This window comes from Ptychodera flava, chromosome 14, assembly GCF_041260155.1.
Source record: "Ptychodera flava strain L36383 chromosome 14, AS_Pfla_20210202, whole genome shotgun sequence".
Lineage (NCBI taxonomy): Eukaryota > Metazoa > Hemichordata > Enteropneusta > Ptychoderidae > Ptychodera > Ptychodera flava.
The window spans coordinates 37841325-37902272 of NC_091941.1; the positions used below are offsets into that span (position 1 = coordinate 37841325).

At 37.4% G+C, this 60948-nt stretch overlaps 5 protein-coding genes across 5 annotated transcripts; 3 read left to right on the forward strand and 2 right to left on the reverse strand.

Annotated features, from left to right (window-relative positions):
• The first annotated feature begins 4713 nt into the window (after positions 1–4713).
• On the forward strand, positions 4714–6534 carry LOC139148852 (uncharacterized). The gene is made up of 3 exons (XM_070720282.1): positions 4714–4793; positions 5227–5663; positions 6419–6534. Exons 2-3 carry the CDS (start codon positions 5252–5254, stop codon positions 6532–6534), a joined length of 528 nt encoding a protein of 175 aa, XP_070576383.1. The 5' UTR covers positions 4714–4793; positions 5227–5251.
• A 34-nt stretch (positions 6535–6568) lies between these two features.
• Positions 6569–10292, forward strand: LOC139148853 (uncharacterized). The gene is made up of 3 exons (XM_070720283.1): positions 6569–6614; positions 9369–9844; positions 10224–10292. Exons 1-3 carry the CDS (start codon positions 6569–6571, stop codon positions 10290–10292), a joined length of 591 nt encoding a protein of 196 aa, XP_070576384.1.
• Positions 10293–15985: 5693 nt separating this feature from the next.
• LOC139150720 (G2/mitotic-specific cyclin-B-like) lies at positions 15986–20356 on the reverse strand. Its single transcript, XM_070723133.1, has 8 exons — positions 20212–20356; positions 19782–19924; positions 19398–19561; positions 18944–19048; positions 18465–18620; positions 17947–18120; positions 17188–17442; positions 15986–16824 (listed from the first exon to the last, which is right to left on the reverse strand). Exons 2-8 carry the CDS (start codon positions 19891–19893, stop codon positions 16723–16725), a joined length of 1068 nt encoding a protein of 355 aa, XP_070579234.1. The 5' UTR covers positions 19894–19924; positions 20212–20356; the 3' UTR covers positions 15986–16722.
• Positions 20357–24684: 4328 nt separating this feature from the next.
• LOC139150374 (atypical kinase COQ8B, mitochondrial-like) lies at positions 24685–37404 on the forward strand. The gene is made up of 13 exons (XM_070722711.1): positions 24685–25142; positions 26782–26997; positions 28005–28425; positions 28668–28784; positions 29272–29357; positions 29657–29797; positions 30356–30437; positions 31015–31108; positions 31383–31524; positions 32142–32249; positions 35068–35136; positions 35515–35601; positions 36457–37404. Exons 2-13 carry the CDS (start codon positions 26800–26802, stop codon positions 36727–36729), a joined length of 1818 nt encoding a protein of 605 aa, XP_070578812.1. The 5' UTR covers positions 24685–25142; positions 26782–26799; the 3' UTR covers positions 36730–37404.
• A 4602-nt stretch (positions 37405–42006) lies between these two features.
• On the reverse strand, positions 42007–54464 carry LOC139150375 (mammalian ependymin-related protein 1-like). Its single transcript, XM_070722712.1, has 6 exons — positions 54205–54464; positions 52658–52692; positions 49561–49695; positions 47860–48040; positions 43736–43823; positions 42007–42149 (listed from the first exon to the last, which is right to left on the reverse strand). Exons 1-6 carry the CDS (start codon positions 54269–54271, stop codon positions 42083–42085), a joined length of 573 nt encoding a protein of 190 aa, XP_070578813.1. The 5' UTR covers positions 54272–54464; the 3' UTR covers positions 42007–42082.
• Between the last annotated feature and the right edge of the window lie 6484 nt (positions 54465–60948).

Below are 60948 nucleotides of genomic sequence, written 5' to 3' on the forward strand. Positions count from 1 at the left end.
GGAAAGATGTATGCTAACTTAAGATAGGACATTGCTAGCGTTCTTCTAAGTGTGGCATGAACTTAAGACCCGGTATTAAATTTAAACTCTGCAGAAAATGAGGGTTGTTAAGTAGGTAGTTAGGGTTCATCGCCCTCGACTGGCATATGCATATTGAAGTCAATATGGTGCTTCTTTATTCTGGCAATGCCAGCAACCTTGACTCAGAAACGATGACACGATGGTACAGTCCAATGTGTTGCAACTCGGGGTATCCGTGTACAATCAGAGAAATGTATCAGGGTTTCTATCTTTGACTAAGAGAGTTTGCTGCCGGGCTTTGATACTGCGGGTTTCCTGTACGCCTAACACCCTTCTTATTTTGCTCTAAGGCCGCATTCACAAATACACGGGGTGTTCGAAATTTCGGGGGGGGGGTAGTACAAGGGGAACTTGAGAGTTTTGCTCAGCGTATAAGGAGGTTCTGAAAATATTTTGGTTCCTATTATATTTTTTGGTAGGTAATTTTAATGAAAAATTAATAGCGTTTTTAAGTTATCCAATGGTTCTAATGTTAGCAATACTTCAACAAAACCTGGAACATTTCATAGCGTTTCATGACTGTTATTTAGAAAGAATCTAAAAAAGTGTGAATGCCATTGAAGTTTTCTTAAGAAAAACAACAAGTAAGCCTTGTAACGGGGCAAAAGCTGAAACTATTGATATTTTTTTATGCAATGTATCATATACAGATTTTTTGCTGTCTTTCTAGACCATGCTGAAACACAATATTTAGTTCGTCAATAAAGCCCGTTTACGTAAAACACTACTGGTAATAATTTAATTAGAGTCCAGACTGAAAGTCAATTGTCGATGATACAAATGCGCAGTACAGGGTGTGTTGGTAAGCTGTATACTGGACAACATGCCCTTGGGAGCAGAACTAAGTTAATACAGTTATTGCCCTGCTGGTTATGGGCAGTGTCACTGTCACTGCATACCGGCAGTAACAGTGACAGAGATAGCTCTATTACATGTAAAATCTGATGTAGTTGACGAAAAGTTTGGGTCATATGACGCTAAGGACAGTGAAACATACTTGTATACAAGATCGGGCTAGAGAGCAACATATGGAAGACCAGGAGAGTATCAATAAACAATGGCCAAGGGGTAATAGGTGTATCAATATTCACAAATTAGTGTTTACTGTGGTACACAAAATAGTGCATCTCCTTTAATGTAATGGTAGGGTTAACTTCTATTCCTATATGGCTACCTGTATTTGTCATTTTATAATGAATAAATTGTCCATAGAGTGTAACAAAGAAATGAACGATCAGTAGGTGTATCAAATTGATGTTTTTTTCAACATTGTATGAAATGCAACTGACAACAATATAATGTACATAACGCAATTGTAGATTGTGTAAATCGGCTGAACACTGAATATTTCAAGATGATAAGTAATAGGCCTAAAACAAGATATTGGACTTGATGAAACAAATTGTAAAAAATTGTAAAAGTGTAAATTTTTACAAAATGTGTCATTATGACACCAAAGATATCAGTGGTTAAGCTTTATTTGATGGAATATTTCAACCTTCCAGTACTGTCAATTTACAAAACTCTTATAAGTAGCATGTGGGTGACACATGTCTTGTACTTTTTACAACGTTTTCTTCGATAGATCACCGTGCTCAGTTTTTCACTATTTGTGAGCAGAACTGCGTAATATATGTTTATTTATTTATGATAGTTTGAGGGGGGACTTGAAAAATTTTGATCATGTCGATAGGGAGTTTGAAATTTTTTTTGAGTGGGGTCTGAAAAAAAAGATTTGAATCGCGATTCCTTCAGCCCCCACTTACTATTATTTTTGAATGCAGCCTAAGAGTAGCCATGCCATGTCATGCAACTCAAGTAGCCTTGGACAGCGAGTTTTTGATGGCGGGATTTGATTCAAGTGCATGTTGTCGACAAACTCTCTTTATTTATAGGGTCGTCGTGACAGATTTAAACAACTGCAACGCCCTTTCTGCGACGTTCAGTTTTTCAGTGTTCTCAAGAGTTTATGTTGACTCCTCGGCCAGTTATGAACTTGTCATGGTTCTCACTTTTCCACCTCTACCTTTTGCTGCAAAATTCACTTGTCGACTTGAGGGTAGCGGCGACAACTCCGTCAGGTGATGTCAATGTCGTAATCGTTGGAGCAGGTATTGGTGGCACGTCGTGTGCATACTACTTGAAGAAATTTCTGCCAAATGTTGACACAGTTATACTGGAAGTCGCATGTAGGCAAGTCTTTAGTACATTTATTTCGTGCATCTTTTCTTTCCATAATTTTTCGGTCAGGTACAGCGTTACCGTCTGAACTTAGACATCACTTTACGTTTTCATCGCCTTTTGGGGAGTGTATTCTCTATGAGCTCATCTTTCTTTCTTGAGTTATAGCTGAAATACACATATAACACGTTTGATCCAATTTGTTACCTTGAGAATTATACATAAGAACTAAGGGACTTGTCAGTTTCTTCAGCCTGGGGGCGTGGTGGATCCACAAGAGGGGATTCAACCTGTTTTTGACTTTGGTGATGGCAGTGGGCTGGGGAAGGATCACAGAGGTGCCTGGAGTTGCCGTGTAGTATACTATGTATACTACACTGGCAACTCAAGGCACCTGTGGGATGGATCACAATGTTTTGGGAAATGCTTGATGGTGGGGGGGGGGAGGGGATGGTCAGTGTGTTTTGAAATAAGACACAGGCACATAATTGCAATAAACTACATCATACCAGCCAGGAATTGCATTATTCAGTTGCAGTTTTCGGCGTGTAACTTTGATATATCAGAAATATCGGGATGTTTGCAAATTGTAAGTCTGTTGTGCCCATTTTTCTTTTCTCCTCTCCGTGGTCTTGGAGAGCCTGTGGTTCTACTTTGTCACTTTGTTTCCTTTATAAAGTTTCTGAACCTGTCATTGAAAGTGACAGGGTAAAGTAAGATAGAAAAATTATATTAAATACCTTGGAAGTTAGTGCAAGCAAAATCAGAGAAGTGAAGTAATGCACTTCCACTGAAAATCTTTCATACCTAATTATCATGAAAACAAAGAGTTAAACTGGTCTTGTCTTAGTTATTCTTTAGGCCTAAGTGAGAGCAGCTGTAATATTATGGCAACTTAAATTTTTACTTTTATTCTGTATTATTAACAAGAGTGTCTTGTATTCTCTGAACTTTTTCACTCCTATTTTCCTCTGAAGAGGTTAACCATGATGGTGAAAAGATTCCCGTAAAAGATATGTTGCAATGCCCTGTGTTAGGTTTGTTGAAATAGCCTACATATATGTATTGACAAAAAGTGAATTTTCAGTCCAGAACAAAGTTCAAGTATGGCAGTTTATTTATCTTGAATGATATTGATTATTGGACCTGTTTCGATGTCTAGTTTATACAAAGGTATGCTATGTTGACAAAGCGAAGTCTGGGCATTTCTGTCGTTAATCTACAGAATAAAAATCATGAAAACTTGTCAAAAGATACAGCTAACTGTCCCTTAAATATTAAGCTTTATCAACAAATGAGGAAAAAAGACTTTGAGTGAGCAAAGCATTGATTAATTAACACTTGGCATGATGGCTGGTACCAGTCTAATTACCAAGTTAATTTTTTGATTTACTGCTTTTCTCTCTTTTATGTAAGTGATTGACATGAATTTATGTACAATAGTGGTAATGCACAGAAAGAGTGAAACACATACATACTTCATTCAAAATACGTACGATATTCACACTCTTAAATCGAATATTTGATATTCCTATGCTACAACTGACATGTCAACAATTTCATCAAACAGAATGATAGAATGTTTGAAAGATAACTTTTAAACACACACATACACACACACACACATACACACACCAGCCATCTACACCCATATATATATATATATATATATATATATATATATATATGTATGTATATATTATGTATATATATATACACAAAGGTAAAAAAGGTGATATATATATATATATATATATCACTTTTTTACATTTGGCTCGGAGGACGGTCACCCTGTTTTCGAAAATTGAAAAGTTTGAACATTGGGGATCAGCCAGTCAACCACATTTGATGTCTGCACAAAATAATCTACCCTTGGCCGAAAGAAACTATCTGGTCACTTAGATCACAATGTGCGATGACGTCTATGCCATTCAAATTCCAATGATTTTAGTGGATTGATTATATTCAATGCTATGTTGACAAGTGTCGTTGACAAGCAAGAAAACGATATCGTAAATAAATGACTTTTCATGTTATTTCTAAGCCGATTCGCACGGAGGAATGACTTGAAACAAATTGTGAGTATATTGCAGACTAAACGAGTCGTTTAGACAAGTCGAATCTATTCATCAGTAAGTTACACAGTCTACAAACATAGAAAGTGTTCAGAAATATTCACACGTCAACGAAACAAAGTTAAAATATGTAAAAAACTCGGTCTCTGTCGCTATTTAGTGCGGCATTTTATGACCTTTTCAGGTTTGGAGAGTGTGAAATGTGACCAATGGTCCGGCCTGCCTCAATTCAGTCATACATTACAGCCCAAGGTGACAATCTGACTTTGGTCTCGTAGGTTATCAATCAGGATTTGCCGTACATTGTAGCCTACTGGACAGTGCTGCTATGCATTTTAAACTCAAATTAATGCTAACTTTTTAAACATCTTAACATTGCAGGTGGTAAAGTGTTTGACGTCCACATAGATGGGAACTTTTCCGTATAGGCACTTATGCGTGGACTGGAAATCAGAGGTATGTTGGCGGCCTTTCAATTCTTATCATGTTTTGGCATCATATATCATTATGAAGTGCCATGCTTATCAGTTAAATAAGGCATTGTAACAAATGCGCCTTGCATATCATGTAAGACTGGGTCACACTCTCTGATTAGGCTACGTTCACAAACACCTCTGCGGGGGGGGGGGGAGGGGGGGTCTGAAATACCCCATGGCAACCTTTAAAAATTCGAGTACCTGTTTTCCAATTCATTATAAATTTGAAGTTACATCCTGTCAGCATCTTTCACGTGAACGTTGTTCACTTTAAGAATGAGACAGAATTGTAAAAATAAAGAGGACTGTTCACTCCTTCGATTGTAAGATTTTTATAGAGATAAGAAAAGAGACCAGGAGACAAATCAAATGTGTGTGAAAGCAAATGATAAAATCGCATTTTTTTTGAACAGGTATATAAAAGAACTTGTCACAGAAATGGGTCTGGATAGAACAGACAAAGATTTTGACGGCGAACCAAACTTTGCATCACCATTTTCCTTTACTGTCTGGAACGGAACCCATCTGATCGATGCCAGGGAAATCGCAGCAGCGCATGGAGAATCCATGAACGTCCTTGGAAACGGAACCGTTGATTATTACTTGCGGGTGGAGAAGAACTATGACTTAAGGGGCCGGGATACTTTTACAGGGATGGAGGAATTCCTGTCCTACGGTGACTTGGGACAATGGGCAACCATTGAGGGTAGACAGTATTACACGGACATAGGTGTTGATTTGGAACTTCAAGACCTTGCCATGGGGCCAAGACAATATCTGTTTTCAGGTCAAGGAATGGGAAGTAGTGTGTTATCATTGTATACAAACATGGCAACGGATATGGGTAGAGGTAAGCGAAGCTTCATAAACAGTTTCAGTCCTATTTTCCAGCGTAGAGATTCAATTGTATTCTAGAAAACGACAGGGTTGTGCAATATTCGGTAGCGAAGGTGTTAAAGCTAGTTCATGAAAGTAATCACTTCAGTTTCTGAAGGACTGAACAGATGTTAAAGATGGGCGTATGGGTTTTTCGGAACAACGTACCGTGACACGCAGGGGGGAGGCTCAAAAGAGTGACCCTCCCTCTGCGCGTCAGAGTCCATATCAATAATATCTTAATTGACACATAATTTCTCATTATATATATATATATATATATATATATATATATATATATATATAGATTTAAACTGTATGAATACTGACACACACACACTATATATATATATATATATATATATATATATATATATATATATATATATATATATATATATAATATATATATATATGAACCTTCAAAGCATCTTCCCACATACGACTAGAATTACACATTAAATTAAATACAAGGAGATTGTGTTTTTTAATTTTCAAGCTGGAAGCCGTCATTGGACCATGATATCGATTATATCATGCCTTTTTATTGTTGCGCAACAAATATGTCTCTCCCCACATGCATACCAAAATCTCATGACAAAAAAATGTTTGCACCCACAAAAATCCCGCCCCATGTTCTTTCTTCCCAGTCGCTAACTATACTTTCACGTGAATTACACCCGGCCTTACATCAATTGTAATCTCAAGCCCACGTTTCTATCTCTTCAGGTCAAGTCGTCGGCGGTAATTTGAAGTTGGTGAAATCTCTAGCTGAAGCATCAGGTGCAAAGGTTTTACTAAATTCGACGGCAAAAGCGGTGGAAAAACTGTTTAAACGGTTTTAATGTTGTGTATCAATCCGATGGAAAGGATTACGACATGCACGCTGACCATGTCATTATTGCGGCGCCGATTGAACATACAGGTTGGTATGCAACTTGATCTCAGTCGCCACGGAGGTGTCGTTTATAGTATAGTCTTGTGGCAGCCGATCTCCATTACCAATCTTGTAAAGCTTGTGAACCAGTGCGTTACCTGCACGCAGAACTCGTGGAATCGATCGTTGTAAACAAAAACTCGACATTTATAAGACAGCCCGCTGTCTAACAGACGTACAAGGGGCTTTCCGTCACTAAAGTTGATAAATATGAAGTTTCTTCTGTTTGTCAAACAAACCTTATAGCGTGAACACTAATCGTGCCACTGCATTTTATAAATGCGTTTAATACAACAATCTATTTTAACTAAGTGACCCTTTGCTGGGTAAGAGTGGCATGTTCAAAATCCAATATTTTAAAATTTAAGTGTGCCTCCACGACCGAAGGTGGCCATATTTGCCAGATTTGTACATAACAATGAAGCTAGGTCGGCATTGTCGGAGTTTGACTTCAATGTTAGGTAGCATACTACTGTAGTGTCTGTAGTGTCTTTCGCAGGTCTTTGCGAAATATGGGACAAACTGAAAGGCTTGTGTATTCGGTCGCAATTGTACACAAGTAGGTTAAATGACTTCATTACACATATGACAAAATAACAAATTACAACACAAGTATAAACACGTGCACAGGGATGATAAATTTGTCATATCTCTATCATTTCTATCGTGCCGGTATGAATCTATTTTTATTAAGTCTCCTATTTCGACATACCTTCGTCTTCAGACGCGAAGAATTTTACAAAATCACACATTTTCCTGACTTAACATCAGATTGACACCTAACCGGTTAAGATGGATACCATATGAGGGACTGACGCCCCGATATGACGCGTTCCCAAGACCGGAAGCCAATGATCGGAATTCAACTTACTTCCCATCTCCTTGCTAAAAAATTAATAAACTGGATAAAATGGCGAGAATTTGGCAAAAAGGGGATTGATTCCGAGAGACACCAGGCTGGCGTGAAGATCGAGGATCGCTCCTATAGTTAGAGTAGTTTAGTTTAGTTTTCTAGTTCGCAGTACAGTCAGAGACGTGCGGTGTCTCACCGTTATAATTAAAGTCCACGGCAACCGTACACATTTGTATCTTGGTCTCAGTTTGATTACGTCCTCTCCAGATAGTCTAGCTCAAGTTTCCTGTACCTCAAGTTTGCTGTACCTCAAGCATAGCCTAGTGAGTCAAATTCCCCCGAAGATATCTCAAGACAGATGTCTCCCCCTTGTTTTATTAATTTTTACAATTGATCGATGCAACTCAATCTATCAACAATTCAATAGTCTGCTACCTTCCACCCACTTGAAGTTGACTTGACCTATAGTTAATAAGATGGTCAAGTTTTTGAGATATAGCTGTGTCAGTATAATAACAACAACAACAACAACAACAACAACAACAACAACAATAATAATAATAATAATAATAATAATAATAATAATAATAATATAGCATTTATTGCTGGCTCGTAAGATGAAGATTTACAATACTGGGGCGATAAAAGTTTTAAATTAAATCGAAACAAAGATAATTTATTCTTATATAACAATGAAAAAGAATAAATATAAATATAGCATGGTATTTCATGGTTTAATTAATGTGAAAATATAGTCTTACACTTGCACATTAGAAGACAATTCTTGTTGTGTTAGATGAACGATAAGTTTCTTTTAGTGCAGTTCATTTCAAGGGTTTATTTTGTTGATAAAGTACTTTTTCAGACTTCACATTTCGGACAGACTGCAAAAACGTGCAATAGTATGGATTGCAGTATACCTTTCAGTATTTGGGGGTTTTTTTCTCTTGCTTGTCACAGTTACGTACGTGAGGTTTTGTGAATAATTTTCCTTTGTTACTTTTTTTGGATTTTAGGGTTTGTATAATGAAACTTAACACAAATGTTCATCTAAGAAACGTTGAAGAATATTTTTTAGTGTGTTATAACTTAACGGGACAGAGAGTACTTAAAAAGCAATTACATCTCCAAAGAATTCTCAACGCAAGATATCTCATTTTAGATTGCCTTATTATGTTGGTGGAAATATAGCTTCAAACATTCTGTATTCACTTAAAGGAGTGAAAAAGTTTTGAAAGTAACTTCTATTAAACGACAGGTAGACTTCCTGTCACATCTATCATCTGTTACGTATGGCATGGACTTGTGTAATTATGATTAACAAATCTATACTCTTAACAAAACTTGAGGCTATTGAAAGGGGTTTTGAATGAGAAATCTTTGGCCAAACAGTTCTTTCTTCTTCTTTTAATCGTAAGTAATACCTGTAGGCCTAAATGGTTTTTATTTGATTATTAATCTACAGGTGTGAAATTCAAAATCTTAGCCGTCTTAAATTGAAAATTCTGCGGTTTACTTCAGGATCGCTATGATTACACAATCCTGTGCAATTGTATCGCAACCACGATGACCGATGATTTGGGGGGAAAATACGACCCAGATCGGTATCTAAAGTGATATAATAGAAATCTTGTGGATAACACTAAGAAAACAAGAAGCAGGCAATCCAAAAACGCATTTTATTGTTGGCCTCACAAGAAACTATGATCCGCTCAACAAAAAATTTGTTAATTGTAGAATCATTTGCTGTATTACAAAATACCCTAGAGTTAAAAAGACCAGATTTTCCCTGAGAATACTGGCCGAACACTCTGTTTCCGAATAATAGATAGAAGCTAGGGACAATATAGGTTTTTGTTGTAATCTCCCTTCCTATTCTATTTTGACAGGTATCGATTTTACGAATTTCGATGACCCCGTCACCCAGCCAGCAAGGCAATGGGATCCTCTCTACCGCTATATCGTGACTGCTGAAGGAGTCAATATGGATTATTTTACAACCGACCCAGATTATGACGTCCCCGGATTTATTGCAGGGGTACCGGGAAAATCTGACGGCTTCGTCCTCTGTAACTTGGAAGCCACTGTCAACGACACAATGTATTACTCACTGTATACAACGCGTGACATCATCAATGATCTACAGGATATACTCTTCAACCCGTCGATCAAGTTTACCCACTATTGGCCTGATGGCTTTAACCTTTTGTCACCTCGCGACGTTGATGTCGCTCCATACCAAGATGTGGTGCTGTCGCCTAGACTCTACAATATCGGTGTGATGAGTGACGTCATGGACCAGATGGAAGGTTCGATCATAGCAGCTAGAAATGCCGCTTTGTTGATTAGGAAAGACATACAGAGCGTTAGTGTCGCAAATACGTTTGGCTCGCCTGTTTTCATGATTTTTGGGGTTTTCACGAAAGTTTTTGTTTCTTTACCAGTCTGATTAAATGCATGAATTATTAAAGAAAGGTAATTCATCAAAACTAAATGCTATCTGTAAGAAATAATTGAATTTACAAACTTTATCAAACAGAAAACCTAACTGATGTCAATTTGATGTTTTGTTAACAATTTCTTGAGTTGTATGTGAAGATCAGACATGGCGGCATAGTGACTTTAGATTTGTCATTTCTTGAATTTTTTTCTGTCAAAGGACAAAGATACATCCTTAATCACCGTGCTTATATTGCATTTTCCCTGCGAAGGTCTGAATAGTCACTGGTTATGTTGTCTTTCAGGCAGTCTTAGACGGAAAATTTACGAAAATGTTTGGTTTGGTTTCCAACATCACTGAAGATTGGAAATGAAAACAATTCATGGCGGCATAGTGACTTTAGATTTGTCATTTCTTGAATTTTTTTCTGTCAAAGGACAAAGATACATCCTTAATCACCGTGCTTATATTGCATTTTCCCTGCGAAGGTCTGAATAGTCACTGGTTATGTTGTCTTTCAGGCAGTCTTAGACGGAAAATTTTACGAAAAATGTTTGGTTTGGTTTCCAACATCACTGAAGATTGGAAATGAAACAATTGTGTCTCAAAAAGTATGTTAACAAACTGTTCTTAACCATAATTTTGTCGATGCATGGTTGGTATGCCAGACATCATTGAAGATTCTCTCATATGGCATAAATCTGAGCAGATAATGGAGTATCTCTGTACTTTGAATGATATTAGAATTCGCCTAGCCTCGGGGACAGATATTCGGACTCAGAAACTTTCACAATTCTTTTCTGATCTACCACTTGTGGGGATTCAAAGCTCTTGGTGAAAGAAAACTTTTCACCGGCTTAGTTTATCCGAAAATAGAAAATTTTGTTTTTCCTCCATACAGTTAACACAGGGATGGCGACCATTTTGAAATTCAAATATCGGTAAATCCTGAGTAATTTCTTCTCTAGTACCAATATTCTTGATTCTGAAAGAGAATGATTGAAATATTCCTTGAGGAAAGTTTGAGCAAAAGTTTAACTCTTTCACTTTCGAGGCGCGTACAGCCTTAACGGTATTTATAACATGTGTAAAAAAAACATTTCCTTACAGTTGTTCAGAGTTTCATTCTTTTACGATACTTTGCAAGCATACTGCTTGTCTGAGTCTGATAATGACAGTTTCCGTTTGTCAATTTTGTTTCGTTAGCAATTTCTCTCAATGAAATGAAATTTGCAACAACTTGTTTACCGTAATTACTCTAATAGTTCGATCCCCAAAGAATTACATGTACGCTGAAGACGAAATGATGGTATTTACTTCGGGCAAATGGTCACCTACCTTCAGGCACATAGTCTCATGTTTGGGCTAATTTTTTTTTATTATATGCCTCCCTTTCATAGGTTAAACTCATAGTTTTTGAGTGTACATACAAATGTAGTCTAGTATCTAAACTGAACTTTTGGCAAAAACTACGAAGGCCAAAAACTCCGCTAAGATACTAATACAAATGGGAGTCATATGCTTTATTTCCATGTTAGACGATAAAATAGAACAATTTTCATCATCGAACAGCACATTGGTATATCAAATCATCGTTATGCGGTTTATCGAATTCCGTACGCATAATTTTGTAAAAACAGTTCCAATGTAAAACATGTAATTTTATCTTTTTTTTAGCCCTGAAGTTATCACGTTGAAAATACTTCCGGTTCACTTTCAGTCAAATGATGATTATGGGGCCCGCTACGTCATCAACAAGTTACCATTGAATCCTACGGAGCGCGCGATGTTTGATATGTGAGGCATGTAATGGTAAAAATAAAAGCATGCAGCCCACTCACTACCGGTTGAATTCATCGAATAAATTTTAGGTGACTATAATTGAAAGAGCCAATTAGCTAATGGTAAAACAACAATCAATATTGTATTGTTTTATTTTACTACTATGATATGCCAATAAAGATTATACCACTGATCTTTGGTGTCTCAGTTTTATATTTTCTCCTTCACCGTGCCATGTATTTGTCCATTGACAATCTTACGCGCAGTTTTATCACGGTGTTGCGTCTAATACCTGATGCGTCTGACTGCCTCTTGCGTCAAAGCAAGCAAGGGTAAGTAAACACGATTGGAACTAATTTGGGAGAATTGGATTTTCATATTTTTTCAAATTTCTCTAAAGTGTTAGGTGCCCTATAGCTGGATGTTGCGATATCACAAATTACTTATTAAAACAAGTGTGCAACATAAAAAGAAAAGCAGATGAGCTTAGGGACCGTCTCAGATTGTCGCAGAAGTTCAAGAAACGAAATTAATTCGTTTTGATCAAAACCCCCTCCCCCTCCCCCTAAACGAAACTTCAAAAGTGCGAAATGTTTATGTCTGCCTGAGGGTACAATGTTGCATTTGCTAAAGCTACTAAAGACGCATTCCCCATGCCACATTACAATTAAAGTAATCGATCAGATTTGACTACTAACAGGGCATTTTACCGCATAAAAGTTTCATTTTATTTACTTTCTTTCCTTTTTGCATCTGTTCTTTGTCTCTGCGAACACGCAATTTGTACTTGGTAGGGGCGGTAACCCTTTTTGCATCTGTTCTTTGTCTCTGCGAACACGCAATTTGTACTTGGTAGGGGCGGTAAATAAGCGAGAAACTTTGACAAGGGGGACCAGGCATGTTCAATCATATTAAAACGACTATGACCAGATGCATAACATGTGAGAATAAAGACATCAAGTAGTTAGAGCATACGCTTATAAATAGCACATTTTAAAAAAATGATACTTTTGTCTTTGTTGAATTTGATGAGTGAAAGGTTTAGGATACAATGTTAGTATTGGTAAATTGTGTTTGGGGCACAAACGAGATGGAAACGGTTACACATTTGTTGGCACAAGTGTGCAGTTTTTCTTTAATTTAAAATAAAACACGAAAACTTGTGATCACAAAATAAAGTGCGAAAGTGAAGTTCACTAATTGAATGGAGGTCAAACCCCCTCCCCCCCCTAAACGAATGAATTTCGCTTTTGAACTTCTGCGACAATCTGAGACGGTCCCTTACATTTGCCAGATTAAATCGACATTGCTTCACAATCCAATTATCCCAATCGTGTTGTTACTAATCTGTGGATAATGTCACAAGATTATCACAGCTCGATTATTACCGGATTAACTTTGACAAAGTCAACAACAAACTGCAAGCAAGGGTATATCTGTGTTATACGATTGCACGTGATTGCTAAAAAGCAAAAAAAACCCAAAAAACAAAAAGCAAAATACAAAAACAAACAAAAAACCCCAAACAACTATAACTTTCACTCGTACTCGTAAAGAAGACCTGACGATAAAGAAAGATATTGAGAAAAATAAGGTAAAGTGGTGAAATACTTATTCATTTTTCAATGTTATAAACTTTATTGGGTAGGTGTTCTCTGATCAGACTTTTCGTGCGTCAGTATATTTTACTGCAGAGCGTTATCTATTATTCAGGTTTGCAAACCAAATATTTGGTATTTCGCCGACTTTTGTTTAACTGGCCATAAATCCCCCAATTTTCTGTCATTACAGAGTACCAAAGTCATTTTACTTATATCTTAATTCCGCATTATTGATTGTGACAGTACACTTTGTATCTAAATGATGAATTCGACTTTTCAAATTTTCGTTGAGTTTCCTTAGAAATCTTTGGAGAAATTGAGTCGAATATTTATTTGATCCCATTCATTTAGAGATAGAGATAAAGAAAGAGTAGGAACGAAAGCTTTTTATGGGTTGGTTTATTTACGGTATTCCCTATCTTGAGGATGGAGTGGCCCTGAGAAAGACCATTTATGGATAAATTTGGAGTTGTTTTAAACACGTTGCTAAGCTGAAGTAATATCCTTAAACCATACCTCGTTGTCGTCATCGTCAAGTGCGCCCCATACATGCATGGAAATGGTTGCAGCTGCCTTCAGTACCCCGCTACGTGAGCTATGACCAGTGGAAGTAGTCCAGACTGAACACAGTTACAGTCTCGATAGATTCTCCTAAGCCAAACCCTGGAATAGGATTCCAGGAGAAATCACGCTTCATTGCCAGATGAGACTTGTTGTCACTAACCATATCGTCATGTGCTCTCGTTCTAGTAGGATATCGAAGTTTACACATTCAGTATAATACGGGTTTGGGGCAAGATTAAAACTCCTTTGGTCACACTCCATAAACACTTTTTATCACACGGCTATTGGTGCCCGGGATTGCAGTGGATTGTGAACCATAACCCATTCTTAACTTGTGCATTATGACCAGGAAGAATATGTAAAACTTAACTCTGAGTAAACGTTGCTGTCTTTAGAGACTTTTAGCGTCCCATCATTCTTTCGTCAAAGAAACATTGTTCTTTGGAGGTTGAAGTGCGTTCAAAATTTGTCACATCTTCAGTTAGGCGTATGTAAATTCTGACAGCTGCCGAGCGTTGACCACTTTTTTCGGTCTAATTAACTGTTCATGGGACCCCTTCTCGTAGAGTCTTGTACAACAGGTAACTTTACCACTGTGATTTGTAATTTTGCAATGTTCAGCTACACAGTCGATCCAAGGTTCCCTTATAAGCCCTTACATGTAGCAGAGAATTTGTCTGATGGAATTTACCGATGCTTCTTGCGAAAAGACTAACTGGCAAAAAGTAGCAGTTTTACAATTTGGCATAGGCTGCCAAAAAAATCGTCCCGATAAACCTGTGTGTGTACCGTCTAATGATTATTATTATCCGTAATACCGTGAGGTGGAACTTTTTACGAATATCCCCTTCATCGTAATAAGTGACACAGCCTAACTGCTCGCATGCTTGGTTTGTCCAGGTATTATTTCAATAAGACTACTCAGGTTATAAGACTCTTCGAGGGAATTCGAAAACCATTTTTCATTTATTTGTACACTCAAATCACATGAGTGTTAGAATTACGCAGTTGCATTAAATCTACTTCGAACCGCTTAAACTCTAAGGTTTGTTTTTTAGTCGCGGTCTTGTTCATATTTTGCAGAGCCTGTACAGACTTTTGATTGGATTTACATAATTTTTTGCAAACTTTTGCCCACCATTAAAACACAGTTGTGCACACGTCTGTCAACTTTCCGTAGTTTTTTGAGAGTGGTTCAAGAAGTTTGTTGAAATTTGATGTAATTAAATACACATTTGTCAAGTCCAAATGGCAGTTGGATGAATGTTCAAAATGTATGCCTCCTAACCAATGTCATGGCCTATTGACATCTGGGTTACATTCTCAAGTTTATTAATTTCACCAATAAGAATCTCAAAAACATGAATATTGGAGATCTAACAAATTTCTCATTTAAGTTTCCTACTATGTATTGCCTAGAGGAGGATGGCAAAGCAATGCCAAATACAGGAAATGACCTATATATATTTCACTTGGTCTCGTCAAACCGCTCAGTCGAGAATTGCGTCATTGACGGAGAGAGTCCTCTTCAAACTAAATCAACTGTTGGTTTGCTTTCCAAGAAAGACTAGAAATTTCAATGTGAAGAGTGCTTTAAGGTAGAATGACCCTGGGGACATCCACAGATATTTGGACTTCTTTTCTGATCTACAACTTGCGGGGAATCATTTTAAAGCTTTGGTAAGAAAACTTTTCATCGACTTAGTTTTCCGAAAATCGAAAATTTTATTTTTTCTCCATACAGTTAACACAGGGATGGAGGCCATTTTGAATTTTTATATCGGTAAATGCTGAGTAATTTGCTTCTCTATCACCAAAATTTGCATGGTGATCCCAGATTTTTATTCTTGATTTTGAAAGAGAATGGTTGAAATATTCCTCAGCAAAAGTTTAAGTCTTTCACTTTCGAAGCGCATACTAACCTTAATAGACGACACATTTGAAAAATTAGATTTTTCCCTCGCGTTAGAGAATTATCACACCTTAGATTGAATTTAAAAACTGATTTAGTTTCTTTGCAAGTCACGTAGAGATCACATTGGTACATTAGGAGCTGTAGGGCAGGAAACTTGAGGCAAGGATAATTAACTTAAGGACGACATGTAGCAATGTTGAGATAAAATATTTTTTATTGTTTCTCGTGCAAACATTATGGGTAGCACTCTTGAAACACTTTTCATATACTCTATTATTGTTATATATTTAGTATTCTGTTTTAACATTCACACTACTCGTGTTTTAGTCATTTGAAAACCGAACTCTGTATACAACACTTTTCAGTCCAAGATTAAGCTTGCAAATTCTGTTATAGAAAACTACTCTTCAAATATGAAACTTGCGAGGGAAAAAAAATCAAAAAAAAAAAACTTTCTGAACAAACATAGAATAGTCAAAATTTGTAAACAAATTATGTACATTGAATTCTGTCAAAGTAAATCCAACTTCATTTAAACTACCAATCGAAAAAGGAATCATTAAGACAATCTAAGTTAGTACTATACATTTATACAGGTTTTAAATAGGAATTTACAAGTTTGTGGAGAAAAATTCATGTGAGAGTCCAGAGCATTCTTACTGCATGTACAATTAGAAGCTTTCATTTTTTAAAAGTACAGCTAGCCCCCGCCAGCGGGGAAAGGCAGACGTATGCCAGAGAGCTCACTTAGAATAAAGTCGCGTAATTTGTAGGGTATTGTGTAAATATGTCGATCTCCATTTATGAACATCTAAGACAAAAATCAATTATTCTAACCTATCATAATTATCTAATCTATTTACATAAATTTCAGACCGATCTGTGAAAATGTCACGTAACGACTAGCTGGTCGATGAAAGCAAGTCACTATTGGCTCTTATTTACATCTTCAGTAGTTGTTGGACTGCAGGAGACTTGGTGAGCATGGGAAGTTGGCTCAGACCTCCATATTTCGAGACGCTGCCGTATTTTCTCCAGGCAGCCTGAAATAAGTCAGCATTGCGAGGATATCAGAAGTTGGCCGACGATGGAAATTCTATTTTCAAACCAAGTGATGCTTTATTTAGAGTCATTTGTGCAAGAATCGAGACGCAAACTGAGACCAGAAGTGAAAGAAAATGTAAGCCTCACATCTGGTATCCATGTTTTGAAGTCAAACTGTTCGTATTCCGTATTCCGCATCGAATGAGACAAGGGTAATGAAAGGGAAATGATCAATCAAATATGTAGGGAATGCTGTTTAAAGTTAATCAAGTTGGAGTTTTACAGATATTGTCGAAAGGGCATAAGCTTATGTGATGCAGCACAGAAAGGCCATAGGAAAAAGACTTATAAGATAGACTTACCGTTTGTTTGGCACGTGGTGCTTTGACAAGCAAGGATGCCAATATCCTCATACATGGAACTAGGTTTTCTTCTGTGAAGCCAGTAGCGCATGCCAGTTGAGATGTCCAAGTAGAGTATTTGGGTTTATCACCAGTCATGAAGATTTTCATGGCCAGTGCAAGGGCTGCTGCAGCACGTTTGGAAGGAGGGAACGGAAGGACTCTTGTAGAGAGTATACCGAGATCCATCAGATACTTTCCGAGGTCAATGACAAGCTGAAAACACACGGAAGGGAATTTTTCAAAGGTCATAAAATAGCCTTGTGCGTGAACATGAACTTTCACAGAGAAAAGCTAGTCTTAACAGAAATTGTAACACGTTGGTAGGAAAACTATGACATGGGGTCAGCGCGAACTGAAAATAACAGTCAGTTTGCACTCTCAGACCGATTTATAATTTCAATTTTGCTATACAGAATCAAGAAGAGCCTGGTTGGACAATATAAAATTGAAAAAGACCAATTGTCAGTCTAATTTCCGTACATTTATTTTAATAGCTTGACTTTCAAAAGACTGCTTATTTTTATTTTATATATAATCAAGTTGTAGTGCATTTTTGTCGAATATTGGTTAGTTTTTGAATAGATAATGAAGGTTTCTCGTATTTGGTCACGGCAGGGTTGTTATCTCTATGGGCATTGTTTCTGACAATGCAGAGCATCACGAAAGCTTGTAACTTATTGGTTTGCCGAGTTTGGAGGCTTAGATAGATTTGCATACCTGAGTCTTGCAATCGTTCAGTTGAAAAGCTGTCGAGTTCACGTATAGATGGTAGAAACTGACACTGGTTGGAAGGCAAAAGTCAAAGCACAAGGTCCTTAGGATGATCATTTCCATCTGTAATACCGCTTCCTTGCTGTACGAATAGTCAGTCAAGTAACGGAGCGTGTTTACCTGAAAGAAGAAAGTACATTGGGGGGACTGAATTTGTTGAAGGGCCAGGGAGATTCATTTTCACCCACCGACTAGATTTCATACAAATGGTAAAAGAATGGGGGTCGGCCGGTTTCTATTTAAAGACTTTGACCAAGAAAACTCCACAGAAAAAACAATTCTATAACAAATTTATCTCGCCAAAACCTCCAGACTTATTAGTGATAGTGTGTGTCAAATTTGCGGTATACTGCTTGGCAACTTAGTTTGGGAGTAAATTGTAAATTTGCATCAAGCATCGATTTTATTCCGAATTAAAATTCCAAAGGGTCACGGGTCATTTTAAAAAACTTCTCTGTACTTACATCAGGAGGGTACCTCTCTTCGACTTTCGATGCAAGCAGAAGACACGTGATACCAAGTAGTTGCAGTTTTTCGAGATGTACAGATGAAATGCTGAGAAAGCGGTCTAAGAAGGCGACTGTTAAATGTAGAGTTTCATCTTGTAAATGTAGACAACACTGTCAATGAAGTAAATGAAAAGTTGTAAAAGTCCATTAAAAGTTTTTATTAAGAAAGGCAAATATGCTGAAAGTATACTATCAATAGTTTGCATGGACATGAGATGGGATTAAAGTTGAAAGTTCCGTAGCATATCCCATATATATGGTGTTCATGTCAGTAAAATGCGCATTTTTGCGCAGTACCAAAAACCAGAACTTTTTGCAAACAAGAGAAATTGCTTTGAAATATAAATCGAATGAGGCTGAAGGAGGCTGGGTTAACAGGAAAAATAGATTGTCGTCATAAAATATGCAAGGAATGAATACTAGAAAGTACTTACCTGTACCTGTATCAACCAATCAAGAAGAATTGCCCTAATATTTTTCGTGATGTCATTTTCTTTGGACAAGAAATCTTCCGAAAGGATACATTTCAGCTCCATTTTCTTGGAAGAGAAAAATTAATTGTTAAATTCAGAGACGTTCGATTGATACGGTTTTTGCACCTAATTTTTGCAAAACTTTGAAATACGCAAGTTTTAGGAAAATTTTTGAAGGATCAATAAAAATAGCGAGAAAAACTACCGAAGAAAATAGAAATTCAAAAAAATGACAAAAAGGACGTTAAGGAAACTCGCCATATGATCTTTTATAAACAAGGTTGACAGATATAGAAGATGGCGTCGGTAAAGTTTTAAAAATATCCTTCAAAGGCCAAGTTTTTTGAGAATGATTAACTATTGGATGGAGGAATCAGAAAATTACTTGCACCAAAGAAGAATTTCATAGTTGTACCTTAAGATACTGATGAACATCGTCTGCATACTCTGTAAACTCGTCGATACTGCACCGGTCGCCGTCCAGTTTAAGCTGAGAAAACTTGTCAATAAGTTTATCGTACTGTGCCCGAGTTTGTTTTTCAAGTGACTCTAGAGAAACCATTTCATGATCTTGAATTTCTGCAACAAAAGAGGGAAAATGTATAGGGAGAGTAGCAAAATTGAGATTGAACTTGTCAAGTTTACATTTTTTTCGTCAAAGGAAACTCTGAAAATGTCTTACAAAAATGACTGGTGCGTTTTAGTGATAATCAGGGAAATTATGAAGTAAAATTCGAGTGGAGATGTAAAAGACGTGACTAGTCGACACGCACAACTGTATACATGGCTACGCACTTACTTGGCGATTTCTGTTGAACATGTGGGCCGGCATTTGAGGAACTGGAATCAGAAAAGGTCTTGCACTTTGGCGAACGTTTTCTTCTTCTCTGCATTGCCTTGCAATTTGGCATTTACGTTGACGAGCGAGAAAGGTCCACGTCCCTGCAAGGAAAAATTGTCACTTTGACATATAAGCGCCATGGCATGGTTTTACTCGTGCTGGGTGGGGTGGGGGGTCCAGGAAACTCTAAAGTAGCAGCAGCAAATTAAAAAGTGTTTCTACGTTTAATAACCAAGTCTTGTTGTGTAATTGTAGTGTTGATCTCCAATCTCACTTTGGCGAACCATCGAGTGTCATGGAGTTTTCGGAGCAAATGATGCATGCGGTCGGCTCGTGCATGCACGTTCCCGAAAAGCGAGAGTTGTCCGACAAACACGTAAACGCTCACCTGCTTCATCACATTTAGTCCTTTGCGCGGCATGCGTTCTTCAACCTGTGTCTTCTTCGGACCATTAGGGATCCGACCAAAGATCGTTGACATAGCTGATCTGCCACCTTGTAACATCTTCACTAAATTCTACGACTTCTTACTTCTCTCTAAAAAAGAGAAGTACTAGTCATTAGTGACGCACACCAGTAGGTCCTATTATGAGGTAGCAAATCCTACGTCGTTGGGCCGCTAGCGTAACTTCAGTATAGTCGAATGGAGTGAAGTATCGTAGTGGGACGAAAGCGATATTTACTCTTGGCTACAAAGAGACGAAAGAGCAACAAAGAATTGACGTACCTTTTTTCGCGGGAAATGTTTAGACGTTTCGTTTCAGCTTGCTGCACGCGTAGTAGTGAAATCCGAGGGTTGAGCTTAGCTCTCTGCTTTTTATACGATGAAAACAGCAGATGTGACAAATAGCTGGCCGAGAATGGCCGAATCCACATGGTGCTTCAGTCTCGGAATGAGAAACATGTCTTGCAATTGACAATGGATGTCAATTCCAACGCATGATGCTTGCAACGAATTAGGTGAAGGCTTGTTTTAGCCAATTGCTACTTCTAAACATCTTCGGCACATTGTTCACTCGTAACAACAAAAATATTAGAAAGGTCGATCATGTGTAAATCTGCAAATGTATCGATGAAAACGCACGCCATCTCATCCCCTGACGGTCTTACAATTGAAAGTAGCCTACTGCCCAAGACCTGTAACTGCCCGGTTAGTACTCAGACTATGGGTATAAAATAGCATCCATGATCAGACCAAACATAAAGTTGTTCTCATTCCTTTTAGCAAAACTAGAAAAGTTACACCTATTTCAAATCCTGCTTGACCAAAACGAAGAATTATCATCGGTACCATGGTAGCAGATTCGGTTTGCGTCTTTTTCTATTTGAAGTCAGCTTCATTCAGAAAATGATATGACCCTGCCGTGTTCGAGAAATACTTTGAACTTTTACTCGCATCAGTTGCTCAAGCCCTGGTTGTTGCCCAGACCCCTCTATGAAATGGTATAACCTTGCAATGCATCGCATCGCATTTCCATGTCTCAGACACATAATGAGCATTGGTAGCGCGCTGCAGACGGAAACCGTATCATGTATCTTGGATGAATGGCGATTTTGTCGGAGCATACTTGTGTAGGTAATAATGATAAATAGATTAAAGGACTGTGCAAAATATTGGTCTCAACACATTGTTCAGATTGCCTTTTCGAATAATAGGTCAATATATGTGCGAAATGCCAAAATGTGTTACCATCAACACCCCTACGAGTATCAGCTTCTGCTTGATGATATGTTTGTAGAAAGGGACACCTGTTGCATTCTTTTTTTGAATGCTTTCCGGCACTGTAATGTAGCGCCATCTACGACAAGTTTTGCTCAACAAGTATTGATCCGAGCCGCACCATATACACACATTCAGAGGGTCTCTCTCGTACTGATGAATAACAGTGGATGACCACTTCAGCAGTAGCGGATTTCCTTTTTCCGCATATGTTCGTTCGAATGCGATGAACGTGTGTGTTTTGATTTCACAAACCATCTTTCGATTTAAGCTTGTGCTTGGCTGTCTCATATACAGCACCGCACCGATGGTCACTTTGCCGACGTTGGATGAAAATTGAAAGTCCGGCCACAGTCGGTGGCCAAAATGTCATTGCAGTCTATAAATACTTTTTGTCATTTTGAAAATGCACGCTAGAATTAGTTTATGTACAGTTCCCTCCGTCCAAAAATCACGACAGAAGGGTTTTATTATAACCAAATGTAAATATTACTAAAACAAAATGTTATACATCATAAAGAAGTTATTTGATCGAAGAACATACAGCTTAAGATTACTTTCATATTGTCAGCTTGCTGCAATACTTTTCAGAGTGATCAGCTGTTGTAAACTGCCCAGAACATTACTGAACAGTTACTAAAACATTTGTCTTGACCTCTGTAAACATGGCTGTGGAAAGCTATACATCGCTTCCTGGGGCGTGAGAAGATGATAATAATAACGGGTTTTGGTGTGACGTCAGAAGGTTTAAGTAGGCCATAAAATTATTTGACAAGTATTTGGTACTTAAACCTCTAGAAATGACATGCCTGTACATGCAATAAGTGACATGTTCAGGCACAGATCTTCCCCCAGTTGTGTAGACGGGACAACCATGTATTTTAATATTGCACAGCCCATCTGCAGATGAGCCTATCTTTGCCAGACCCTCGTTTACGAGTCGTTCTTGGCTGCGCCTTTGGTCTGAAATTTGTATCGAAGTTTTACGAGTAAGGATCCAATAATATATATGTGAATATATAAGTGGGAAGCATAGCATTCTGCTTGAAATATCAGTTCAGCTCGTACAGTACCAGTGCATTCCTTACAAAATTGCGTATTCTTGTGTTTTTATAGATCCTCCGATCTTCCAAGGCTATCAAGTATTAAGCTTATCATTTTATGATAATATAGTAGTTGAATATGTTTGATAATTTCAAACAAGCGTTTTCGGTACATGTGCGTTATATATGCAAAGTTTGTTGTTATCTTCCTGTCGGGCTTATCATTTTATAAACCGCTAATAATAATGTTACTATTGTGCATAATAGTATTGGTGAGTGAAATTGCAAAAAAGTCCGATTTGTCAGAAAATTGTGGTACATTTTCCATTGCAATTTTACTGGATACACGAGATGATGGGGATATTATAATAAATCGTCAGATTTGTCTGTTCCTGAAAGTCCAATCTAACACTATATTTAGCAATGTGTAAACAAAATATTGTTGTCATTCAAAAAGAGTATGATCATTATAAGGTCAGGCATTGCATAGTAAAATCATTAAGAAAGCTTTGTATGTAATTCACCAGAGGATTGTTTTCTTTTTGTAAATGATTTCGAACATTGTATCTTGGTTCAACAATGAACCAAGCTCCCTTCCCCTTGGTTTAGAGAGATGACATCAATTTCAAAGTTTCCGATGTTTATAGGATCATGCTTTGTCTGTAATCCTGTTTTGGGTTATTATCAGCCTTTGGAAGAATAGTTGAACGAGGCCTCACGCCCAACCTTTGTAACAAAAGCCACGTAACTGTGCAAAGACTTCGCTCTCGTATAACGTAGGTGTGGAATCTTCATTGAGGGTAAGATTTGTAAACAACTGACAAACATTTTCCCACCGATTATGTTTTATTGCTATGTATATTCTTCCCAACAATATTTCTTTCATCTTAATCTGCCAATAGTGAAATCGGATGATTGCTACTACATATTGCAATCTTATGAACTTATGGTCGGCAGAGCCATGTTTTATTCCACGTCTATACGAATGCCTGGTCACCATTATTCAGGTTAGTAGTTGATTTTCAGCAAATATTTCATCACATGGGGAAAAAACAAAAGCCACTGAAGGTCGTTTGTCCATCCTACTATTGGAAGTAAGATAAATTTGAATCTGGAAATGACACCCATTGCTGCAATTGAAACCCCCTACTGTGAGGATGAATGCATTATTTCAAGTGACATAAGCTTACAAGGAGATTGAAACTTGACAGCAACAGCACAAACTTAAAAAATCGTGTAAAGTTTTTGGGCCAGGCGTCAGATTGTCTTGCCAGGAAATTTACTTGCTAGACAACTATTTCAATGGAAAACAAAAGTCTATGGCACCTTCATAATCATCTTACAGACAAGAACAAACCCAATCCCTGGGATCGAGTCCCCTACCTTTCAATGTGTATCTAAACATAGAGAGACGAAATATCCAATGTACAGTATTCGCCGTGCAGGCACGACTCGACGAACTATGGAACAACCCAATGGCGAAGGAAGTAGGGTCAAGTTTTTTGGAAACTGTCCTCGGAAGTAATATTTTAAGACGTGACCTAGAGGTAACCATTTACAAAGACTATTTCATGAAATTTAATGCAAAAATGTTTGTTTTCAAGAGGGGCGTACAGCATGACAGGTTGAAACAATTCTTCGAAATAAGTACAGGAATGATGCAGTACTATAAATATGTTTGAAGTTCAACAGATTAAGTTTGTCCTCTTGTTTACATTTGGGATTAATTCTGAACGCGCTTTGGTTTTCCAATATAAATTATGAATAATTTCTCTGTTAAACAAATACTACATTGCCGTAAGTTTGTTCATGGATGTAAAAAATATTTTTTAATATATTTTTTACATCCATGGTTTGTTTGAGAAGCCGGTATCTGTGGATTAGAATGATAAGAAGGGGCAACTATTAATTTGCAAAAGGGGACCTCGGGAGGGTCATATTTTGGAGAACCGGCATGCTCCGTACCCCGGCGTCCTCTCCCCTCCTCCCTCTCTGTATTCCTAAAGGCCCCCACATTCATTGTCGGATTTCGAATGTTTTCGAATGCGTCTTTGTCATCCAGGCCTCAAGTATACTGTGACGTCAGCCCATTACGTACAGTATTAGCGCCACCAACGAGAGCATTGGGACATCGTGAAAGGTTGCGTGCCAGCCATGTTGTGTAACTACATTGAGTCGATCGCATGCGTGAGTTGTAGGCCTACACACAGTCCCTCTATCTACATATGCGTTTCCGTAAGTTAGGCTTTTGCCGTGTGTCAGTTTCGTCTCGAAAGTTTCGGATGAAGTGCATTCTTGTTGGTGTGGGTTCTTAATGGACACATGCGAAAAGGGTTGATTTACGACCGCATTTCCAGTTCTTCGAAGCTGCAGTGACTGTTTGCAAGTTGCATAAGAGAGAAGCCCTTTTGTAAACATCACTTGTTTATACACGTGACTGAGTTGCTGAAACCTGAATGCGAAATCTAGTTCAGTAATCGAAGAAGAAGATCGACTTTGGAAACGCCATACCGAGAGACAGCATCTTCAGGTCCAGGATTTCCGAATAGGCTGTAGGTAGGTCATATCACATTGAAATGCGCAGGGTTGTGGTGGTACATGCGGCGATACACGTGAACAAACATTGATTATGAACTCTTTCATAACCTGTTCATGGGCTTCATTCCCCCGTATATTCCGTGACGGTATATGTTGCTGGCCCATAATTTATGGCCTGCTGTGCTATTTTTTATTTAACTGTTCATGTTGAAGATTCCAATTTGTGCATTTGAACGGTAGACAATATATGGTATCAACCACAGCCGCTTGTGATTCTACAGTGTACACGTTGAAGGCCCCTATATAAAGATCATTCTAATGCTTAACAAGTTACAGGGGCCATGGAGCTCTCCGTTTCTAGCTCCACACGGGCCTTTACCGTGTATGGAACTACAACAAGCGACTGTGGTATCAACATACAGTAAGTTACACATTTCGTAGATTTCAAGTCATTCCTAAAGAATTAGGTGTACGTCTGCCATCAGTGATGGTGGACTTGACCAAGCAGTCTTGCTACTTGTATGTCCTATTACCCTGTGTTCAAATAAGATCAGATCTCTGATTTTTCACCTACGTTGTAATATTTATACAGAACGTTAATAAAGTTCAATTCAATTCTAACTGTTCCTCATGAAATTGTAGACCATGTGTCCTGTGTCCATAATAAGACCACAGTGATGGAGGGCAATGTGATTAGACCAACTGCTGGCAAGTTGTAAGAACAGTTTCTGTGGTGATTGTGTAGTTTTTGTATGGGCAGTCACCACTGTACACAGTCTGAAAGTTTGTTGTTGTACAACAATGTTATTGAATTAATGAGAAAGTGAGGTAACACAGTCGCAATTAACATTACCTATCATACACATATGACTTCTCTATCGTCCTGAACTACAGTCGCCCATGGTTTGATAAACAGGTACTAGCTGCAACTGCCTGAATTACAAATTGTAGGAAGTTGGGAAACAGAGTTTTCATTTCTTACAACAGCTGTGGTACATTTGAAAGTAGTGGTGCTTTGATTGGCTATTTCGGTCAGTCCGCGATCACTTGAAACATTTAAATTCAGGTATGCTGATCAAGTAAATGAGTGTATGGCAGCTGTTGTTGGAAAGGGTCACCAGAAATTATACCCTAAAATGCACAGAAGATGAATTGCTTACATTAAGAGGATAGCAGGTTTGAATATTAGAGATGTAGTGGAAGCCATTGATGCTGGCTTATCAAATAAATTGTGCTTTTTAGTGAGGGAAATCTATCTCCAAACTCGGCAGTAACCATTGTGTTTCCGAACTTCCTCTCTTTGTAATGCTTACAGCAGCCATCATCCTGTATCAAACCACAGATGACTGTGTCCTGAACCACTGTAATGGCCCAGGGAAAATTTACAACTAGTACATGAAACTACTGGTAATTTTGTCTAGGGGAAGGATCTGAGATCATGTGCGAATTCCAGTGTCAGATTTTTGAACTCCAATTATTCATTCAGGGGAGGGAGTCTGAAGTCAAGCACATTGTTTTATTTGCCATGTGCATGTTTTAATTATCTCAGGTCCCTAATGGGTAAATACCGGCAAAATTGTTTTCTGTATATGCGGTATATTTCTTAAAATGTACTCTGTACATCTTCATTCACTGGAATATGTTGTTTTTCCTTCAGCCCTATATTGTTCCAGCAATGTCGAGACTAACAGATGCCTGTACTTTCCTACGAGGATTTCAAAATGTTGCCAAGGCTTTCGGGAAACATCAGCAGACAGTATTCCAAGAGAAGTGGGCCACCTGCAGCGTCAGGAAAGTCTTGGAAGGAGTTCAGACCAAAGCTGAAGAAAATATCAGCAATGTCATGGTGAACAGACACAGCCCTTCTGTCAATGTAAGCTATCATTCTTGTCTTTCTCACACCCCTGATTGAAGACAACAAGTAATTACTGTATGATACAAACATGAATACTTGGTATGTACATATGGAACATAATGTTAAATTCAACAGAATTACATAGTCTTACCTTTTTCTTTGCGTACCGTCATGCTATTCTTGCCTGATTACTCTCTTATTCTTGGTACCTTTCAAATAATTTGCACAACGTACACTGTACTCATGAACATTCATATAAAGTGAGACTTTGGGATCATTGTGCAGCTGCTTAGAAGGTTGCAGGGGATTGGCTATTTTGAAATCATTCATGTCCAGATATTCAACCAACCAATAAGCTACAAGCTTCTGATAGTGTGCACCATGCAGAAAGGTCTGACAATGCAAAGCGTTCTCTCATTGAATTCTGTGCTTGTCTCTTCACTGAAAGGCTCCGTCATCAGACACAGTGACTATAAAGAGTTTATCTCAATACTTGGCATAAATTGATCACCCCTTTGAGTATGATAGCCATTACTCTAATCAATGGTTCCGTGTGTTAATGTTTAGAAAATTAAGTTGTATCAAGTTGCATTTATGAAGTTTGAAATATATTGTCAATATGGAAGTAGGAATGGTTGACTTGTTAAACCATAAGACATTGTACAAAAGTTCTTTTCTCTTGATAAGTTTTTGACTTTTCTAAAATAATGTGTACAGGATGTGAATTGTTGGAAAGTTGCACTGAGTTAAAATGAATGTTATGATTGAAGCTACTCAAATAAAATTTCAGGGAGTTTGGTCATATGCTGCAGTCTAAGTTGACATCAAGGTTTTCAGAGTCCTCCAAGTGTTCAAATCTAGTAAAAATGCAACATATGGATATGTTTTGACATAGTGGTTGAAGCAACTTAACCTGACGGTGAGATATGAACTTGGAGGGATAAGGGGTCAGTACATAATATTTCACAAAAAAGTTCATTATGTTGTAATCATAAAATATATTTTTTTTCTATTGGCTACTCCAGGGTACACCAACAACCAGTGCGGCAGTAAATGGTACAATTCTAAATGGTTCACCATTAGAAACATCTGTGGACACCCATCTGAACTCTGTCACCGCAAACAATGGAGCCAAGGCTTTCCACTATGACTCTACATCAGGTGCAATAACTGCCGAGGAAGTCAGAAAAGCCATGCTTAAAGAGAAGAACAAGAATGCTGGCGGTGGAAAACAACCTGCGTCATCAAAGCCACAGAGAAGGGCACCCATAGTGAATGCTTCCTCAGATCCTAAAATGAAGCAGAGTTTGAGTACAAGGTCACGAGAGAGGAAAGTACCAGCATCAAGGACAAGTAGAATGATTAACTTTGGTAGTCTAGCTGCTGGACTTGGCATTGGCTCAATAGCAGAGTTCACAAGGAGAGCTGTGGGACTCAAAGACTCAAGTAAGTTAAAAAGAAATATTCTAGTTTTAGTACATTTTAATTAAGATGCCTTTAGTCACGTCCTAAGAATTGGGAAAAAGTATATGGCTTCGGTGAAATTCAAGTGCATGGATATTGATTTAATTTCTAGTGATCTGAGGAATGCCATTCTTGTGTCATTTTGTCATCTTTTCCTTTTTGCCAGCCACTTCATGCACACATCTATCAATAAACACCAGTAAAACTTTCTCTTTTCCCCTAAGATGGTCCAATAGATGGCAGTATTCTACTTACTGAGGCCAATGCAGAGAGAATAGTAAACACTTTGTGCAAAGTCAGAGGTGCTGCTTTGAAACTTGGACAGATGCTTAGCATACAAGGTAAAAGAATCGTGAGGTTGAGAGTTCCTTATTGAAACATAGGAGAAATAATCATGTAGTTGACATTGCTTTTGTGTATAAGGAAAATCTTTTCGGTTATTTGAAATGCCTTTTGCACAGGCTCTGATCAGGAGATGCATTCCAGTCTGAATGAAAGTATCTTCAAGAAACCACATAGTCAGCAGAGTTTTGTTCAATGAACACTTAAAACTAGTAGAAGATGATAGTTTTTAAAGCATGTCCAGCAAATATACGTGTATTTACATTGAAGAGGTTGTGTGCAGTTTCTTTAAAAAAACCAAAGGTCTCCAGGTCTACAAGGTAGACTATGCAGGTATGACATGGCATACCAACATTAGTTTTTGTATCCAGCGTAAATGTCTGGTTGGCCGATTTCCAGGTAAATGTCTGGTTGGCCAATTTCCAGGGGGTGACTGTCCTATCCCTAGGACCAACTCATCAACAATCTTAAACTTCTTACTCTTAGATAACAGCATGATAAGCCCTCAACTGCAGAACATATTTGAGAGAGTCAGACAGAGTGCTGATTTCATGCCAGCATGGCAAATGCAAGTAAGTGATCAGTTTTAGTAATGTCGATTTTCAGACAATAACTTTAGTAAGAAATTTGATTTTGTGACCAAAAGTATTCCAATATTTGGATTATCATCATAGAGGCACATTTAGCAAAAAAAGGAGTATTATGGTCATACAGTAAACTAATTTCAAAATTTCAAATGTTCATACCACCTGTATGTGTTGAATAATTTCCTCTTCTTGCACGACATTTACCCGGCAATTAAACAGTAAGTTTAATGAATATTACAGGTTTCTGAATTGTACATGTATCATTGAACACTTTGTCCATGCAGAAAGTATTGCAGAAAGAGCTTGGGAAAGACTGGAGGGAGAAAGTTAAACATTTTGAAGAGAAGCCATTTGCGGCTGCATCCATAGGTCAAGTTCACCATGCTACCTTGCATGATGGTAGGGAAGTGGCAATGAAAATACAGGTAAGTCACAGAACTCTCCATCAGTTTGACCTAAGATTCCACTGATGTCTGCATCGGTGACTCAGAGCCATGTTTCAATGGTATTTGGTGTTGTTTAATGCTATGGAAGTGTGCATGGGTAGTGCAAAGTACTCATAAATATGCCAACGTTTGTCAATATGCTAACACTTGTGAATATTGTTAATTCAAACATTATAACCTAATTGAATTTTTAGTCTGTACCATGTGACACAGCAAAGGAATGGTTATCGCTGGTATTTAGCCCCTGCAAATAGATTCACAGAGTTTTGAAAATGATTTTAATGATGTACATTAGTTTATTTTTCATCATAAGCCTTCTGTACAGAACATGGTTCAGGTGATTGCAAGATACAGCACACTTTCTATGGTAACCCATGAAGAAATGCTGATACCCTAAGTTACTGTGTACTTCAACTGTCCATGATCTTCTAAGAGTGGATATACTTAGGTGTCTCATATCACAATTGCTGTAGCATAGCCCCATAGATTGAAATATGTTAAAAAATACCTACTTTTATTTGTTTCTGTCTTTCATAGTACCCTGGTGTTGCACAAGGAATTGACTGTGACATTAATAACCTAATGGGCATACTTAATGTATGGAAAGTACTTCCTGAAGGTAAGCTTCAGATTACCAGTACCTCTTTATATATGAATGCATGACATGTGTAATGTATTGTAGACTGTCAAGTTAATAACTTGTGATATGTAACGTAGGGTGCGTCCAGTGCTAGGTGAATGAGAATAAAATCATTCATATGTGCCAATTTTTAATATGTACAAAAAGTGACTTTCTGTAAATCTATTATATGTTAAATTTAAATTAGATATTTTTATTTTGCATTAGATTTTATTGAAGATTTCCTTATTTGCTTTTTTCTTTCTCTTCATGATCAGTATTATGTGTTTACATAATCGTAATAGTGACTAGTTCTGACCTGGTTTCAGACTTTGGTTTGAGACCTCTGTTTTCTTGTCACATGATAGATGAGGGACCGTGGTCATACCAAGGGCTAGTTTTGGTGTTTTGCGATCATTCACACAGGAATAATATTTCAAAGCCATGCTTATGTGTGAACTGACTTATTTGAATGACCTTTCACCTGATATGTTTGTAAACCACATACGGTGTGAGTGAAGACTTCTTTTCCTATTTATACGTCGAGGTTAATGTTTGAAATCTATTTGATATCCAGGTCTCTACGCTGACAATGCAGTTGACGTTGCACGCCGAGAATTGATGTGGGAAGTAGATTATGAAAGAGAAAGCAGAATGTCAGAAAGATTTAGGTAAGCCATCAAAAAGAGAATTTCAGTACAGCTTCAAGTCAGTGATCTTTAGATATGATATGTATGGAGAATGAATTTGTATGAAAGACAAATATGAAAAAACAGCAGATACCGTAAAATGTAAACTAAACTTTCCTTAAAGATTGAAAAGTGTTGAGTTGTAGGTGAGCGATGTCAGTTTGACACACAAATAATGTTGTTGCCTAAATGTTTGACTTTACATTTTTTCACCGAGTATAGTATTAATTTCTGTTGTGACTATATTTTGTTACAGAGATTTATTAAAAGATGACCCAGTGTTTTATGTGCCGGCTGTGATTAATGAACTGTCATCAAAACAAATCCTAACAACAGAACTTATAGATGGTTTACCTTTGGACAAAACACAAGATCTTGACCAAGAGACAAGAAATGAGGTGAGTCAACTTCAGATGTACAGTGTCTTTGATTTCAACTTGCATCTCTCTGTGTAGATCAAGTTCATGTGCATACGGTATTGCAGTGAACAGAGTACTTGTATTTGCTTGATAACTTTCCAATGTAAATGAGCAGTCCTTGAAGAAAAGAAAATAATCAAACAAATATAAGGTAGCACAGGCCTAAAAAAGAGTTTAAAATGTTTGCGTAAAACATTCTTCTAGGAAACTTCACACCATTCTCTTCATCTCCATGGTCATGAATACAAATAAAGGGTAAGAAAAATAACCTATATTTGAAATTCTAAATCGCTGCTGTCTTTGTGTTAACTGTATGGGGAAAAATAAAGTGTGGATTTAGAAATATGATTCGATGAATACTTTTATTTAATTCATGGGCTTTGGAATGAGTCACACAAGTAGCAGACTAGAAAAGTTTCTTAAAAATATTGTTTGAAGAATTCCCCATGCATATCAACCTTAACATGAACCTTATATTAATACATGATTAGGATATTGTTTGAGCACTGGAAGTCAGCAAAGAGATTAAGAATGGTGTGTGTTGTGTTGCTGATTGAAAACAGACTCTTATTAATCACATTTCTGTTATTTTCCAGATCTGTTTAAATATTCTCCGGCTTTGTCTGACAGAATTATTTGTATGGAATATCATGCAAACTGATCCAAACTGGAGTAATTTCTTTTACCATCCAGACACTAAACAGGTAATTTGCAAGTCATTATCTTGACTCTCACGCAAAAAGCTAGACTTGGTTCAAGTCTGTGATTTGTGAATGTTTGAGTGGAGTGAACGCAGTGATTTGTATTCTGCTTTCATGTGAAACGCGCGCGTGAGTGGACGCGATGAGTAGGGTGAACGCGATGAGTGGAGTGAACGCTATACAGCGGAGTTTCACCCGGAATCACAGACTTGGCTTTCTTGCACGATCTGCGTTGCTATAAATTATTCATGAGATGACGTTTTCTTTACTCATATATTATTCATAAGATGACATCACTAAATTTTACACATTGGGAGGAGTTACCAATTGACCCAAACGAGACGTGCATAAAACTCACATGGCGTTGTTGACAAAATGTCGAGTGCGATCACTTCCACAAAAGTCAGCACGACCTCTGTTGTATCACCGAAAACGCGTGAAAATATCTGTGTTGTTTGTGGGGCCCATGTTGCAAAATGCGAAAATCGTCGCCGGTTATTCAAGGATGGAAAAAGACACCGTCCTTTATACAGTTGTAGCCTGTTCTCTTACGTGCCCAAAGCGATGGAAATCAAAACAATGTGGGGCGACTTCGTATGTCAGTGATTTTCCGCTGCCGGTTGGTACGCTGACGAACACATCTTTTCCGTCGATGTAACTCTCAACAAGCTTTCTTTGGTAATCTCGCATGATTAGCGATAGTCGACCGATCAGTTGTAAAACGAGGTTTATGTACGAACTTGATGCCATTATTCGCCCAGATACGATGTCTAGCTTTGCACGGAGATGACAACAAACTTTTTAATGCATGCAGAGGTTTATTAGCATGCGTTCTTCTTATTGGCTAGAATAACAGCGGGGCTGTCAATCATTTTGTATTTGCTCTACGTCACTGTGTACACAGTCCGTCTCACCGCCTGTACTTTGCAAGAAGTCCAAGTCGGTGAATCCGGCAGAAACTAACTCACTACTGCGCAGACTCAAACGTGACGCATTCAATCGCTGGGAAAACCTGGCGTGAGCTGCCAAATTCCGGATAGGTTTGTTCGAAATAGGAGAGACACAAGAGAAACTAATATAAATGATTTTATTTTTTTAAAATTCACCGACTTGAACCAAGTCTAGCAAAAAGCCTTTGCTGTAGACAAACTAGTGTTCACAAAGTAAAATCATGATGGACTCAATATTTAGAAAATCATTTGATGTTTAATTGGAAAGTTCTTTCGTGAAGATTCTGGTGTGGTTGTAGAGGTAGCAGCAGTGTTCATTCTAGGATTTAAAAACAAGGGGCCACTGTGGGCCCCAACTCCTGTACCAAGGGGGCCATTTTAGAAAATCGGGGGCCATCATCATCACACATGTAAAAACCTTGAATTTTCTGCAGAAAATACTATAGTCTATCAAGTCAAGAAAAGGAGAATACTGGAGATCGGGCCCCCGTAACAACCAAGCCTACTGCAAAGTTGTCCCTTGTACGTACGCAACAGGCCCAACAATGGCAACAGCAAACCGTTTGGTTTGATTCAATTGTTTACGTAACTTATGTGATGAATTATTGATATGTCGGACTTGAACAACTGTACAAATTGCTAAGGACTGTGATTTTGACTGTGGAAACGATCATGATCAAAGCTTAGCGCACTGGTAGGATTCTTCGAGAGTGGCCCTCGATTTGCACGCATCAACAATTACTCATACACTGATACAGCACGAGAGTGTAACCTGTACGACCTAAATAAAGTGATCGATACATCAACTTTTAAACATAACTTGTATGTATTAGCAAATTTACGATCATTGGTTCTGGCCAAAGGGTTTTACACAGCGGTGTTGTTCTATGCAAAGACCTGGCTACTCTGGAAAACGAGATGTGTCCGACCTAAAATGTGTTGCTCTTCAAAACGATCATGGATGTTTTCCTTGCAGTGTTCAACGTTTTGTTTGTATGGACAGTAGACGTTGCAAACCCTTCAATTTAAGGGACTGCCCGATCATCCTGGGTTCATCAACTATACCGGCGTTAAAAATCCGAGTGTCGACTAGCTTTCCACCATTACGCAGCGGCCAGTGCCGTTGTTTTACATTCATCGGCCATGCCACATGCTTACGGCTCCAATACACCGTTGCCCCTACATCAGTCCTTTCTACCCAGCTTCCTATGTACCACCATATATGCTTTAGTGGGTATTTAATTGCAAAGGTTGATGGGTAACTGAATCGTTTTACTTGTCACACTATGACTGAAGTAATGACCTTCGGGGAGCTACGCGAATGTATGAACTACGTGAACTCTGCGTGATCAACCCATTCATATAATGTTGCACCCTTAGTGGCGCATCAAACGTAGAAATGAGGGCCATTCGAGGTTTTATTGCGCGAATTGCGCAATTGCGCGTCCTAGAATTAACTCTGTAGCAGTGTATGATGACCTATTATGTCGAGAAAATTGCTGTTAGTATCTCACTGAACAAGTAGAAATATCCTGAATCAAAGAGAGACATATTTAATCTGGTGCCATTGTACAAACTGCTGACAAAATTTCACAGTGTTCACAGAGTAATAGCAGAGAAGTCTAATTTTTATAATATGCCTAGAAAGGCCTAGAAGTCTTTATTCGCATCTCTCAGGACTTATTTTTATTCACTTTCTCTGGCATTTGCTGTTCAGAAAGCACTATTACATCAAAATGGTGGATACTCGAAGAGAATTTATCAATTTTCAAAAATAGGCTGTTTTTGACTGTTTGCACTTCAGCCAGAAAATGAATACGGTTGCTTTTTATTCAATCAGTCTAGTAAGACCACGTTTTCATGTTTTTCAGATTGCCCTGCTTGATTTTGGAGCCAGTATTGAATACGATAAATCAAAGTTTGTTGACAAGTATATTAAGGTGTGTAATTAATGTGGTGTTTGTCACTAGAGATGAACAGCTTTTTTATCTGTTTTTGTTAACCCTGTTCTCTGCACTATGTGCATGATTCTTTCACAACATATTATCCAATTATATTCACATTGGCTGTCAATGAGAGATGCATATCAATACTGTGATCAGTGTCAGTGTTGACATTGCTACCCAACACTAACGTTGGAGAGTAGCAGGTAAAATGAAATCATTGAAATACTGATCTGTTTAAGCCCTCGGAAATTTTTATTAGCTGAGGTTGGAAAAGAGAGCTCTTCTTGGTCATTTGAGACTGCAAACATTGCTTGTATAAATTGGTCTTCCGAGTTTGTGTTTTTATTAACCAATCTGAGCTCTCCCTCCCAGGTTATCAATGCTGCAGCCAATGGTGACAAACATGGGGTTCTAATTGGTTCCAGAGAACTGGGATTTTTAACTGGCTATGAATCCGCAGTAAGTTTTCATCACCTATTTTGCATGTACCTTCTCTAGTAATAAACTCAATAGCAATTAACCAGTGAACAATATAATTCCTGAACACACTGTTGATAGTTGCAGTTCATGAGGAATGTTTAAATTTATGGGTATACACATGTACAATCCATTGATAAATGAAATGTTGTGATGACAAGGCAAATATTTCAACAATATTAATGAGCATAGGCTGAATATCATGTTAGCTTGATGTCAAGTTCATCAAAGCTTTGTCATTTTTTTTAAAGTTGACTCGCTGACACAAATATGAAATAATTAAGTTAGGTCTTTAATAGAGATCGGCATCAGTGATTGACTTAAAAGTTAATGATCTAGCCACCTTCCATAAGATTTTCCATGATCTGTCACTCCAATAGGGGTGTGACACTATACAGGCTTAGAATTTGTAAGCTGTCCATCTGAGGGTGTATACATGTATATATGTCATCATAGAAGGGTGTAAAACATATTTTATGTATGTATGTATGTACATTTGTCATACCCAGTGACAAGTCATATGTGGATGTTCAACTGATTACATAATGGCTTTAGAACAAGATACTATGACTGCCACACACAACTGATACACATCAGTACAACTGTCCATATCAGTTGCAGTGTTATAGTATTCTATGATTTGAGTTACTATGTAGACAGGCCATGACTGACTTTGACTTTATACAGGTTGAACCTGATGTCAGAATGCCTGTTTATTCTCTCTTTGTAAACAAGCTTAGGATATCTGTTATGGACTGCAACCTGGCAACCTAAGAGTGATGAAGCCAAAGAAAAACCCTGAGATCGCAGTAAACATATGATTCGTTTTGCTTTCAGGCAATGGAAAAGGCCCATGTTGAAGCTGTGATGATTCTAGGTGAAGCTTTTGCAAAACCAGTACCCTTTGATTTTGGAAAACAAGACACCACCCGGAGAATCCATAATCTTATACCAACCATGCTAAAAGGAAGATTGACACCACCTCCTGAAGAAAGCTACTCACTGCACAGAAAGATGTCAGGGTCATTCCTGCTTTGTGCCAAACTGCATGCCAATATCTCCTGTAAACAACTTTTTGACAATATCTGGGAAAACTACGAGTTTTCATAGATTTCTTTCATATAGTAGTCAACCCTGCATCATGTGAGAGACTGATCTGCAGTGGAATTTTTTTTACAAGAAATGAATTTGCTGTTCATAACACAAACTGAAGCAAAGAAGGGAGACTTGTTTCACACTACATACCCTGTGTTATTCGTTTGAACAGTGCACCGAAGTGTCGCTATCACATTGGTATTTTGCAGGTGTCAATAATGTTTCTTCATTTACATAGTTGGCATGACATTGCCTTGAGTTTATTCTTTACGTATCTCACTGAATTGTGGTAGAAAGATGATGTGGTTTATTAAAGCCCAATGGTCAGTCTACATTTAGTCAAAGTTGCTGTATGTGGTTTCCTTTCTATAACGTTGTCCTTGGATTTGGATGGGAGGTGCATGTTCATTAATTATCAAAGGTTATCAACACAAAGCCATTTTTTAAAGTACCATGTTATATATGTGAGAGTGTTGGAGTAATGCATGTGAGAAACCCTGTACACAAAAAATGCTGTTGTAGTCTTACAATGTACAGTAAAACATGAGTGAGTACAATATTTAGAGACTGGAAAGTCAGCCCGTCTTCTTTACTATGAGGATTGTTTGGGCATTAATGAGTTGAACAGAATTTTCTACAATGTCACAGACCTTCCTGTGATTGAAAAATAAAGAAACCTTTTTAGTGAAATATACTGTGGTCCATGTAGTTTTTCATCAGGAAGTTTTATTTGTTTTCGTGAGGATCTTTTAGTCACACCTTACTTGCTCCTCAGATGTGAGAACTTTTTTTATAACAAATAGCTAAGTCTATAAAACGAAAATGAAATAAAGTATTATCAGTGTCAAGGAATTTTTCATGTAGTTCAAAGTCTCGCAAGATAAAACGCTTGCAGAACGGTCACAACACACTCTAATACTTTGCTTCAAATCATGGTCATATTGAAATAGAGTAATTTCTCTGAGTTAGTTACAATAAAGTTTTCTATTTCCGAAACCACCAGGATGACCACTTTTTTGAATACTAGAACTCTTTACTGTCCTCTTTCTGGGGCAAAAATCCAAACTTTTCGTTACTACTAAGGTACATTCAAGAATACTTTGTTCCATTGGAAACGGCATACTGGTAACCATGGAACACACTGATATTTTAAGGGCGCCCTCATGCGGTGAATATTTTCTTTTTGGATGAAAACTCAACAACCTCGTACTGGCGGCAAAGCCAGATATACTGAACAGGACGACCCCTTTTAGAAAAAATATTATTAGTTTGGACATTCATATAACAAACTAACAGAGAAAGACTTGATAGTTGCTCGCATAGGTTTTCTCCTTTCGCTCATGACGGGCAGTTGTTCATTGAGTTATTCTCATACCAAGTGGGTAGGTGATGACAGTAAGTTTTAGCCAGTAGTGCTGATGCGCAGCTACGATTTGCTGAAGACGTGATGGCATACAATCATTCCTAAATCATACGGTGAAAGTCATGAGTTGTCAAAACTCCAGCTTTGAAAAAGTTACGTGTCCAACATGAGAACCAGGGGGAGAATTAGCTCGTTTATACATCACCGGAACAGCTTATACAAAAAAAAAAAGGAAAAACAGCGTCAAGGACACTGTGCTATTACTAGTATCATATAAAAATAAATAATTTCAGATATCAGCTAAAAAGTAATCAACACATATGAAGCTTAAATTTACCTAAGGCACTTCAAGCATTTCTACCAATTTTAAATTTTTTCTGCTCATTTGCATATTTGTTACTCATTTGTTGTAAATGATAATTTCATTTTAAAAAAATCCATCTGTGATGTTCAGTGCATCTTTACCCCAAATACAAAGATAAAGATTAATGTGCAACTATTCTAAAATTTGTGAAATTGGAACAGGGAATTGTAAGAATGAAATATTTGGTATCTTTTGACCAAAAACAGCAAACGTTGCGCTAAATTACATTATAATAGGTTTTGTCATGATTTGAATACTGAAACATCATCTGTGGGGATCTTGTCACATTTCAGGAAAACTGCCCTATGATTAAAAGTATGAAGATTTCACGCCAATTTGAAGAACTTCAGTAAGATGTTCTCCAGGAACCTACATATCCAATTTCAAAGCGCCAAGGAAGTCGGCAAGAAGAATAATGTTTCTTGCTTCCTTAATACCACAAGAGTCACAGATGTCTGCAAACAAGTATTGCGCGTAATCAAGGCCAATATTCGAACTCACAATTTTCAACTATACAACTCAACATTCAACATTCAAACTCCCAATAATTTTCAACTATACAACTCCAAATTCAACATTCAAACTCCCAATTTTCAAATATACAACTCAACATTCAACATTCAAATTCCACATTTTCAACTATACAACTCCAATTTTCAACTTTCGAACTCCCAATTTTCAACTATACAACGCCGCATTTTCAACTTTCGAACTCCCAATTTTCAACTCTACAACTCTACATTTTCTACTTTCGAACTCAACATTTGGGATTCCTATTCCCAATTTTCAACTATACAACTCCACATTTTCAACTTTCGAACTCAACATTTGGGATTCGTATTCTCCCTAGGCATCCCTAACTTGCTTCATTGTAGTTACCCACGTTTTTCCTTCTGGGCTATACTACGTCAGAACGCGTCATAGTACGTCACATGACGTTTCGGAGTTTTAGAGTTATTCCTATGTGGCCCAAAAATATGAACCGGAAACACTTGTGATGCTATAACTTCATGATTTTGGCCTACCGCCGACATCCGCCATCACTTAGGCCTAATTCGGTTGCTATCGTGTCGTCTAATGACAAGAGCATGCGTGCGTGGCTCGCCATGGCTTATTATTTTAAAATTAACAACTCGCTTGTTAATTTCCACACTATTACAGCCAAAACACAACTCAGACACTAAACACACCAAAGCACACACAAGACGAGATGGCTGTAGTGTGAAGCCACTAGCTTTCCCTTTATTACACGGTGACCACTATGTTCAACATCATGTATTTCACGTTGAGCGGCTTGCACTAGCTTGACAATACGCTCACTACACATTCCAATGCCACTTAACTGTGACAAAAGTCTCACAAGACTCTCACACCTACGTGACACATCTCCCCGTCTGGTCAAGGTCAAGTGGCAGCCTAGACAAACTACCACTGACGTGGTCACGAACGAACTCGGTGTCGACGCGTCCATGTTCAAAAGTAACTGCGAGGTCACCATGTGTTTGGGACTCCCTAACAAAGTGATAAGTAGTTTCATGTAAAATGACACCGACGATTTTTTAAAGTCGCATTTGACTATATGTATGCTCATTTTGGCTTGTGTTCGCTGGCTAGAGGTCTAGGGGGCCCTATGACTTCGATAGTTGACAATGGGGAATACGAATCCAAAATGTTGAGTTCCATAGTCGAAAATGTGGATTTCGAAAGTTGAATGTGTGGAGTTCGAAAGTTGAAAATTGGGAGTTCGAAAGTTGAAAATGTAGAGTTGTATAGTTGAAAATTGGGAGTTCGAAAGTTGAAAATGTGGAGTTGTATAGTTGAAAATGTGGAGTTCGAATGTTGAATGTTGAGTTGTATAATTGAAAATTGGGAGTTCGAAAGTTGAAAATTGGAGTTGTATAGTTGAAAATGTGGAATTTGAATGTTGAATGTTGAGTTGTATAGTTGAAAATTGGGAGTTTGAATGTTGAATGTTGAGTTGTATAGTTGAAAATGTGGAGTTTGAATGTTGAATGTTGAGTTGTATAGTTGAAAATTGGGAGTTTGAATATTGGCCTTGATTACGCGCCATACTACAAGATTGGTCGGTCCATGTTATGAATAAGCCAAAACTGCGTACCTATGTAACTTTTCAGAATTTACTAATCCCTGAAAAATATTTATCGCCGAATTGTAACTTTAAATATATTCAAGTTTTTGCTCGCTTCCGATGTTCGTCACTTCCTCTATAGAGGAAGGGCGACATTATGGTATTGATCCTAGACAAAGAATCTGTACTTTATGCAATTCACATGATGTGGAAGATGAATACCATTTTCCGTTAATCTGTCTATTGTACAAAGATTTAAGAATGAATATCTGCCACTGGAGAGTTTTACTGAGCCAAACTTTGATAAATTTCAGAGACTTGTAAGTTCTGTAGACTCAGAAATATTAACTAATCTTTGTAAATTTGTATACAAAGCAATAGACCTACGAACCTCAAAAATATGTAGTGTATAGACATACGTATATATTAACTTATTTAGTATATATCATTTACATATTAGCTTGCTATCATGTGTTCAACGTTTCTTTCCTTTTCACTCATTTAAACAGTCTTCAATATTATAGTTACGTGATTCTGAGCGTTTAAGTGAACTTAGATTGGTTCACTCTTTTCTCCCCTAATAGGCCGGTGGCCTTAAAAAGCAATAAAGTTATTATTATAACCAATTTCAAGGCAATCACACAAGTTATTTAGGAGAAGATGACTATTTTTACCAAAGATGGGATAATTTCCACAAAATACAAGTACAAAAATTACACCAAAATTTGAACAACCCTGAGTACAGCTCTAGGTACATGCAAACCTAGTCTCAGAGCAATCAGACTAGCAATTTCAGGGAAGAATTTGGACCAAAAACAGGGAAAATAGGCTAAAAATTACAAATATGGAAACTTCACCACAATTTGCACACCTTTGATAGAGGCCACCCCTTGGAACATGCATGATTAAAGTTTCAAATTAATCAACAAACGGTTAAAGAAAAGACCCTCTGACCAAAAGTGAGAAAATTGCCCCAAAATACAAACACGCAAATTTCACCACAATTTATATAGGTATATATGTACCTTACAAAAGTCACATAAAGGTACTTGCACACCAACTTTCAACCAAATCTGGCCTGTGTTTACAAGTTTTAGCAAATTGCAGGCTTTGTCTTTTCTTACATCATTTGCAAAAAAATTTTACACTAACATGTTCATCTGAACAAATTCACACCTCCATCCCTTGGTGCATCTATACACCAAATACTAGATGGTAGGTGCTGTGACTTTTACATTTTTGCACAGTGGACATACATGCATACATTCATACATACATACCAAAGCACTCTTTGGCATATGGTATACAACATACAAATGTGAGCTGAAAATGACTAAAAATCGTAAACAGCCTTTACATCAGATAAAAATTTATTTTAAATTTATCAAACAGTTTACAAAAATGTCATTATCTCTTAACCAGTTAATGTAAATGATCTGCAGTTGCTATCAGCGATGAAGTGTGAGTTTTTCTCCTATTAAAATATCACTGCCAAAACATCTCTGCATACACAATCCACTGTGGGGGTTCAACACCAGGTCCTATCGCTTATCTACATACACTCTTTTGGTGGAATGAAGATATCTGGATCAAGAATGCCCGCTGTAATATCAAAGAAACTGTAAAGGAAAGTAGATTGTTAAAATAAAATTAATGATTTTCATACAACAAAAGCAGAACAACATGTTATAATGAACAGTGGGCAGTACATCTGGAATTTACAATCACAAGGATAAGCTAATTATTTATCCCTACAGATGGTTACTGTTTAGTGACTGCATCCGATATCATCAAATGCCCCCTGATACTTTGTCTAACTTCTTGTTCAGAGGGCGATTGAATAATAATGAATTATACAGAATTTTATTCCACTCATCCAGTCGTAGTATGGTTTTGCATATCGGAATGTTTGATTAGTCTGCAAGACCAAAGAGATTATTTTGATGACAGATTATCGGTTCAGTTTTGGATGCGGCAAGGTGGGTTCCTATTCACTTGAATAATGAACACTGAAGTGAGTGTTAGCTCCAGTACTGGTTATGAATCTCATAGTCACCACAGAACAGTTTAAAATCTGAGAAATTGAGCATATTCACCATAAAACAGGTTAAAGAAAAGATTTTTGAAGTTAATCGGGGTAACTTTAAATCTCTAAAGGGCAATTAAGAGTAACTCTGGCCATAATAAATACTAGTGTAATCCAAACAAGGCTTTCAAGAGAGCCTTGAATAAGCCTTTGAGCTGTTCAAAAAACAAAGTGATGCGACAATTCATTCTTGGCAGACTGTAGAGAACACACAAATGATCTAGAGTTGACACATTTTCACCATTATTTCCTTGAATGTTGGTTTTCATTTGAGTCTACTTGACAACAGTGGAGTCATTTGAATGTTGCATGTCGTGAGGTTTAAAATGTTCTCAACAACACTCTTTTGTTACAAACTGTATTAGTTATCAGAGGCTTAATCATTCTGTCAGCTAATGGCAGAACTCTAAATTAGACCTGCTGAAAATTTACCAATATGTGATGCATATTCACGGCCAAGCACAACACGAGGTTATCTATCACAAAACAGATGAATGAAGTTTTTAATTCTTTTGTTTTAGTGTTCACATAACCTCTTCCCTCCTCAAATTCGTCGCAATTACCCACTGCAAGTTTGGCATGAGGAAAATCAGTCAAGAACTGATTCCCCATATCCCTTAATGAGGGAATATACATTGTATTGCATCAGAACTCAGTATCCGAGATGAAACTAATTAATTATGGGTTGTGACTGACACAGAGTCAAGGGAAGCTAGATCCAGATTATTCAGTCATACTGCTGTCCAAAAATTTACAGTTGCTTGGTATCGATATGAACACATTGGAAACATCTCTCTGGTTGTGTGTACATGTACTTTGTGCCTGTTTAATCATGTAATTTTCGTAAATACACCACTGTTCTTTTCATAAACAAACAGTGTGTATACATGTAGGTTGCTGGTTCACTTAAACTATTATCAGTAATCTAATGGGAAAATAAGGGACAAATAAATAAATCCAGAACCAATCTTTTGTTTACATTCTGAATAATATGAAATGAATCAACAATAAACAAATCGGAATATGGTAATCAGACCCTGGAATTGAAAGGTTACCCTTTAACTGACTCCTCTAGTCAGTAGTGCTTGCGGCATATTATCAAAGATTTGAAGGACTCACTCAGTGCGGACAACTCCAGTCTTATTGCTGAAATAAACTTCAGAGACAGGTCCGCAGCCCCTCAGTGTCCAGCTACCAGCATAACGACCTGCAGCACAGAGGGACAAAACAGCATAAAAAAATTGTCAGTCAGTGATAATATTGACTGGTATAACAGCATTATAACTGGTAGATATTTTGCTTTGTAGAGTATGTTGCTTTGTAAAAAAAGGGATGACTTTTGTATTGTCGTTTATATTATGCCTTCTACATTTAATTGTGAATAACAAATTGGACATTTAGTCTTTATGAGCCAAAGTTACTTTCAGTGCTGAACTTTACAAAAACAAATCAATAATTTGTTATTGACAGTGCCAGCGATCACCTTGATTTGCAGTCTAGTGTATGCATGTCATTTTGTATTGAGATCACAGCTCTTTTTGATGGGACATATGGTGTGATACATACCATGAGATTGTTTTTCAAGGGCCTTGACAAGTGACATGTTTTGCGTACATGATTGCCACTGACCCAAGCGTAATTCTTACATCAGTATCGTATCTAAAGCTCGCATGATTTCTAGTTTGAAAGATATAGAAATACTTCTGATTTGTATGTTGAATTATCTATTACATCTTTTTTGAAATTTGCAGTAAACGGCAAGCATTCAGAGGGTAAGAGTATGACTATCTGTATACGATTTGAAAAGGAAATCAAGTGCTTCATGCATTTTTTGCATTTTTCTGTAAAACACTAAAGCCATACCCAATCGATGATGTGAATTTCGGGAATAGTGAAGTCACACCCTCATGCAGAAAGAATTGAAAGTAATTTTATTGACACAAAAGAAACATTCTTTTGTTACAATCCATATCCCCACTTGTAATAGAGAATTTGTCAGTGGAAGTAACTAAATCGAAGTCGATATGATACGCATGAAAAAAGCAATGAGGGTGTCAAAGACCTGTCTGTGACTGATGCCCATATCGGATTGGATTGTAAAAAAGTAGACATTAGCATGAATGGCATAGGTTAATGTCTTTTTAGCAAGTTAAACAGAATGAGGTATATCATGCACTGGCTCAAAATCCGCTAATCTGCAAGAAACTGGTCCAGGCATGTAAAGGCTTTTGACATAAAAAAATCAGAAGGCCAGATGTAGTAAAAAAGCCCCTGTTTTGAGTACAAAAAGAGACTCACTATAGTTATTTATTAATATTGCTAAATGCCTTTCTTTACTATTAAATCTTTGTATGATAAACATCTGCAGCACCTTTCATTAGATTTGGTGCAGTCATTCAGGATATAGATCACTCATTACAAACATTCTTTCCCTGTTTACTACAGAAAAAAATGGGGTTGGTCAACACGATTGTGGTGAAAATGTAAAGCCAAGCTGGGCTGCCACCCTAATTAAAAGGTCTTTCAATTAGCAATTAATTGACATTGACAGATTATCACCTGTACCAAAATACATAAATTTGATGCAGTGCTTCTAGACTCTTACACCATAAATTCATTATGTACGCAAATTAGCCATTAATTTAAACGATACTGGTAAGTGTTGTTGCATTCTATTACAGCACTGTGAGATCAACATCTTTATAAACTTTTATCAAATTTGATGCTGTACTTCTGGACATATCAAACTAATTAAGAAAGTTCTTTAAATATGAAAATTAAAATTAACTAACTTGACACTAATAAACGGCTTTATTTACTGTTGAATCAATGTGAGCACTATAGCTGTAGACATTTTCATAAAGTTTGATGGAGTATTTCTTGACATCAGCCTTATTATGAAAATTCGTTAAATGTGCAATTCAGCAGTCAATCGACAAGATACTGCTGCATACTTTTGCATGCCTTACATCACTGTAAGATCGACATCTGTACCACGTTTCATCATGTTAAATGCAGTACTTCTGGACATATCAAACAAATAATGAAATTTCATTAAATATGCAAATTAGCAATTGATTAACATGACACTGAAGAACATCTTTATTCGGTGTTAATGCAATGTGAGCTCAACATCTGTACAAAGTTTCATGAAATTGATAAAGTATTTTTTGACATATCAGCCTAATGACAAAAAATCATAAATATGCAACTGAGCAATTGACCTGATACTGCTACATGTCTTTGCATGCTATAACGACTATGAGATCAACATATGTACCAAGTTTCATTAAATTTGCTGAAGCATTTCTCGACTTATCACACTAATTACGGTGGTTCATCAAATATGCAAATTACCAATTAATTGACGTGATACCGCTTAATGTCTTCACACAATATTACGATACTGAGGTATCAACATCTGTACCAAGTTTCTTCAAATTTATTGCAGTATTTGAGGACATGGCACAATAATTAGGAAAGTTCAATAAATATGCAGATTAGCCATTAATTATCATGATAGTGCAAACATCTTTGTACACTATTATAGGACTTTGTGCTAAAGATCTGTAGCAAGTTTAATCGAATTTGCTGTAGTTTTTTTAGATATATCATCGTAATTACAAATATTTATCAAATATGCAAATTAGCAATTAATTGTCATGATCAACATCTGTACCAAGTTTGTTGCTACCTTTGATACTGTATTCTGATACTGTATTTTACTTTTCTGGGTAATAAAATACTACTATACTACTGCTACGATCCTGCTAAATGTCTTTCCACACAGTTACAGCATTGGTATATGAACATGCGTACCAAGTTTCTTTAGATTGGAGAGAGTATTTCTTGACATATTATATGAAAGTTCATTAAATATGCAAATTAGCAATTAAAATCGCACTGATGAACATCTTTATTCACTGTTTATGCAATGTGAGCTCAACATCTGTATCAAGTTTCATGAACTTTGATAAAGTATTTCTTAACATATCAGCTAATTATTGAAATTCATTAAATATGCAAATTGGCAATCAATTGATATAATACTGACATATGTCATTGTGTGTTATTAGAGATCAATGTGACCAACATTTGTACACAAAGATTCATGAAATTTGTCTCTCCAGACAGAAAGCTTTTTAAAAAAAAATTACTAATTATGCAAATTAGCACTAACTATGCATGCGACACCTTAAACTAGGGACATGCATACTTATGGCATTGAATTTATCCTTGTACCAAGTTCGAAAGGAATTGGCTCAGGCATGTCTGAGATATCTGCGAGGACGGACGGACGGATGGATGGACGGAACCCAAACCATAAGTCCCCTTGACTTCGTCCGCTGAGACTGAAAAACGAGGTGGTGTTTCAGGTGATGTCGAATTCATTTAGGTATAAGATTACATGATTCACAGCGTAACTTGCAACTTGAACTACTTTGGATTGTGTATCAATTTTCACCAACCCTGCTGCACATGTTGTGCACAGATATTGTATTATTATGCATATAATTATTTCGCGTTTGTTGTATTCATTGATTCTTTAGGTATAAGATTACATGATTCATAGTAAGACTGGCATCTTGAACTACTTATGGGTTTTGCATCAACTTTCACTAAGCGTACTGCACATGTTGTGCACAGATATTGTATTATTTTTTTATACTGTAAAACAAGTCTTTTTAGCCAGCATCCTTTTTTTAGCTAATTTAGCTAAGTGTCTAAATTCCCTAATTTAATATGCCGCTAATTTCAACTTTTCCTCATATAAACTATGATAAGGATGTCTTTTAAGCTAAATTAAAAACCTGCTGATTGCAATCAAAATCCAAAGTTGCTAAAAAGCATGCAGCTAATTCAAAGTGTTTTACAGTATATTGCAATTGCAGTATTTGTAATCTATGTAAATTCTATACAAACTCAAGTTGTCCAAAAAGTAAGTTACTGTTCAAGTTGTTCAAAACAGCAATGGAAGGGGAAAGAGTCATTGGAACTGCTAAAAGCCTGTGGGACCCAAACAACCAATGTAAACACTGTATCCAAGTTGAGTTGGTAATTGATAAAAGTTTTAAAGCAAGTTCTGACATAATGTGCATCAAAAAATTTAAAAATTGCAGCTATGTTCATGTGATGAATCTATACATATCGTGTATGAAATACACTGTTTGTCATCAAGAAAGTGTCACAGGCACACTGCACTTCTGACGGCCCCTCTCTGTAAAGCAAAGCCCGTCACTGACCGTGTTCTGTCTGTCCTCCCCATAACTGCACTATGACGCCCGCTCCTTCTGCTGCCAGGCTGCCAATGGTAGTCTCACCGTAGAAAGTAGCATTGTTGGGAACACGAACGGGGCGGAAGGGTCTGGTAAGATCGATCACTTTGCATTCCTTGGTTTTCATATTCAGCTTGTATTCTTTACCCTGGGTAACGAACAAATGATCGCATCGTGAATGAGCCATGAAACTGAAGACAACTTTTTGTATATTTTGCAGGAGTCCAACTGGAAGCAACTGTTGCATAGGTTCATATCGTTATGGCATGGAAAATTGTCAGAAATCCGCAGCATTTGACAGCCCTTAGCAAATATAATATGCCGTTAGATCTTGGGAGTGGATGCCTAGAAATGATATTCAATTGTTTCCACTTTTCTAGGATTTGTTACACGTCAATATCCATATGATAATTTGAAATTCATGACATCTCCCTAAAATCACACTGAGGTCTAACTAAAGATCGCATCACTAAGTCAAATCAGCATGAATGTCACTTGACATCAGAAATGACTGCGGATCTTATGCAGCACAAATGACACTAAACATGGATGGGATAGAAAAGAACTGGTGATATTGAGTATGGAATCAAATATTGATGGCTAAAATGGTGATCTTATTGGTCAAGATATGAAAATAAAAGAAACACTAGTTGTGATATAACACAGCTGGAACATGCTTAAGCTTTCAATTAGAGAAAAATACCCCTTTTAACATTCACGAATTTTCATTAACTGTAAGGTGGTAATAAACTACCCTAGCAATGGGTAGACCACTCAATTTTGACGAGTTTACTCTATATATGCACTCACTACCACTTGTGAGTTTTTATTTTATGAACTGGTCAAAATCTCGGCTCATTTTGGTGTAGGATTATCTTTTCACACTCCTTCGACATTTGCAAAATATTGCACTTTAGTGTAGTTGTTAAATGTATAAAAACACTACTACTGTCATCATAATTTTCTTTTAAGTTATATCATTCTAGTCCATATTCATTCATATCAAATGCTGAGTGAAACATATTTACACTGATAAAAGTTTTCTTCTTCTCTAACGCAGACAGTATTATGTAATAATAAGTTTGCAATGCATTAGTAAAAATAACCACATAAGATGATACACTGGTCTCTTTTCCTGTATTAGTCACGAACATGGATAAGAAAAACCATTTTCTTAAAAGTGCTCTGCCCATGTTATATTCTGGTTTTAGAATATGCAAATTCCCATTTGTCAAATGATATGCACACATTGGGCATAGGGATAGTGAATGACCTAGTAGCAATCTTCAAATGAAAATACATTTCACTCGTGCAATTTACACATAGAACACGTACAGTTTGACAACAAATCGATCCACACTTGTGTTCTCACACTCATGGCTTACCACGGATGTGAGATTTTACCATAACCAACCGGGCTTAGTTGTGTGGACTTGGCAGATAAAAGCTAACAATATTATCCCAGTGTAGAATCTCCTGGTTTCATTGTCAAGCAAATTAAATTCACATACAACTGGAATGACATCCCCAATATATTTTATCCTAAATGTGCCCTCTATGCCATGATTGAAGAATTCCAACTGTGATGTTGCAAAATGTAAAACAGGCTCCACTGTTTGATTTGTTTTTCAACTGAAGACTGACTGGAGATCTGACGTTTCGGCTTACCTCTTGATAAAGAAATAGAGTTGCAAAGTTATCTTTCTTGTCTTCAAGATTAACTTTATCCACCACACGGATTCTTTGATTGCGTGCATCGTAGGCCATTCTGCTCCTCATTTCAAATTGTTTGCTGATATCATACTGCAGTCATAAATAAAAAAAGTGAAGATCAATAGTATCAGAAACAAACCATAAAGGCCATCCATGGCCAGAAGTCGGGATTTTTTCATTTTAGACATTTTTACATTTTAGTAGTGCATGTTTGACATGTTAGGTCGGAACCAACGTGCCTAAAATGCCAAACGTGCAAACCTATCGTGTATCGTGCAGACCTAACGTTAAAAAACCCATGTCTAACATGCATAGCATTTTAGGGCGTACAAATAAGTCCTATTCTATCATGCCAATCGTGCAAACCTATCGTGTATCGTGCACGCCCAACATGTATGCACCTACACGTGTATATCATGACTGTACGATTGACATATGGTACCATTCGACTTATATGGACATGCACGTTAGACATTTTAGACACGTTAGGTCCGTACACGTTGGGTCATCACGTTACACGATAAGTTTGCACGATTGGCATGATAGATTTTGACTCGTGGACAACCTAAAATGACATACACGTTAGACATTTTAGACACGTTAGGTCCGTACACGTAGGTCGCACGTTACACGATAGGTTTGCACGATTGGCATGATAGAGTTAGACCTTACCGTGTTGTTGGCCATCACGTGAATCTTGAGACATATCGTAAGCTTATAAGGTGCCGACCTAATATTTACGGAGCTAACGTGTCTAAAATGTCTAACGTGTATGTCATTTTAGGTTGTCCACGAGTCAAAATCTATCATGCCAATCGTGCAAACTTATCGTGTAACGTGCTGACCACGTTAGGTTTGCACGATCTTGTATCATGCAGACCTAACGTGTACGAAACTAACGTGTCTAAAATGTCAAACGTGCCATTTTAGGTTCTCAAATGGGTCGAAATCTATCATGCCTATCGTGCAAACCTATCTTGTATCGTGCAGACCTAACCTGTACGGACCTAACGTGTCTAAAATGTCTAACGTGGATGTCATTTTAGGTTCTCAACATGTGTCAAAATCTAACATGCCTATCGTGCAAACCTATCGTGTAACGTGCCGACCAAACGTGTACGGACCTATTAAACGTATCTAAAATGTCTAACATGTATATCATTTTCGGTTCTCCACATGCGTCAAAATCTATTATGCCAATCGTGCAAACCTATCGTGTATCGTGCACACCTAACGTGTGTAAAATGTCTAAATGTCTAACGTGTATGTCATTTTAGGTTCTCCACATGAGTCAAAATCTATCATGCCAATCGTGCAAACCTATCTTGTATCGTGCAGACCTAACCTGTACGGACCTAACGTGTCTAAAATGTCTAACGTGGATGTCATTTTAGGTTCTCAACATGAGTCAAAATCTATCATGCCAATCGTGCAAACCTATCGTGTATCGTGCAAACCTAACGTGTACGGACCTAACGTGTCTAAAATGTCTAACGTGCATGTCATTTTAGGTTCTCAACATGGGTCAAAATCTACCATGCCAATCGTGCAAACCTATCGTGTAACGTGCCGACCTAACGTGTACGGACCTAACGTGTCTAAAATGTCTAACGTGTATGTCATTTTAGGTTCTCCACATGACTCCAATTTCTATCATGCCAATCATGCAAACCTATCGTGTATCGTGCAAACCTAACGTGTACACGTGTACGGACGTAACGTGTCTAAAATGTCTAACGTGCAGACTTTTACAGTGTTTAGTCATGCAAGTTTGTCCTACACGTTTGGGTTATATAATGCACGATGGCATACAATTGCCCATTATAGCTTCAACAATGTGAAACGTGCATTTTTACCAACTATTGGCCATACCTCATAAAGGCATGTGTCGTTCATCTGACAGTGAATACAATGTTTGACACTCAGCATCCAAGCAGACATCCACATAACTATACGGAAAAATTCTTGTCAATGGTTCTGAGATTACATGTATCTGATTTTCTTGATCAACCCCTACATCTGGGAGAGGAGATGGTAAGAAATTTGACATGCGACTTTTTTGTTTATGTTCCACAATTAAATGTTTTCAAAAAGTTATTCATCCAAAATTCTATGGTTTCCCTGTATATTCTTATTCGCAAAAGAAGCAAAGTTACAAATTTTGACTCATATTTTTTACTTTTTTCACCACCAACTCGAAAGATGTGAATGGTTTATCCAGTCAAAGTTCTTTTCTGTCATGTCGCATTCCTGTAGTATGAAAGGGGTTTGTTGGTGTGTAAGCTTACTTCTACACATTATAGACAAAAATTGCAGAATTTCAACAAATAAAAGGTAACTTGTAGCTGTGCAAACGCAGCTATCTGTGGCAGAGCAGGCTGCGTCTATGCAGGTCATCAAAAGGTCGACCCCGCCTGTTGACTTGGTGGACTTCGTGAGGTCACTGTGCAGTGCAGAGGTGCGACCAAAGTTGGGATCGAAGTGTGAGGCCAAAGGCCTAAACTCGATACTAGTGTAAAGTATCAAGTGTAAAGTACACTAGTACCGAGGTTCGGCCTTCGGCTACACACTTCGATCCCTGGCCTTTAATCGACAAGCAACGCTGCGCGTAACCTTGGAAATCCAGCTGTCTGTGGCGGGGTCCCGGGGCGGGGTATGCTGCGTCTGTGCGGTCATCAAAGGTCAACCCCGCCGGTTGATCTTTTGGTGACCCGCATAGACGCAGCCTATCCCGCTACAGATAGTTGCGTTTCCACAGTTGGCTAACTAAATGATGCCTGTCACCATGTAGGCATCACAAGACCTCCGTGGTTTTCGAGACAGATATTCTCTTGAGCAAATAAAACGACAACTTCTGCATTGAACGAGTTATTGGACTTATGTCAGCGTCCAACGGACTGATTAAATTGGTAACCTACATTACAAGAGCAATGCAGCCATGCAACCTACACGACAATAGAAAAGTTTGTAACAACATTGTAAAAGGTTGTGCTGAAGGCTTGAGCTATTGTAAAGTGCAAACATTCTTGTGACAGTTTGCCAACTCACTAACCTGTATAACTTTTGCTTCCCATACATACGGTGCAACTGTAATGAATACGAGGAAATGAAGTATTTACGTTCGATTCATCCAACTCAAAAAAAGATAACGGAAAATGGCAACTAGCGGAAGGTTGAACATGATTATATTTCATCCGCGTTTTATATGTAGCCAATACAAACTGTAGGATTATCAACTAAGTCACATGTCCGAAACAATATGACGGTACAAGACATCCATGGCCAGTAGTAAAACATTCTGCATGTTTTACATTATTACATTTATTCATGCACGAAATACATTTTTCACATTTACGGTAATACATTTTCTCATTAAATGTCCTCACGCAATACACTTTACTATCGGGACTTCGTCGGGAGGGTTGATCCGACATCATCCGGAAATTGGGAATTATCAGGACTCCGTGGGGAGGGCCGATCGGACATCATCGGGAGTTCGGGCTGGTCGTGCACGAAATACATGTAAGCTTACATTCTTTACATTTAAAACATATTTTTACATTTTTACGTTTTTTGCATGATAGGTGTGCACAAATTACGGTAATATACGCTGTGCCGGGACAGTTTTTGTCCATTTAAGCTTTGAACGTTTGTAAGCCCAGCCACGTAATTAGTGCAGACCTCTCATTTGTCAAAGTAAAACATGCATGTACAAATGTATTAAACGTAAAGAATGTATTTCTTGCAAGCCCATCTAGACCGGCCCCGATCTTAGAATGTAATTCGTGCAGACCTTTCATGTAATAAAAGTAACAAATGTAAAAAAATGTATTAAATGTAAAGAATGTATTTCGTGCGAGACCATCTAGACCTAGCTGCGATCTTTTTAACTTATTTCGCGCAGACTTTTCGTGTAATAAATGAAAAAAGATGCATTAATTGTAAAGAATATAATGTATTAAATGTAAAGAAAGTATTATGTGCAAGCCAATGTAGACATAATCCGGACTTAAGAATGTAATTCGTGCAGACTTTCCGTGTAACAAATGACAAAAATGTAAAAAATATATTAAATGTAAAGAATGTATTCCATGCAAGCCCATCTCGACCTAGCCAAGACCTCAAAATAAAATTCGTATAGACTTCTCATGTAAAAACTGAAAAATGTACTAAATGTAATTTCGTGCAAGCCCATCTAGACCTAGCTGTGATCTTTTAATGTAATTCGTGCAGACCTTTTGTGTAAAGATGAAAAGAAATATATGAATTGTAAAGAATGTAAAAATGTATAAATGCAAAGAAAGTATTTCATGCTAGCCCATGTAGACCTAACCCCGACTTTAGAATGTAATTCGTGCAAACCTTTCACGTAATATAAAAATGTAAAATGTATTAAATATAAGGAAGGTATTTCGTGCAAGCCCATCTAGACCTATCCTCGATATTGTAATGTACTTCGTGCAGGCCTCTCTTGTAATAAATGAAGAAATTATTAATATAAAGAAAATATTAAATCGGCAACTATTGGCCATAGCTCCCCCCATGGTCAGGAGTGCGAGTGATTGAAGCAAGCGCTGAAACAATAGTCATTGAACTTACGGCATGGTTTTGGTGTCTGTCCGTACACAACACCAACGAATACTAATATTGCAAGCAAGATTCTCATGGTTGATTCGGTGAAGTATTCCGGAGAAATATACCAGACCGATCTGTTTCGTTGATTTAGTAGTTGATATAGTGTACTTTATGAGCACAAAGTGGAGTGACTGCACAATTTGTAGCTTTCAGACTATATCCTCACATAATGATATCACGTGATCATATCGGCTGCAATACCATAGTCGAATGTCAGGAGGTCTGAGAGGCAAAAGAACCATAAAATCAATTATTGTATTGCGTAACGTTTATGATGAAAGAAAATGTGTAGGACACGTTGTGTGAACTGCAGTCTATTTCCGATTGCCATCTCCTCATACCACTATACTGAAATTACCCTACGATGTCACACCCCCATAAATGAATAAGATCGTCCCCGACTTACACAATCGCTTTTTGACCGTACCTGTGAAGGTAAATTCACAATACAGTACCTCCCTAAACAGTGCCCCTTGCCCCAAGTATCGGTAACCACTCCCAAATTCACTCGACGTAAAGTAGATGCTGGGGCGGGACAGCTGTGGAGTTGACCATTTGGTGTTGACTATGATGTCGACTATTTGTGCAGTAAATGAGTCAAACTGAGAGTTTATTTATTATAATGACGTGTAGAGCAGCAGCAAAGTATATAACAAAGTCATGTAGCACTTTATTTCATTAATAATAATAATTACTGTATATATATATAACATATATATATATATATATATATATATATATATATATATATATATATATATATATATATATATATATATGTGTGTGTGTATATATATATTGGTGTTATAATATCAGTTAATTTTTTATTTCATCGACCGTTGCCCCCTAATGTGCGGTATTCAACGCCGCATAGTGTGCGTAGGAGTTGACGTAATCACCGAAAAAGTTTCGGAAATCCCTTTGTCGTTCAGCAAGGTTGTCGATTCAACGCAGAGTGCATATTAAGACCAGACGTGATGAACTCACATGCTTATACATAAATTGGTTGTTTCACAATTCTATTTTGAGTTCACAGCACTAACTTCTGAGGGAATCTGCCGTGGGCAAACTTGTAAGTATTGAAACTGTTTGCCTGTTGACCATGCAACATATGGACTTGACAGTAGACGATGCTGGCGATAATGTAAGATACAAGGCTGCAATATGTTCATTTGTACATGTAATTTAGGCGAGAGATATTTATTAACTTTTAAATCGACGCATAGGTTCGCTTGCCCGAAGAACCAGTGACATTTCGAATGTGCCAATTGAAATCTTCCATGCCGAAAAGTAATTTCTCGCACTTAAAGACGACCATTTTGTGTCGTTTACAAAATTATGGTCCCTAATAGACAAAAATAGTCCCGACTACCTGTAGTGCACGCGCCACAGGTGTTCTTTACCGGCAGGCTTACTGCAACAGAGAAATAACTTTTTCGTTGCATTAGTCTGCCGGACAGTCTTGCTCACGGACATTCGTGTAAACGCTTGTGACGCGCGCGCTTATATAGCCCTCTCTTGTAGAGATTTCATCTCGAAGCGTCCCTCACATGGCCCACCAGGGACCGTGCATGGCCGAATCGTAAGAAGGCCGGTTGAAGATCGTACGAGAAGGAGATACGATATAGCGTCATACTTTTCATTAATTATTGGTAAAAAGTTGAATGAGAACAATCGAGTACGGTGTATTCCATGGTGTGATTTTGTTTGATCTTAACAATCAATCAAAGACCCGCCGAAATTTCCATGTGACGACAATTGTATAATGATAATAATTTTGTAGTCATGTAAGTTTAGTATAGTATACAACTTTGTAGATAATTTACACTGGAGATACAGATGCTCAGACTCAAGACCTGGAACGTTATGTTTGCCATCTCGTAGTAAAGATCTAAATTGGTGCAGACAATGTACATCTCGGTGTGTCAGCTTCAGTTACTGAAAGCATTACAGTGCAGACTGGTACCTCAACTCGTATTTCCCTAATTACGAGTGCAACAAATTGGTGGAGAATCCGGGTAGCTGAAGCACCACAACTATATGATACTGAAATATGGCAGTAGTGTCAATCAGCGTTAAGAACTTGAGATGGTAGAACCAGCAGAAGGAGTAGTGAACCAGCAGCACAATCGATTCTATGGTGATATGTAGATTCACAGTGAAGCGGCGCACTTCAGCGGATGGAAGTGAACTATGACCGAGAGAGACGAGGGCGGCTTGCAGACATGAACGTCCTAGGTCGGCAATACGACATTATTAATGTTGGCGCAAATGTCATGTCTCGATGAACAAGGCGAGAGAATGTTTGTCTACAGAAGTGGCTGAAGAAGTTTGAAATGTGTGTAAACCTAGAGGAAGTACGACCAGCCAATGTCAACGATGCAGACGATGCTTGTGGTTCATCTTCCAGTCGGCATTCTAATATATAAGCTTAAACGAACTGATTACGTGACGAATGAACTAAAAATGATAAGAATCAGTATTTCGGAACACACCCACTCACAAAGTTCAACAACAACAAAAATAAGGATGCACGACTTTTCAGTTTTGGTGACTGTATTTTCTGGTACTTCGGAAATCACCCCTTTTCATATAGGTTAATGCTCTCGACTTATATGCAAACGCGGCATCTCTCTTTCTTTGAAGTGCTATTATCTTTACTCTATTGATGAAGTGTTGTTGTATTTTGTTGTCGTATGATGAGGTACGCGTACAGAAGTTTTTGTTATTTTGTTATTTTTCTCCTCGGTTGGCTAGTAATGCCAGTGCTAGTGATCCGTAAGTGGTCCTAGTTGACCGAATTGCCCAAGGAACTGGAGTTTGGAGATGTAGCAATATTGAGGTTTATCGCTTTTGTTATTGTGTTTATTTTGGAGTTGCTAGTTTGATTATATTATTTTATTGCTGATGTTTTGCGTTTTGTTGTTTTGTTTTATGAAGATTTTGGGGGACAGAACGAGTATCGCATTTTGGCACAGGTCAGTCTATAATTAGATCTGTAATTTTCATTGTACAAGAATTTCTCATAAGACTTCATGCTAACTTCTAAAATATGTAATTTATGCGTATTTTAACTACACATGCCTTACAATTATTGTACATCCTCTTATTTCAAGAAAATTGCAATTGCCAGCTATCGCCCTGCACCGTCACTCGCTTTGACCAGCGAAGATGGTGGTTAAGGTCAGTTCAAGATCCGTACGAGAAGGAGATAAGAGATAGCGTCATACTTTTCATTAATTATTGGTAAAATCTTGGATGAGGACGATATATTCCATGGTGTGATCTTGTTTCATCTTAAGAAACAATCGAAGACATTTTTAAAATAATGATAATTTCGTAGTTATTTAAGTTTAGAAACGTATATAACTTTGTAGAGAATGTACATCGAGAGCGAATAGGTAAGATGGCTAAATCAGAGAGACAGCACATGAGTTTTGGTACATGCAGAACAAGTTCTTTATAAGTTCTAATATAACAATGACATACAGTCCTGAATGGAAGGTTAGTGTCATTTATTTATTTTTACAGTTCTGTTTTATACAGCACTGTGTTATGCACTATCGTCGCGTATTTTTTGCGTTTTTTTTCATTTTATTTCCTCATGAGCAGAAAGAAAGTTGACGTGGCGGGTCTGAATTGACACGCGCGAGGAAGAGAAACAAACTTTTTAGTTTTCTTGGTCTTATATAGCCTCACAAAGCCAGGGTATAAAACAAAGACAAGTAATTAAAAGATACATTTGCATATCAGTAGATAGCAGATTACTTAAAGCTCCATAAGCTGTATCTTTTGGCTATTTTTTCAAAACTTTTGTTTTGTGGTTTCCCTACACTTTCTGCATTGAATCCCTAAACTGTAATTTAATGCCAAGTATTTAGCATTTCAACACAACCTATATGAATATAATCTACATTCTTATTGTTGAAACTTGTATTCAAGTCTGGACTAGAATTCATTTGTAAACAATAAACAACGATCACTAAACACATACAAGCTGTGTTGACAAAGACAATATTCGAAATTTCAGTATGACAAACGGATTAGGGTCAGACATGGTAGCTGATATACAGAAGCAGAATACTGAAAAACTTGCCACAAGTTACAGCTTATGTCCCTTTAATTCAAACTCATCAGTACATAAACTATAAAGCTTAGCAAAAACAGAATTGACCAGAGCTCAGTACATAAACTGTTCAGGATTAAAGACACACCCGTGCATTCAAAATTCCAGAATAAACTATTAAGTATTAAATATATACACCTGTGACTTGAAATTTCTGTAATATAAAATATAAAGATTAAAATACACCTGTGACCTTTTAACTTGTATCAACATATAATGCTATCCGTCAAACTACATCTTTGTATGTTAGCTTCAGTTACTGAAAGCATTACGACCCAAACTGGTACCTCAACTCGTATTCCCCTAACTACGAGCGCAACACATAGCACATTTTAGTGTGTCGATAAAGTGATACGAGGAACAATAAAATCGATGTGGTCGACGATTTTTAATGTATCATATTACACTGCCAGGTGCAATTTTCAGTTATCAACTCCCTCTGTTAAAGTTAGCAGGAGATCAGACTTAGTCACAACAACAACAACAACACCGCCCGATCCACAAACACCAGCATTGGCGTATGACATCCTGCTAGACAAGTTTCAAATTTTGCAGACGGGGTTGATTAAAATGTAATTCAAGGATTAAAAATCGTTGACCACATCGATTTTACTGTCTTCTTATCAGTTTTTCGATACTGTAAAATGCATTTGGTTGCATTTTAGTAGTAATAGGTGGAAAACGGGGGTGTTTCTCAGGTGAGTTTTATAGAGTAAAGTGTATTCTTATCTGATTTTGGACTATGTTGATCAGTATTGTCAAAAGGATATTTTGTCGTGTTTGTTGACTGAAAAAATATTGTTCACTGTGCATGTTGATATGAAAGATGATAGATTCAAGGTCACAGTCAACGTCATAATTTTAAGATGTGCATGCCTCAAAGTACACTCAGTGAGACAGTTTTCGGACGACCTCAGTTTTCAGACATTTAATGACATGCTATTCGTTATACTCACTTCGCTCCGTTTTGATAGCGTTTTACAAGTCATGCTACAGCATATTAAGTCAGGTGACGCTGCCGTCCCGTTTTGGATAGATTTTTTTTTTGGTAGAAGCTATTTCGGGCGCTACAAACTTGGTGAAGTTAGCCACACCGTACGATACGAGGCGTCGAACGCAACACACAGAGACAGCCAGTGTCCGATATCTAAGCGCTATACACATAGAAATATAGTTGCGTCGTCCATGGATTAAACGTAACTAGTTATCACGAAATATTTCCATATAGTTTTCTAAACACATCGAAATGAAAACTGGGGGTTCGAAGTTTCAAAATATCTGATTTTTTAATCCAGTATTTAGCCCCTATAATCATATTCCAAATACGACGTCCGATTACTGCGATAGCAGTCTGATTACACGCACTCAAATGGGTCAAAAATTTGGCAACTTTGACTCCCTAAATGCCACTTCTGTTGGTGTTAACAGTTTGAGGGTAAACACAAAAAAGTTTCGAAAAGTATGATAATAAGATTTCATAGTGCTCGTCATTTATGAAACGGCTTTGGGCGAAATTCACTACCCTGTCCGAAAACTGTCACACCGAGTGTATTCGTCTTTTGTGACAAATGGCGGTGAAGTAAATCGTTCTCCTTGGAAATAATGACATACACAGTACCATTTATGATAATGATTAGATAGGTCTTCCTTTAAAAAAGTTAGGTTATAGTCCAAGTTTCTTGACTAACGCAGATCCAAATCGTCTTTTCCTAACATACATGTTTCTATAATGAGCATTATTCGGAGTTTACAATTTCGTGACTACAGAACTCACAATTGTCACAACGACAATGTAGTATGTCGGCTTGGTAGGAAGACCGGTCACGCTATTCGAACATAGACTTGAGAGTCGTAAAAGAACTGCGACCTCCTGCATATGCACTTGACAAATACCAGGCAATAGAGAGGGAGGGTTTCCTGGTCGGAAGAGGAAAACTAACTTGAGTGGAAAGGGAACTTTTTACAACAAGCGACCTAGCGGCCGATATAGCTCCGCTGTGTTTATGTAAAGAATAACTATTTTTTACACATGTTGATGAAGAAGGTGGAAATCTTTGATAGCTCAATGCAGAGGCCAGAAAAAAGTGGCTAAAATAAGCTGCAAAAATACACAATTGAAGATTTCATCATACTTTGAATATATGACATCCGATCATCCCTAAGAACATGTCAACCAAAGCTATCTGATGAGTAGGTTTTTGAGAATAAAATTTTCTGACCAAAAATGGCAACAATTGCCCCAAAAAATGAAATTGCAGATTTCATCATAATTTCAAGAGATCAAATTTAGTTCATAACTTCATCTATAGAAACCTGTATACCAAATTTCAAAGCTGTTAGACCAGTACTTTTTTTGAGAAACACATTTTTTGACCAAAAATGAGAAAAATTGCCCCAAAAATTCAAATTGCAGATTTCATCATTATTTTTTTTAATAAATATCATTTAGTTCATCTATAGAAACCTGTATACCAAATTTCAAAGCTATCGGATGAGTAGTTTTGGAATTACACGTTTTAACCAAAAATGGCAAAAATTGCCCCCAAAATACAAAATTACAGATTTCATCAGAAATTCATTAT

What these genes read in the sequence shown, in the direction of transcription:
- LOC139148852 (XM_070720282.1), top strand. Translation starts at nt 5,252, where the DNA reads ATGGGTCTGGATAGAACAGACAAAGATTTTGACGGCGAACCAAACTTT. An exon ending in GGCAACGGATATGGGTAGAG is followed by an intron (nt 5,664 to 6,418) that starts GTAAGCGAAGCT and finishes CTATCTCTTCAG; the next exon opens with GTCAAGTCGTCGGCGGTAAT.
- LOC139148853 (XM_070720283.1), top strand. Translation starts at nt 6,569, where the DNA reads ATGCACGCTGACCATGTCATTATTGCGGCGCCGATTGAACATACAG. An exon ending in GGCGCCGATTGAACATACAG is followed by an intron (nt 6,615 to 9,368) that starts GTTGGTATGCAA and finishes CTATTTTGACAG; the next exon opens with GTATCGATTTTACGAATTTC. An exon ending in TTAGGAAAGACATACAGAGC is followed by an intron (nt 9,845 to 10,223) that starts GTTAGTGTCGCA and finishes GTTGTCTTTCAG; the next exon opens with GCAGTCTTAGACGGAAAATT.
- LOC139150720 (XM_070723133.1), bottom strand. Translation starts at nt 19,893, where the DNA reads ATGCCAAATTGCAAGGCAATGCAGAGAAGAAGAAAACGTTCGCCAAAG. An exon ending in TGTTCAACAGAAATCGCCAA is followed by an intron (nt 19,562 to 19,781) that starts GTAAGTGCGTAG and finishes CTTTTGTTGCAG; the next exon opens with AAATTCAAGATCATGAAATG. An exon ending in ATGTTCATCAGTATCTTAAG is followed by an intron (nt 19,049 to 19,397) that starts GTACAACTATGA and finishes TTCTCTTCCAAG; the next exon opens with AAAATGGAGCTGAAATGTAT.
- LOC139150374 (XM_070722711.1), top strand. Translation starts at nt 26,800, where the DNA reads ATGTCGAGACTAACAGATGCCTGTACTTTCCTACGAGGATTTCAAAAT. An exon ending in AGAATGTCAGAAAGATTTAG is followed by an intron (nt 31,109 to 31,382) that starts GTAAGCCATCAA and finishes ATTTTGTTACAG; the next exon opens with AGATTTATTAAAAGATGACC. An exon ending in TAACTGGCTATGAATCCGCA is followed by an intron (nt 35,602 to 36,456) that starts GTAAGTTTTCAT and finishes TTTTGCTTTCAG; the next exon opens with GCAATGGAAAAGGCCCATGT.
- LOC139150375 (XM_070722712.1), bottom strand. Translation starts at nt 54,271, where the DNA reads ATGAGAATCTTGCTTGCAATATTAGTATTCGTTGGTGTTGTGTACGGA. An exon ending in GGGAAGCAAAAGTTATACAG is followed by an intron (nt 49,696 to 52,657) that starts GTTAGTGAGTTG and finishes TTATGACTGCAG; the next exon opens with TATGATATCAGCAAACAATT. An exon ending in ACTGGAGTTGTCCGCACTGA is followed by an intron (nt 42,150 to 43,735) that starts GTGAGTCCTTCA and finishes TTTCCTTTACAG; the next exon opens with TTTCTTTGATATTACAGCGG.